Source organism: Bidens hawaiensis, unplaced genomic scaffold (genome assembly GCF_021521415.1).
Source record: "Bidens hawaiensis isolate Kalapana, Puna unplaced genomic scaffold, B.hawaiensis_p1.1 tig00027362_1, whole genome shotgun sequence".
Lineage (NCBI taxonomy): Eukaryota > Viridiplantae > Streptophyta > Magnoliopsida > Asterales > Asteraceae > Bidens > Bidens hawaiensis.
Window position 1 is genome coordinate 164,700 of NW_027494438.1, and position 72,089 is coordinate 236,788.

General features: G+C 35.3%; 1 protein-coding gene and 2 pseudogenes across 2 annotated transcripts; 2 read left to right on the forward strand and 1 right to left on the reverse strand.

Moving 5' to 3' along the window:
- Positions 1-19,983: 19,983 nt before the first annotated feature.
- LOC143575407 (uncharacterized) lies at positions 19,984-36,191 on the forward strand (annotated as a pseudogene).
- Positions 36,192-56,040: 19,849 nt separating this feature from the next.
- On the forward strand, positions 56,041-58,093 carry LOC143575408 (uncharacterized; annotated as a pseudogene). The gene is made up of 2 exons (XR_013142750.1): positions 56,041-56,546; positions 56,985-58,093. The product of XR_013142750.1 is annotated as an uncharacterized LOC143575408 (transcript).
- Positions 58,094-69,468: 11,375 nt separating this feature from the next.
- Positions 69,469-70,375, reverse strand: LOC143575409 (uncharacterized). The gene is made up of 2 exons (XM_077059802.1): positions 70,182-70,375; positions 69,469-70,105 (listed from the first exon to the last, which is right to left on the reverse strand). Exons 1-2 carry the CDS (start codon positions 70,369-70,371, stop codon positions 69,738-69,740), a joined length of 558 nt encoding a protein of 185 aa, XP_076915917.1. The 5' UTR covers positions 70,372-70,375; the 3' UTR covers positions 69,469-69,737.
- Between the last annotated feature and the right edge of the window lie 1,714 nt (positions 70,376-72,089).

Below are 72,089 nucleotides of genomic sequence, written 5' to 3' on the forward strand. Positions count from 1 at the left end.
GAGCCTCTGCATTTCAGGTAAAACTAATCCATTCTGCATGAGCTGAAAGCTTTCAAGCTTGCTAGGATATTAACTTACTACTTTATCATCAAGTCACGTACTAAAGTTAAGATTCAGATAGTAATCACAGTATGTAACTTTGCAATATTAATAATGATGTCATGATTTTATTATATTTGATGGCTAGATGTGTCGCTTTGATTCAACTATAGATATTGTATCTCATATATAAAATCAAGATTATATAATACTGTTTCAACTTTTATAACTTTTTTTTCATTTGATAAAAAAATTATATGACCAGTTTAACTAAAGATTAAGAAACGTACATTACAAATCATACGAATGATGCAACTAATAACTAAAAAGCGATTAAAAGTATTAAAAATAGTTAAATGAAATACACCACTTAATCCACATTCAGACTCCAAGAACACCATTCAAGTTGTGAGGCTTGAACTATTGTGGAAACAATTAATCACCCAACTAGGTGGCAAACCGCCACATTGTGACGGCGGAAACAAATTCGGTTGTTATTAGTTAGGTTCGTACCGGTACAGACATTAAACACACAACACAAATTAGTACATCCAAAATAGTAGTGACTCTTGGCATATAAAAAAACATATTTAAAACATCACTTATTCGATCAGTAAAACATGGTCGTTGCAGCGGCAAGTCTATGTGAATTTGATTAATATCGGATATATTTGTTATGGTTTGGAACTAAACCCAAAAAACAGGTCCGTCGTTATAACATATTTAAAACAAAATCCCGGGCGTTACGGCGGCTAGTCAACGCAAATTCCATTGGTATCTATTAGAATCATTACGGGTACGGGAATCAAACCTAAAAAATATTTTTGTTAGATTATATATATTTAAGCAAAAAAATAAAAAGAAATAAAACATGCATGAAAAAAAACTAATAATAAAACCTATTACAACACACATTAAGGGATAACAACCTTAGAGGCTTGAACTTGGGCAAACATGATCAAGAGAACTGAACTAGGAAAGTTAACCAAAGCTATTGAACCAAATAGATAATTTGAGTGATGTTAGAAAGTAATTATATAAAAGACCAAAATAATAGCGTTGAAAACCTTTTGTGGCACCAAGCTTTTCATTTTATCTATACTAGGTTATTAACCCGTGTACGATACGGGTGGAAATATTGATATTTTCGAACAAACACATGTCATTTGAAAGGACAACATAAGTTGTTATATTTTCGGGATGACAACATACTTGAAGTTGTAAATGATATTGGTACGAAACCAAATGATTGTGAAACACAAAGATAAACCCAAATAACATTCAAATTACAATCTTTAAAAACATAATCAAAGGTTAAAAATGTAAAATTTATAAGCTACAAAAAAGACTTCCTTATAAACCATATTTATTCTTTATTTGTAACTTTGTCTTCCTTGTTTAATATAAGAATTTTAACACCACTCTTCGCTCTTGATAAAGTTACATAAAGTTGTCTATGTGTAAACACCGAGTCTTTGAGATATATGTTAACTTTTACTAAAGATTGACCTTAACTTTTGTTAATATTCATTGCAAAACAGGCTACAACTGGAAAAAACTACCTTCTCTTCGATTTAAACGAAAGTTTCTTATATAAAGGTGTTAGACCACAACGACTTATGTAAGTGCGATAACCTGTATTAGTACCTGAAATAACTTTTACTTCAACAAAACGCCTACCCCAATTAATTACTCGCAATTTAGTTTCAATACACAAATCGTTATTCTGATCCATATTGCTTAGTAACATTATTGGCACACCGACTTTTAAAACCAATCTATGAGTCAAAATAATTTCGGTCTTTTTGATTTTATTTATCATAATGTGTTTATGAAAGTTTTAGTTCAAATTAAAATATAAAAAAATAATTTGTATGATCTTACTTAAAAACCAAAAAACTGTTTTTTTATATTGACCACAACTAAGTTTGTGGATTTTGTTGCTAAGTTTGGAAACAATATAAATTGAGTAAACCAAATATAAGTAAAAAAAGTAATGGAGAAATATATTTGCGCCTCTAATTAACATAAATTGATTCGTATACACATCTTAATTAAAACACATATTTTAATTGGTTTTTAAGAAAATAAAATAGTATAGGATAACTGAAAATTATGTTTCGTATCATTTCTAAAAAAGAAAATAGAAAAAAGAAATGTGTAAACATACATTCAATGTTATTAAAACTTTGTTTATCAAAAAGGTATAATGTAGTTAATAATAAATATATTAAAATCGTTTATAATTTTCTGTTATAAGTGCCTAAATTTTAGTTGATAACATATTAATTTTTATTTACTATATTTTAGTTAATAAAAAAATTATATTAATACAATATATTGTATTAACACATTTAAAATAAATTGTTACCGTTCAAAATGCTAATAAGTAGTTCTCTTAGCGTTGAAGCTGCACGTTTAAAAAAAGACATTTTTTAAAAAAAAATTAAAGGGTAACTAAAAAATTATTAAAATGACTAACCGTTTGAATAACTCCTCTTATTGGAAGACGTTGATTGACACCAAAAATTTTGTTTTCTTTAATTTTGAACAAATCTATAATATAATATAATATGGTTAGCATATGAAAACGATGTATAACATAAATATAAAAACAGAATTTTAAAAACAGAAATAAATAATTGTAAATATTATTATAAAAAAACGTTCCATTTTTTTGGAAGTTCAGTAACTAATTGTTAAAACTTTTATAAGATTCAAAAATTTTATCACAGAAAATAAAATGTTATTCATATAAAAATGAATTAATTTACATGAATTGTCTAAGCTACATAAAATAAAAAATGATAGAAAATTAACAACTAAAATACATTCGTAATGACCAAAACAAACATAATTAACCTAATCTCCATCAAATATTTTTTCCATGAAATTAGCCAACATACCAAGTTGGGCGGTCATAAATTGAATTACTAAAAATAAATTAATGTTAGATACATTGAACTATTAAAAAAATTAGTAAGAATTATCAATGGATGTAATCGGAATAATCATCATAATAATTTCTATAAGGAAATAAATCAACAATATTCGCATATCTCAAAACCTTCAACATGTCTATTGAATCTTGGAAGGAGCAGGTGGAACTTTGGTGACCTAGTCCTACCATGGCTAGAGTTAGTCTCCAAATGGTCCTTAAACGTAAATATGAATAGAGAGAGCTCTCAACATATAAAAATAAAACTATAAATATGAATTTCAAGAAATCTTACGTCAACCAGAACACGCATTTGGTGACCAGGTCCTACCATGGCTCGAGCTAGTGTCCGAATGGTCCTCAAACTTCATGATCTGGCCTACCTAAGTAGCAGCAAGATGTGTGCAACATATAAGATGAACTGCAAATAATATCAACAATTCAAATAATTAAGTTTCATTCAAGGTACACCAAGAATAAGAACAAAAAAAATATATTTAAGTAGAACTGACAATAAAAAAATTTTAACATGAATCATTCACCTAACCAGTTTGCATACATCCAATTCTCAAGCTAACCTGCCTGCATAACAACCAAGACCAAATAAGGACAACATAATTAAATTAATATGTGAATTCCACTTACAAACAATAACAAACGATAGAAATTTGAATACAAAATCGTAGTTATAAGTTATAACAGCATCAGAAGAGTGAAAAGGATGATATAAACAAAAGAATATGGAATACCGAATTTATAAAAATGATTGTTGAAATGGTTTTTGAAGTATAAGATGAGGTAAAATAAGTTGTGGAAATTTGAAATTTTAAAAATTGGACATCTAATACTTGAGGGTTTGACAATAGTTATTACACGATTTTTATTTATAGATGATTTAGATTTAGAGTAAATACATTTAGTAAATATATGAATTAATTATGTTGTTAGTTTTGTTCTAAATTGAATATTAAAATTGAACATTCATTGTGTTAGTTTCTGTTTAAGTTTAAAATTTAAATTTGAATATTAAAATTATCGGTTTTAGCTAAAAGTTAGTTTATAGATAATTTAAATATCTTAGTATGTTAATTAATTGTGAGTTATTGATTAATTTAATTGATTTTTGAATTATTTTATTGTTAATAAAATTATAGAAGTGATTGTTATATATGGAAACAATAGAGTTTGTTTAATAAAACTCAATTGTTTTAATATACTAGTAGTTTACCCGCGCGATACTGCGGTGATGAAAATATATTTAAACAGATTTTTAATAGTTACAACTTTTTAAACATATGGCAAGATACGGTTTTTTCAAAAAATGAATGTTGCTTTTTGTACGTTACAATTACTATATGAATCATAAAAAACAAGTTTTATATGATCGAAACTCATTTTGCTGAGCATTTTTACCTGAACCAAATCTATTATGGTAGTCACGATTATTTGGGAAGTTTTTTGAAACTTTCATGCACAACCAAAGATTTAATGTTCACCCATAGGAAAAATTGATATTTCCTTTAAATGACACAAATTTGTTTTGCATATAATTATTACGACGCAAACCAAACCCTTTTTTTTAAAGATATATCAAACTCATTATGCGTATAACATGGTTTAACCAGAATCATAGTTGACAGTTTATTTTTAATGTCCCAAACTCATTTTTCTTATTATCCATCTTAATCTGAACAAAACTTTACTTTTTTTATAATGGCCTAAATTCATTTAGCTTACATCCCATTATAACTCGAACGCATTTTAACGTATTAAAGTCCTCGATCGTTAATCCGAAAAAATAAAATTATTAAAAAATGATGGAAACTCATTCTGCTAGGCATTTTGACCTGAACCAATTCTACTATGTTAGTCACGGTTATTAGGGAGTTTTTTGAAACCTTCATAAATGACCAATGATTTAATGTTTACCCAAAGCCGAAATTGATAATTTTTTTAAATGACTTGGATTCATTTTGCATATAATCGTTTTGACGCAAACCAAAACCATTTTTTAAGATGACTTGAACTCATTATGCTTATAACATTTTTTAAACATAACCAAAATTGATAACTTTTTTTTTCTTAAATGACTCAAACTCATTTTACTTATTGCCTGTTTTGGCCTAAGCAATATTTTAAACTTTTTTTATACCGACATAAACTCATTTGGCTTACATTCAGTTATAACTCGAAGGCGTTTCGACCTGTGAAAGTCATCAATCGTTGACCTGAAACAATAAAAGTATTTTAAAGAAAATGATCAAAACTCATTTTGATGTTATTTTGACTTGAACCAAAATTGATATATTTTTTTAATTGAAACAAAATCATTTTGGTATAAGTTTATAACATGCACACAATTATTCTTACATTGGAACACCGACAAAAATTAACACGTTGTGATTGCATGTTTGAAATTTATTAAAACGTATTATATTCAAATATATAAATGAAAAACAAAGAAAGAGAATATAGATTATTATATGGGTAAACTTAAGGGGGATGAAAGAGTAATTATTGATTAAATTTACAAAACTTGAGTTTAGTTGAATGGTGAAATTTGTAATTATATTTTAGGTTCATAATTGCATATTTGAGTTGTACTTTTATGCTTAATTGACTTGTACATTATAATCAACACCTCAAAATAAAACAAAATTTATATCGAAACGTCAACAAAAATAAGCGTATTGCAATGGTAAGTTCGTTTTTGTTTAAAACACAATATATTAAAACATATTGAAGAAATAAAAAATTTAAATGAATATGTCAATTAAATAGGTAAAGATAAAGGGTTTATGTGTAACTACTTTACAAATTAACAAAGTTGTATTGAACTTGAAGGGTCATTTTTGTAACTATTTTCTAAAGTAAATATTCTTAACCGTACATGATGTCAAAACTACTATACTGCCCTCAAAATTTTAAAATCTTATGCATTAGTGATTGTATATTATGCATTAGTGATTGTACCTCTTAAATTTAAGAGGTCCTTTACTATGCTTTATATATAGTATAGATATATAGATATAAACTAGGTTATTAACCCGTGTACAACACGGGTGGAAATATTGAAATTTTCAAACTAACACGTGTCATTTGAAAGAACAACATAAGTTGTTATATGTTATTCAGGACGACAACATACTTTAAGTTGTAAATAATATTTGTATGAAAACAAATGATTGTGAAATACAAAGATAAACCAAAATAACATTCAAATTGCAATGAAAATATAATCAAAAGTTAAAAATGTAAAATACATAAGCTATTAAAAAGACTTCCTATAAACAATATTGATTCTTTATTTGTAACTTTGTCTTCCTTTTTTAATATAAGAATTTTGACACCACTCTTCGCTCTTGATAAAGCTACATAGAGTTGTCAATGTGTAAACACAGGGTCTCTGAGATATATGTCAACTCTTGCTAGAGATTGACCTTGACTTTTATTAATGGTGTGTCATTTGAAAGGACAACATAAGTTGTTATATGTTATTCAGGACGACAACATACTTTAAGTTGTAAATAATATTTGTACGAAAACAAATGTCACACCCTCAAAATCCACTAACGGAGTTTTACCATCAGAGGGTGTAAACTAACAGGATCGGAATCATTAGTTATAATCAAACCATAAAAACGTTTAAATGAAAGTAAGTGCGGAAGGGTAAAAACCAAAAGAAAAAAGTCGTGTCACGCAGGACGACTTAAAACCCAAGTAATAATAGTTAAAAACATGTTTGCATATCAGAATGTTCAAAAACCATGCATAATCCTATACCGCGCGCCCGCCTCGGCTACCTGAGAATAACATACTAAAAGTGTCAACACGGGATTGGTGAGTTCACAAGTTTATATAAAATAAAGAGTTTAGCATTTGCGTTCAGCGTTTTGCGTTACCAGATAGTGGTATGTCAATTACATATCTATAGGTAGCTAGCCTATAAAACAAGTATTACTAAGTGTTCGACACCGAAGCTGACTGTTTATCATTTGCCTTGCCACCAGGTCTATCCCGACCATGGTATGTGTTTAGCCAAGATTACACCCACTCGACCTCCAGTCGAGTTTAGCGTTGGGTGGGGTTTGTCAAACCCAGTAGTACTACTCAACAATGACTCGCTATTATCCAATATTAAACGGTTCGATGTGAATGAAGGACTTTAGTTATTGCGTTTGCCACTTAGTCTTTACAAGTGATATATAATCTATATTAACAAAATCTTAAATGCGTTTTCGGAGTATGTTATCTCCCCCAAGTGAAAAGCGTTTGAAAACAGTTTAAAAAGGGGTAAGTGAACTCACTGTTTACGAAGAATTCCCAAAATAAATCACCAAAGGATGCGCGTCACAGATAAACTCTCTCTAGCGTTCTATAACAACAAAGAGATTTTTCTAAGTGTCGGAACTATTATCGAGTCTCTAGACTCGGCACATAATACCTATGCACACAATGTGTTTCGTGTTTCGTTTGTGAATCGTGTGTGACTTTAACAAGTACAGTCGTGATACATTACATGTGTGAGCAATTATTTACGTGTCATGTATTAATAATGTACATCACTAGCAATTACTCCCCGTAAGGGCAATTTGGTCACACATAACAATTAACTAGCAATTATTCCCCGCAAGGGCAATTTGGTCAAAACACGACAACTATTTAGCAAGTATTCCCCGCAGGGGCAATTTGGTCAAAACATAACAATTATATAGCAAGTATTCCCCACAGGGGAAATTTGGTCAAATCATAACAATTAACTAGCAATTATCATGTTTCATGCATTTTCACAAAATTCAGCAGTTAGTTTCACCGAGACAGAAATTCTACTTGAAAGATTGTACTATTCCACCGATCATAGCATCTCAATTAATTTACCAAAAATTATCACAAAAGCATGCATGTGTTAGGTTTCCAGAACATATTTTATTTTATTTTTATTCCACATAGATTTCTCATAATGATCAAAACATTACAGCAAGCTCATAACAGTCAAATTCATGCGCAACAGAATGTTATTTGAAATTCCTGTTAAATGAAAAATCCAAAAAATGCAAGACCAATTGGGTTTGGTTCTTAACTCAACAAGTTAACTTCCAGAAGTGGAACCAACCCATTTGGCCTTGTAGTTCATGAGATATAATATTTACAAAACAACCTAACAGCAGGTCTAACAACTCAGCTTTGCACAACGTTTTTGTAAAATCATAAAAGTTAACTTTTACACGTTCAAAAATTGCAAATTTATATTATTTAGAAACTAGACTCAACCTAGTTTACTGTAGTATCAATAATCTCAACCAATTTTCACATTTACACCCCGTTACAGTCAATTGAACATCAACAACACAATCTGTCCAGAAACTGTTTGCAACAAAACTCAACATATTAACCATCTATAGACTATAATCCGTTCATATAACACTCTAGACTCCATAATCACTATCCATGCACATCAATTACACATTACATACATGATTAGGGTTTTTGCTTGAACTCAAATCAAAGACACAAACAATTAACATGTGATAACATAAATTCTAGTTATCAAATCACAATCAATACATCATCTAATCAAACAAATCATATGAGCACCATATATGAAAATTTTCGGAACCTAGGGTTCACAATTAACCCATTAAAAATCGAAATTAAGCAAGAAGAATGCATAGGATAGTTGTTTATACCTTCCTAGCACCTTAATCTTCGATCAAACTTGAAAGATCTTGTGTATATGTGTGTGTGTGAGGCTGCCGATCGCGAGAGAAGGGAGGGGGAGGGCTGCCGTCGGGTAGAGTGAAAGGGAGAAGAGAGAGTTAGGGTTTATTGTTATTAATAATAATAACATGTTACACTTTAGTCCCTCAACTTCCAAATGTTACTTTTCTAGCTTAATTAACTAGTTCTAGCACATTGAGTTAACGTTTATAACAATGTTATCACATAACACATAAGTCTAACACATAATTATCACATAATTATTGTTTTGACGTTTTTCGTTTATTCACCACTCGTTTGCGTCAACTCGTTTGCGTTTCGGTGCAATTCCCGAAAGACTACACATGTAGTAAGTGTTAAGCGTCATTTAAACCCTAGTTTAAATGTAATGAGGTGTACGTTATAGATTCAGTGATCTTTAAGTTTGAATTGACGGAGTTGAGTTATCGGAGTTAACCTGAAATTGACGATTGTCACAACAAATGATTGTCAAATACAAAGATAAACCAAAATAACATTCAAATTACAGTGAAAATATAATCAAAAGTTAAAAATGTAAAATACATAATCTATTAAAAAGACTTCCTTATAAACAATATTGATTCTTTATTTGTAACTTTGTCTTCCTTTTTTAATATTAGAATTTTGACACCACTCTTCGCTCTTGATAAAGCTACATAGAGTTGTCCATGTGTAAACACCGGGTCTCTGAGATATATGTCAACTCTTGCTAGAGATTGACCTTGACTTTTATTAATGGTCATTGCAAAACAGACTACAACTGGAAAAAGAACTGCATTCTCTTCAATTTAAACGAAAGTTTCTTATCTGAAGGTGTTACACCATAACGAATTATATAAGTGAGATAATCAACATTAGTACCTGAAATAACTTTTACTTCAACAAAACGCATACCCAAATTAACTACATGCAATCTAGTTCCATTACACAAACGTTCTTCTAATTCATATTCTTTAGTAACATTATTGGCACATCGATTTTAGAACCAATCTATGAGTCAAAATAATTTTGGTTTTTCTGAGTTATTTAGCATAATGTGTTTTTTAAAATTTTAGTTCAAATTAAAATATAAAAATATAATTAGTATGGTCTTAATTACAAACCAAAAAATTGATTTTTTTATATGGAGCACAACTAAATTTGTTAATTTTGTTGCTAAGTATGGAAACAATATAAATTGAGTAAACCAGATATAAGTAAAAAAATAATGGTGAAATATCTTTGCGCCTCTAATTAACATAAATTTATTCGTATACACATCTTAATTAAAACATATTATTTTAATTGGTTTTAAGAAAATAAAATAGTATGGATAACTGGAAATTATGTTCCTATCAATTCTAAAATAGAAAATAGAAAAAAGAAATATGTAAACATACATTAAATGTTTTTAAAATTCGTTTATTAAAAAGGTATAATGTAGTTAATAATAAAAATATCAAAAATCGTTTATAAATTTCTGTTACAAGTGCCAAATTTTTAGGTAATAACATATTAATTTTTATTTACTATATTTTATTTAAATGTATCAAGTTAAATCGAAGTAAAAAGATTTATTATACTAATTTCACTAATTAAGTCTAACTAAACTAATATAGAGATAATTAAAATTAAACCGGTTAATTTTAATTTTATTACTTAGAAAGTCATTTCCTAATTCAAGTTTTATTAAAGTGACTGCAATCTAAAGTAAATTATGTTTCAAACTCTTTAACATCATTACATTATTTAAAATCAATTTCATTATATAACTATTCTTTCAATTGTATACATTAATCTGGAAATTTATGCGTAATTAAAAATTGTTCAAATATAAAAAATGAAAACTTTGTTGAGATTGGAGACTATTAAAAAGTACAAAAGAGTTGTTAAATTCGGTTATTAAAAACATAAATAAATAAATGTGTAAATGATTAGAATGTATCATTAAAATTAAAGATGATGATTATTTAGCATTAATAAGCAATTATAGTGAATATATAAGATTTTTAAAAATAAATTTGAAATAAGTAATTAACAACATATTAAATTGGTCAAATAGATTAATGGGTATTTAATACAAAACATATTAACTTTTTAGTATAATCAAAGGTAAATTATTTAAATTTTCAGTATATATTAAATTTGTCACTTATGCTAATTAAAATTTGGTCAAATATAAAAGATGGAAAGTTTTAATACATTAAATTTGTCATTTAATACAAAACATATGACATTGAATACTATTAAAAACTAAAAAAGATTATTGCAAAAGTCGTCAATTTCGGTTTTGTAAAAACATAAATAAATAAATGTGAATATTAGTGAATATTATTATAAAAAAATTTCCATTTTTCTTGGAAACTCAGTAACTAAACAATATACTGTTAATTTTTTTAATTTTCACAAAATTATTGTCAACACTTTAGCATCATTACCTTATTTAACAATAAATTTCATTAGATAATTCTTTTTTTCAATTTTTTACATTAATCTTGACATTTATGCCTAATTAATTGGTCAACTATAAAAGATGGAAAGTTTTATTTTCTGTTTACTTTATTAGTTTATTTTTTAATTTAGCCTGAATAAATTAGACAAATTGGTAATTCTTGACATTTATGCCTAATTAAAAATTGTTTATATATAAAATATGGAAAGTTTATTAAGATTGGAGACTAATAAAAACTACAAAAGAATATTCAAAATTCGGTTCTTAAAAACATAAATAAATATATGAATAAATGATCGGAATGTATCATTAAAATTAAAGATGATGAATATTTATCATAAATAAGCAATCATAGTGAATATCTAAGATTTTTTAAATATAAATTTGAAATAAGTAATAAACAGCATATTATATTTGTCAAATAAATTAATGTATATTTAATATAAAACTTATTAACTTTCGAGTATATTCAAAAGTAAAGTATTTAAATTTTTAATATACATTAAATTTGCAATTTATACTAATAAAAAATTTGGTCAAATATAAAAGATGGCAAGTTTGTTGACATTGAAAACTATTAAAAATTTCCATTTTTCTTGGAAACTCAGTAACTAAACAATATACTGTTAATTTTTTTAATTTTCACGAAATTATTGTCAAGACTTTAGCATCATTAACTTATTTAACAGTAAATTCATTAGATAATTCTTTTTTCAATTTTATACATTAATCTTGACATTTATGCCTGATGAAAAATTGGTCAAATATAAAATATGAAAAGTTTTTATTTTCTATTTAGTTTATTAATTTATTTTTTAAATTGAACGGAATAATTTAGACGAATCGGTAATTCTTGGCATTTATGCCTAATCAAAAATTGGTCAAATATAAAAGATTTAAAGTTTATTAAGATTGGAGAATATTAAAACTAAAAAAGAGTGGTCAAATTCGGTTCTTAAAAATATTAATAAATAAATGTATAAATGATTAGAATGTATCATAAAAATTAAAGATGATGAATATTTTAAAATAAATAAGCCATTATAGTGAATATGTAAGATTTTTTGAATATAAATTTGAAATAAGTAATACGCCATATATTAAATTGGTCAAATAAATTAATGCGTTTTTAATACAAAACTTATTAACTTTCAAGTATACTCAAAAGTAAATTATTTAAAATTTCTCATATATATTAAATATGTCATTTATGCTAATTAAAATTTGGTAAAATATAAAAGATGAAAAGTTTGTTGAGATTGAATACTACTAAAAACTAAAAAAGATTGTTGTGATTATGGTCAATTTTGAATTTTAAAACAGAAATAAATAATTGTAAATATTATTATAAAAAGGTTTATTGGATTATAATAATCCCAACTTTCACATATTGGCCGGCGATGAGCCCAACTTCAAATGTTATTTCTAACAATCCCAACTTTTAATATATTTTCCTACAACAATCCCTAGTTAAAAAAACTTTAACACCGTTAGGTTTTACTGAGCTGGACGGATGACGTGTCAAACACAATTGCAGTTTGCTGATGTGAAACATTATTGAAAGAATATCCTGATTGCAATAGACATTTCCGGTCAAACTCGTTCTTGAAGGATCATGTTCCGCCCGTAAACCGAAAAAGAATCGATTAGTTACCAATTTCTTTTCTGTAAAATTTTAACCACACTATGCAAAAAAAGATTAAAATCAACCAATACATTTCAATTTCGTTTTTGGGGGTATAAAAAAATTCGAATTACAAACCTTATCTTTTGAAGTCAAGCGTTTCTTTATGTTTCTTTTTCTTCTTCGATTCAAAGGAAGCAAAGTCAAATCTTGTTGGCTCTACCTTTTGAGTTTTGCGTTTGCCCTAAAACTACACCAGATCCAACCACCAATAACTCAAATTCTACTTGCAAACTGATAAAATATGAGAATAGATAGTACCGATATTGCAACTGAAGGTATTAACGGAGCAGGAGGCGAGGTTTAAGACATTAAAAGCTGAGCCACAGTCACAACGGTTACTGGTGATTTGGAGGTTTTCCGGTCATAATTGATTTGAAGATAAGGAATTTGTTCATTGTTGAACGGAGCTGAAGCCATCGCTCAACGGAGATTGTACAAGCGTTAGGTGAAGAACACCAACACACAGATTGTTCACTGTTTATAAAAGTTACAAAAATATAATGTATTTGACACGTCAACCATCCAGCTAGCAAAATTAACGGTGTTAAGGTTTTTTTAACTATGGATTGTTGTAGGAAAATATATTGAAAGTTAGGATTGTCAGAAATTACATTTGAAGTTGGGCTTACCGCCGGTCAATATGGGAAAGTTGGGATTATTATAATCCAATAAACCTTATAAAAAAGCATTCCATTTTTGAATGTTCAATAAATAATTGTTAAAACTTTCAATATAAGATTCAAAAATTTAAACACAGAAAAAATAAAGATTGTTATTCATATAAAAATGAATTAATTTATATGAATTATCTAAGCTACATAAAATAAAAAATGATAGAAAATTAATAACTAAAATACATTGATAATGACGAAAACAAACACAGCCAACTTACTCTACATCAAATACTTTTTCCATGCAATTAGCCAATCTACCAATTTGAGCTGTCATAAACTAAAATTTTTAAAAATAAAGTAATGTTAAAATATACTGAACTATTAAAAAGCAAATGAGTAAGAATTATCAATGAATGTAATCGGAATAATTAGCATGATAATTTCGATAAGGAAATAAATCAACAATATTTTCGTATATCTCAAAACCTTCAACATGTCTATTGAATCTTGGAAGGAGTAGGTGGAACTTTGGTGACCCAGTCCTACCATGGCTAGAACTAGTCTTCATATCGTCCTTAAACTGTAAATATGAATAGAGGGAGCTCTAAAGATATAAAAATAAAACTGTAAATATGAATTTCAAGAAATCTTACATCAGTAAGAACACGCATTTGGTGATCAGGTCCTACCGTGGCTCGAGCTATACTCTGAATGGTCCTCATACTTCATGTTACTTGCCGTATATCTCATAAAATTTTAGATCTAATAAAAAAGACGGTCATAAAATATTAACATTTTAAATCAATTGATGGTTTATAAAAAAATTATTACCGTTGGATATGATACGCAATGGTTGTCTAGACGATGACACTGCACGTTTTAAAAAAAAATTATTATTATTATAACATAGTATTTAGTAACCTTAAATTATTAAACTCACTAACCATTTGTAATATTCCTCTTATTGGAAGATGATGATTGAGAATTAGTGCGTCTTTTGGAACTTGAAGACATCTAAAATATAAAATAAAAAAAATACGATTAACATGTGAAAAATTTATAAATCTTATATCATGCAGAGAACAATAAGTTACATAGACTGATGTATAGTTATATCGATTATACAAAGTAGCGTATTTTGTAAACAAATCGTACATACCTTCAAACTTATAATATCATTCAACTTAAAATGTTATCAACACTTCCAAATTATTGAATCTCCGAGTTAATAACCCAGCAAGTATTAGGAGTGACAATTTAAGAGTGACATATTTTGTAAGCTAAAGTATTCAATATATAGACTTGAAGTTTAGGTGTGAAAGTTTATGGTAAAAGTATTTTAAGGGAAGACCAAGTTTCTATGGTTAGCATAAATTATGTTCTTTCATATAAATAATAATTCCATAAGTTATGAAAAGTTTGTTTGGATTTTATTTTGCATAAATTAAGTTTCCTCTTTTGAAAGAATCATTATGATTGTTTAATTTGTTTGACCAAATCAATATATTGTAGTATATAGTGTATTTATATAATATTGAGTAGGTTGAAAAATTAATTTTCAACTATATTTATTACGAATTAAAAAGAATGACCGAGATTTTTGTTAATAATGACATATGTAAAACAAAATTATTGTTCATAATAAATAAATAAAATCTAATTACCATAAACTTTGATGATAATTTGAACGAAAAACTTAAATGAAATTATATTTATTGATGAATTTGGTCCAATTTTAACTAATTAGATGTGAACATTAAAAAAAAAAAAGATAACAATCTTCATTTATTGATGAATTTGTTCCTATTTTAAGTGATTGTTAATTGCAAATTATATGTAACTCTCAAAATAAAAAAGTAGATTAAAATCTAAAATTAGAAACCGGTATATTGACTTAAATGAATACATTAAGTATTTTAATTATTAGGAATAGAATTTATTTTTGATTTATTTAATTGGTAAGAAAAATAGAGAAGTGAAAGATAATTTTGGAAGGAAAGACAATCGTCCAATAAGCAAGGGGCATGTGACACCAAACTAATTTGTTTTAATAGTATAGTAGGATTATCCAATGAAAAAACTAACCAAAAGAAATATTCATTCATAAACTCTTGTCATTTCTTCGTTCCTGCATAGTACATATAGATAAAATGAAAAGAAACAACCCATGTGGCTAACATTATGAGAAGTGGGAAAATGGGTTTGTGTGTGCATGCAATCGTTAATTTGTATGGGATCCGTTTCCACCACCAACATGGGCTCCCGATCTAAACCCGTCCACTGAGCCAACCATATGAATCTCTCTGGCCCAATTGTACCAACGGCTAGCAATTTTAAATCGTGCCATTCTACTGGGGTGCCACCTCTATTATCATCAAGTCCAATTATTTTATTCGTAACCCGAAAAACTGTAAACTGAACCCCGAAAGTATTCATATCCATGGATCCTGAACCCGAATTCACCAAATCTAGACTCGAACCATCCTAATTTGATTCGGCTACTTGTTACTCGTTTGGGGTTTTCAGGTATACCCTAAAAGACTGTTCTTTGAATTATTCCCTAACACTATTAGTGTGTGATAGGTTCAATCGTTTAGTATTCATCGCAAACTCTTCGATTGACATTCCATCTATTTCCAGTTTTATGGAAATTCTACTTTTAATTATATACGCTTATTTATTATACTTATTATACAAAATGATTTCAAGTTCGTTGTATTCTACAAGTGTTCTTCAATTTATTCTACAAGTGAAAATAAAGATGATTTAATTATACGGATTGTGTTTATGGATTATTTTGGTTTATTATATGCTTATTTACGTTACCAATGAAGATGATTATAATGTCACTTTAAATTTACAATTATGTATTTATTTATTTAGTTTTCTAGGTAAAATACTCAAAACTGGAATACTAACCCAATTTTATAAACCCAGAACCCAAATAACTCGAGAGAGATTGGGGTCAGGTTTTGGTTCTAGATTTAAATTTATCAAACCAAAGAAACACGATCCACAGAACCTGAAACTACAACCCGAGAAAATTTTATATTTAATTTGTTTTGCATTTATTGTGAATACACTTTAGTTAAGGGTATAATTTTTTATTTCTTGTTTTACCATGTATACACAACTCCCTAATCATGAATAACAAATCAGCCAATTCATTTTGATACTTTCATAAAATCAGAGCTAGGCCTGTAGTATTAATAACTCATCATCAAGAAGTAAAAGGGTCGTAGTGTAATTAGTTGAAAGTATGTTAAGTAATACTTAAACAAGTCTGTAAAGTCTAGGGGTTAGAGTGTCCATGTGTAAAGTTTGTAACTTGCAAAACACGTGTTTATTGTTTTATGGTTCTTGAAATGTAAGGCCCCGTTACCGGTGCCCTACATTGGACGTCGGATTTACTCATAAACACAGTTCTATTACCAGAGTTAATTAAAACTTTCGTGGAATATTAAATCTTCAACATAATATATTACATAACTTTCAAATATTGTCTTAGCAAACGTTCATAGTCGTTTAAACATAAAACATAGTCTCAAAATATCATAACATTTCCTTGAGATGCCAGTATCTTCAATTCCATGTCATGCGTCTTCATCAAGCGAACTGCCGCAATCTACTCAACTGCGTGCATACTAAAAGTCAGCTACGCTGAGTGAGTTCTAGTTAATCACATAACTTGCTTTACATACACATATGTATGCCCGAAGTTACGCATTACATACATAACCTGTGTATCATTCTTTCGTATATATTCATAACTAACCTTACATTATAAAGAGCATTTCGCCCTACATGCCTCGGATATTATTAGGGTCCGGTACCCTCCATCCTCGGATATTATTAGGGTCCGGTCTCCCTTCTTCCTCGGATAATATTAGGGTCTGGTACCTTCCATCCTCGGATATTATAAGGGTTCGGTACCCTCCATCCTCGGATATTATTAGGGTCCGGTCTCCCTATCTTTCCTACTATCATGCCATACCATTCTATATATGTAATTGTAAGTCTCATTCGTACATACATCATTCATTCATCATATACAACAATCATATAATCAAACCATTACCCGGCAGTGCATGCAATATCCGAAGATCGTTCACGCACCGACAAGCTTTCATTCACATTTAAGATATACATAAATAACATACAAATCATACATGGCATACACTTAACATTTAAGGTAAGTATATTAACTATCACATCGAGTATGCACAAAGCCCCGAAAACATAACAAGGACTGGGACTAGAAACTCACCTGAACGCGGTTATGTTCACCGTTTATGGTTATTCTATTCTTTAGTTGTGCGCGACTAACTGTATAACAATTACACATATCAATTATCTATCGCTACCCATAACGTGTTTCTAGTTTAATTATAACCCTCAACGAACGGGGGTCCGGGGGCAGCGCCCCTGGCAGCGAGGTTCTAGAGGCGCAGCCCCTAGCAGGGTCCAAGGGGCAGAGCCCCTGGATGGGGTTGAGTTGCCAGGTCAGCATGGAAAAATTTTATTTTCATTAACTGTCTTAACACATTTACTATTAGGATTTTAAGTTATTATTTAATTTGCTAACATAAAAAGTTCGATAACTTCTTTGTAATTAAATCATTCTTTTCTAAGTCCAGAGACCATTCTGTAATTCTTTCAAACTTCCAATTCATCCCAGTCCCTTAACGATTGGGGTTCATAACGAATGAATCCATTCGTTACTTCATAAAGAACTTACTATTATAACGAACTGGACCTTATAACGAACTGGTCATCATCATAACGAACTGGACCTTAACGAACTGGTCATCATCATAACGAATTGGACTTAAAGAACTGGGGCTAGTTCGTCATTCTTTCATTAATGAATCAATTCACGAATTAAGGCTAGTTCGTTAAACTTCCGTTAACAAATTAGGGTTAGGTCAGAGAATGTCAGAAACATTCTCTGACATTTCGTTAACCTCGTACCCGCCGCCTTTTTGGCGCCGTCACCACCGGAAAACCGGGCAGTGGCAGGAAAAGCGTATTTTTTGCACCGTTTTTCATCCCGTTCGATCCAGATCTGAGCTACGGTGACCCCTAGGCTCACCTTTTGATCTGCTTATACCCGATTCCGCCCGGATCTCGTAACTTTAACGGTTTAAAGGTGTCGGATCGTCGTTTCGTGACTAAATCTAACAGATTTGATTTCATACAATATCATACTATCATTACCTTGGATTGGTGCTCGGTTTACCCTTGGGTTCGGCTAGAGAGAAAAAGAGAAACTAGAGAGAGAGAGAGCGCTTAAGTGTGTGTTTTGGGTGGTGTATGAAATATGTGAAATGAATGAATTAATGAGTTTATGGTTTATATATTATGGATCATGGGCTTAAGCCGATGGTCTTTTCTTATTTATTTTTTTTAACCCAAGTCCATAACTCATATCATTTAACCCAACACAAGCCCGACTCATAGTAACTCACAACTTATTTTATTAACTGAAACAAGAAAATATGATGTTACATAAAATGTTGCAACCCTAATCATCATGTCTTTTGGTGATCTATAAATAGGGGCAACATCAGAACGTTTAGATCATTCAATCTAAGTTCAAGTTATCAATGAAGATTGTTATTCATAACATATTGTTCATCTTATTTCTTTATCAGTTCAATATGAAATATCAAGTTTGGGCCTACATTGGCATCAGAGCGTCATGTTCTCACAGAATTTATTAACAGATTAAATAATTGGAGATCAACGGTGGTTAAATCCGTGATTAGAAAATATTTATGGTCAAAAAATATTGACACGCAGGTTTCTGGCAAGATCGTTTTCCCGTAGATCTTTTTGGGAAAAAAATTGAACAACATGGGTTATCATCGGTGGTTTTCGATAATATTTGGATGTTTTGGAAAAGGAAAAAACGGCAACAACAAATTTCCGACGAATTTCGTTTTTCTTGCGAATTTTAAAGAACTGAGCTTGCCAGTGCACTTCTTCGGAAATAGATTGAAGGTTTGTGGTGTAATATCGGTTTCAAAGTCCAACAAATCAAGTTTTGATTTGTGGTGGTGATCGGCGTTAATTTAGGTACGAACCAGAAAGAAGGCAACGCGATGGTGGTGTTTCCTACGACGTGGAGACCGGCAAAATCAAGGAAAACAATGGTTCAGGGATTTGGTCAGGGGATTAAGATTAACGTAAAAGGGAAATTTAAACATTAGCAGAAGGCGGGATTGGTTATCAACGCGGCGGGATTGATCAGGATCAAATCAGGGAAGTAGGTTTGATTGTCAACGCAAGGAAGCAGGATTGATTGTCAACACAGAAGGCGGGATTGACTATCATTAACTAGGTAGGTTTGACTTTCAACGCGATGCAGGTTTGATCAGAACTAGTGGACCAAAGAACCATGCTTGTTTTCAGAAAGATTGTACAAGTATAATCAGTGGGGTCAGTTTTACTTTTGGGTTAAATAAAAGTTGATTAGATTAGTACTCGAGGAAAGAAAAAGTTTTCCAGAATAAGGAAAAAGAAGACACGGAAGATGGTTCAGTCAAAAGACAAGGAAGTTGCAATAACAAAGGATAGAGGTACATCAATGACTTTCCAATGCCCGATCCTTAACGAGAAAAATCATACCATTTGAGCGATAAAAATTAAAGTTCTTTAATGTCCATGGTATATATGAAGCGGTTGAACCAAATGCAGAGACTGAAGTCGATGAGATAAAGAATAAAAAGACAATTTCTTTACTATACCAAGCAATTCCTGTAAATATGGTATAGCAAATTGCTAATCTTACCTCATCGGAAGAAATTTGGGAAACATTAAAGGTTCGACATGTTGGAGTTGATAGGGTTAAGGAGGCGCGTATTAAGACCCTCGAGTCAAAGTTTGAATCTCTGAAAATGAATGTTGGTGAATCACTCGATGTCTATGCATGAAAGATCAGTTAAGACGCAACACAAGCAAGCAGTCTTGGGCATGCAATGAATGAGAAAATATTGGTTCGAAAACTTTTGGGAATCATACTAGAAAAGTGTTTTCAAATTTTTTTGTCAATTGAATAGTGTCTTGATCTTAACACAATGCCATTTCAAGAGACGGTTAGGAGATTAAAGGCTTTCGAGTAACGCACGAAGAAGAAAATTGGGGATGAAGATGTGTCTGGGAAGTTACTATTCAGCGAAGAAAACGGAAAATGGAAGAATAAACACTAGATATGTGAGCATTGAAGTTGTGGAAACTCAAATCGGGAGGACTATGGACATGGACGAGGGAAAGGTCGGATGTCAGCGAAAGGCTAAGGTGATGATGGAGTGCAATGGGATATGACCCACGTAAGGTGTTACAAATGCAATAAGCTTGGGCATTATAGGAGTGAATGTCCAAATTGGGAAAAGGTAGATGAGGCAAACTTGGTCCGGGATGGAGACAAGGAACCAACATTGTCATACGCAGATCTTGAAGAAGATGATCATGATTAAGGGGGTGAATGTAGTATTAATCTCTCGTCATCTAGAAGTACAAGGGTCGTAGTGTAATTAGTTGAAATTGTTTTTAAGTAATACTTAAATAAGTCTGTAAACCGTCCACTCAAAATCATGACATTTATACGAGAGAAACTTCGAAAAATCATGGGAGAAAACCCAACGCGGCCGTGTTGAGCTAAACATGGGTCGTGGTCACCTTGCATCTGTCACAACTAATCATATATGCAATCGTACAATTTTCTGAAACTATCATTTATATCACTCAACTACTACGGTCGTGTTTATGTCACCATGGTTGTGTTTTCCCACTCATGTGTGCCTATAAATGGCTATCACTTACCATTCTTTTGGCATACCCCTTTTTCATATACTCTTTATGAAGAACTTGCCATGGAAAGGAGAGAATGGAGGCCAAGGAAGACAAGGAGATGCGTCAATAGATGTAGTTTGGGAAATCATATGCTTACGCGAGAGAATTGGCGAGCTAGTTAGTGTTAACATGGCAGCGAAACAGCGGAACCGAGAGCTGCATGACAAGGTCAAAACGTTACGTTTGGAACATTATCATGTAGATCGAAGGATGGAAATTGTAGAAAATAGCCTCGAGCAACTCATGGCCGAACTATCACATCCTAGGCAAACCCCACATCGGACGTGGAGAAGAGAGATCATTGGTTCATAAGTAAATGTTCTGCCTCTTAAATCACCAACGCGTTTTGGGCTTAACAGTAGTGGACGAGAGGAGAGCTCCACAGTTAAGTGTGCTCAGCTAGAAGTAGTAGCAGGATGGGTGACCTCCTGGGAAGTTTCCACCTAGGCGACCAAAAACAAATCCGTGAGCTCATCATGGGCAAAGCGAACAATATTGGGGGTGCGATGGGCCGATTGTTACAAGTGGTATCAGAGCCAGTGCCTAACCGGTGGTGCCAGGTCCCACGCGGATGCTTGACCCCTAAGGGGGTGGATTGTGACATCCCAAATCGGTTGGGAAGGATAACTAAGCCTTCTTATAAGGAGGTGGATACATTCCTCATCATAACGTGTTTTGGGCGCTTAATGATAGTGGGTGAGAGGAGAATTTCACAGTTAAGCGTGCTCAGGTGGGAGTAGTATGAGGACGGGTGACCACCTGGGCAACCAAAAGCAAATACGTGAGGCGATGGTGGTACGTCCCAGCCAGTGAGGACAATATTATGGTGCGGTGTTAACTGGGTTGTTGCAGATGGTACCCCTTGTAACATCTGGCCGCTCGCACCATCAATATTGTCCTCTTTACCCACGAATAGCTCATAGATTTGTTTTTGGTTTATCCATCCCCTCGCCCCACCAATATTATCCTTTTTGCCCACGAAGAGCTCACAGATTTGTTTTTTGTTGCCTAGGTGTAGAGTTCCCAGGAATTCACCCATCCTGCTACTACTTCCAGCTGAGCAAACTTAACTGTGGAGCTCTCCTCTCGAACACTACCATTTAGCCCAAAACGTGTTGGTGATTTAAGAGGCAGAACATTTACTTATGAACCAAGGATAACTCTTGTCCACGAAGAGCTAACGAATTTTGTTTTTGGTTGCCCAGGTGGAGACTTCCTAGGAGGTCACCCGTCCTGCTATTAATCCCACCTGGGCAACTAAAAACAAACCCGTTAGCTCTTCGTGGGCAAAGCGGACAATACTTGTGGTGCGAGGGGCCGGATGTTATGTCACACCCTCAAAATCCACTAACGGAGTTTTACCGTCAGAGGGTGTGAACTGGCAGGATCAGAATCATTAGTTATAATCAAACCAAAGAAAAACGTTTAAATGCAAAGAAATGCGGAAGCGTAAAACCTTAGTTTAAAAGTTGCGTCACGCAGGACGACTTAAAACCAAATATAACTGTTAAAAGCAAGTTTGCAGAACAAAAGTATTTTCGTTTAATGCATGCTCCTAAACCGCGCGCCCGCCTCGGCTACCTGAGAATAACATACTAAAAGTGTCAACACAAGGTTGGTGAGTTCACAAGTTATATAAGATAAATCGTTTAGCGTTTTGCGTAACCTCGTTACGACGTTTCAGTGTTGCGTAACCACGTTACGGCGTTTAAGTGTTGCGTAACCACGTTACGGCGTTTAAGTGTTGCGTAACCACGTTACGGCGTTTAAGTGTTGCGTAACCACGTTACGGCGTTTAAGTGTTGCGTAACCACGTTACGGCGTTTAAGTGTTTTGCATTACCAGATAGTGTTACGTCAAATTATATATCGATAGGTAGCTAATCTATACAACAAGTATCGCTAAGTGGTTCGAGACCGAAGCTGACTGTTTATCAAGTGCCCGTCACCAGGTCAACCCAGACCATGGTAAGTGTTAGCCAAAATTACACCCACTCAACCTCCAGTTGAGCTTAGCGTCGGGTGGGGTTTGTCAAACCCAGTAGTACTACTCAACAGTGACTCGCTATTCCAAATATTAACCGGTTCGATGTGTGGGACTTCAAATGTTACGTTTGCCGCTTAGCCTTTTCAAGTGATATATAATTTATAACAAAATCTTAAATATGCGTTTATCTCAGAAAATGCGTTTATCGTAGTATGTTATCTCCCTCAAGTGAAAAACGTTTGAAAACAGTTTAAGAGTGGGGTAAGTGAACTCACTGTTTGCGAAGAATATCCCGATTTAGATCACCAAGTGATGCGCGTCGTAGAAGCTCTCTAGCGTTCTAAATAACAAAGAGATTTTCTAAGTATCGGTATGTTTAACGAGTCTCTAGACTCGGCACATAATACCTATGCACGTAACATGTTTCGTGTTTCGTTTGTGAATCGTGTGTGACTTAAACAAGTACAATTGTGATACGATACGTGAGTGAACAATTACTTTTGTGTCATGTATTAATAACATACTTTACTAGCAATTATCCCCGTAAGGGCATTTTGGTCAACAAATAACAATTTACTAGCCATTATTCCCCATAAGGGCAATTTGGTCAAATCATGGCAATCAATTTGCAACTATTCCCCGCAAGGGTATTTTGGTCAAAACATAACAATTATATAAGAAATATCATATTTCATGCATTTATACACAACTCAGCAGCTAGTTTCACTGTGACAGAATTTCTACTTGAAAGATTGTACTATTTCACCGATCATATCATCTCAATTAATTCACCAAAAATCACCACTGAAACATACATGTCTTAGGTTTCCAGAACATATTTTATCTTATTTTTATTCCATATAGATTTCTCATAATGATCAAAACATTACAGCAAACTCATATCAGTCAGATTCATGCGCAACAAAATGTTATTTGCAATTCCCGTTAAACGAAAAATCCAATAAATGCAAGACCACTTGGGTTTGGTTCCTAACTCAATGAGTCAACTTCCAGAAGTGGAACCAACCCAATTGGTCTCGTAGTTCATGAGATATAACATTTACAACATAACCTAACAGCAGGTCTAGCAGCTCAGCTTTGCACCACGTTTTTGTAAAATCATAAAAGCACACTTATACTTGTCCAAAAATTACAAACTTATACTTCATGAAAACTAGACTCAACCTAGTTTACTGCAGTACCCACAATCTCAACCAATTTTCACGTTTACACTTCGTTACAGTCACTTGAACATCGTACATACATTCTGTCCAGATTCTGTTCACATCAAAACTTAACAATTTCACTAGCCATGGATCACAAATAAATCATATAACATGCTAGACACTAATACTACTATCCATGCAACTCAATTACACCATACATACAAGATTAGGGTTTGTGTTTTAACTCAAATCAAAGACAACAATGAATCATGCAACAACATCAATCTAGTTATCAATTCATTATCCAAATAACAACAATCATATTAACCATATGCATGAACCAAAATCGGCTGCCTAGGGTTTATACTTAACCCATTAAACATCAAAATTAAACAACAAGGAGGTAAGGGATGATCAAGTATACCTTCCTAGCACCTAGTTCTTGGATTAATCACTTGATTTGAGGGTTGTGTGAGGGTGTTTGTGGACGGCAGCCGTGAGGGAGCAAGGAGGGAGGCCGATCGGGTCTTGTAGGTTTAGAAAATAATAGGTTAGAGTTTAGTTAAGGATATATTTATAATGATACAAGTTACACTCTAGTCCCTCTACTTTCAAGTGTTACATCTCTAGCCTAACTAATTGGTTCTTGTTTCTTGTTTAACATTCCACATAACAAAATCAAGTAACACACATATATCTAACACATAATTATCACATAATTATTGTTTTGACGTTTTTCGTTTATTTATCAATCGTTTGCGTCAACTCGTTTGCGTTTCGGTGCAAATCCTGAAAGACTACACATGTAGTAAGTGTTAAGCGTCATTTAAACCCTAGTTTAAATGTAATGAAGTGTGCGTTATAGATTTAACGATCTTAAAGTTTGAATTGACGGAGTTGAGTTAACGGGGTTAACCTGAAATTGACGATTGTCACATCATTCCCATGTTAAAGAATTTTCGTCCCTAAAATTTGAGTCAAGTCGTGATGAGTGTCTGAAAAAAAGTAAGAAAAATTTTCAGTTTGTCATATCATCCCCTAGTAGGAAGAAATTTCGTCCCGAAATTTAGTTCATACCTCCGGTGATGTTTGACGGTTTGCCGGGTTTCGCGGTTTTCGGTGTTTGGTTAGCCCTTCAAAAAGGTGAGGATACTTTTTCATCATGTGATCCTCGCGTTCCCACGTGAACTCCGGTCCACGTCTCGAGTTCCAACGAACCTTAACGATTGGAATTTTGCTGTGTTTGAGCGTTTTGGTTTCCCAATCCAAAACTTCGACTGGTTCCTCGATGAAACGTAACTGTTCATCAACTTGTAGTTCCTCCAAAGGGACTACTTGATTTTCATCAGATAGGCATTTCTTCAAATTTGATACGTGGAATACATCGTGTACGCCACTGAGTTCTGTTGGTAGGTCCAGTCGGTACGCCACCGGACCAATGCGCTCAGTTATCCGGTACGGACCAACATATCGTGGGTTGAGTTTGTTTCGCTTCCCAAAGCGAACCACACCTTTCCAAGGTGAGACTTTGAGTAACACCCGATCGTTCACTTGAAATTCGAGAGGTTTTCGGCGCTTGTCGGCGTAACTCTTTTGGCGATCTCGTGCTGCTGCCATGCGATTTCGGATTTGAACAATCTTTTCCGAGGTTTCGAGTACCAGTTCCGGACCAGTGATTTGGCTGTCACCCACCTCTGCCCAGCAGAGTGGTGATCGACACTTCCGTCCGTACAGCGCTTCAAACGGCGCTGCCTTAATACTTGCGTGGTAGCTGTTATTATACGAAAACTCTACCAAGGGTAAGTGGGGTTCCCAACTTTTTTCCGAAATCTAAAACGCATGCACGCAACATATCCTCCAGGGTCTGAATAGTCCGTTCACTTTGCCCATCCGTCTGAGGATGGTATGCTGTACTCATATCGAGACGGGTGCCCAGTGCGCTTTGCAGCGACTTCCAAAAGTGCGAGGTGAAACGAGAATCTCGATCGGAAATGATCGAGACAGGCACTCCGTGTCTAGACACCACTTCTTTCATGTATACGCGAGTCAGTCTTTCCATTTTGTCCGTTTCCTTAATTGCTAGGAAGTGTGCCGATTTAGTCAACCGGTCAACGATCACCCAGATGGTATCGCATCCCGTCGGTGTCTTAGGCAAACCCGTAATAAGGTCCATTGAGATGTGCTCCCATTTCCACATTGGGAGTTCCGGTTGTTGCAGTAGACCAGATGGTTTCTGGTATTCTATCTTGACTCTGGCACAAGTCAAACATTTGCTCACGTAGGTGGCAATGTCGGCTTTCATGTTCGGCCACCAGTAAAGTGCCTTTAAATCATGATACATTTTATCTGAGCCAGGGTGGATAGAATATCGGGACTTATGAGCTTCGTCTATCACTAGAGTTCTCAACTCTCCGTATCATGGAACCCAAATCCGGTTCTCAAAATATCGGACCCCGTCCGATCTGGTTTCAAGTTGCTTGTTCATGCCCCGCATGAGTTCCGACGGAAGATTATCATCTTTCAAAGCTTCCAGTTGCGCATCGCGAATCTGATCGGGTAAGCTGGCATGAATCGTGAGTTGCAATGCTCTCACCCGTCTGGGTTTATCTGTTTCTTTTCTGCTGAGGGCGTCGGCCACCACATTGGCCTTGCCAGGGTGGTACTTGATGGCACAATCGTAATCTTTAAGCAGCTCGACCCAACGACGCTGTCGCATGTTCAGCTCCTTCTGATCGTAGATATGTTGGAGACTCTTGTGGTCGGTGTAAATGGTAAACTTGGTACCGTACAAGTAATGCCTCCATATCTTAAGAGCAAACACCACAGCTCCGAGTTTCAAATCATGGGTCGTGTAGTTCTTCTAGTGAACCCGTAGTTGTCGAGAGGCGTAGGCTATAACTTTCTCGAGTTGCATCAGCACACAACCGAGACCTTGTATAGATGCGTCACAGTGTACCTCAAAATTTTCCGTTCCCTCGGGGAGGGCTAAAATAGGGGCGCTACAAAGCTTGGTTTTCAACAGTTGAAAAGCGGATTCTTGCGCGTCACCCCAGTTGTACTTAGTGCCCTTGTGGGTCAAAGCGGTGAGGGGTTGAGCAATTTTTGAAAATCCCTCGATGAAACGCCGGTAGTAGCCAGCCAGTCCTAGGAATTGTCGCACCTCAGTCGGAGTCTTAGGTGCTTCCCAGTTTTTGATGGCCTCTACCTTACCGGGATCGACATGTATACCATTCTCGTTGATCACAAGTCCTAAAAAGTGAACCTCGCGAAGCCAAAATTCACATTTCGAGAGTTTAGCATACAGTTGTTCCTTCTTCAATAGTTCCAGAATTACCCTTAGGTGCTCTTCGTGGTCAGTCTCGTTCTTGGAGTAGACGAGAATATCATCGATGAAAACAATCACGAACTTGTCGAGGTACGCCTTGCATACTCGATTCATGAGATCCATAAATACGGCTGGCGCGTTGGTTAGGCCAAAAGGCATAACCGAAAACTCGTAGTGACCATACCGTGTTCTGAAAGTCGTCTTTGAGATATCTTCTTCGCGCACTCTCAGCTGGTGGTAACCGGATCGTAGATCAATCTTCGAGTAGTAACTCGATCCTTGAAGCTGGTCAAACAAATCATCAATTCGGGGTAAAGGATAACGGTTCTTGACCGTCACCTTGTTCAACTCCCGGTATTCGATTCACATTCGGAAAGTCCCGTCTTTCTTTCGGACAAACAAGACAGGGGCTCCCCATGGCGATGAGCTAGGTCGGATAAAACCCTTATCCAACAAATCTTGCAACTGAGTGGACAACTCCTGAAGTTCCGCCGGTGCGAGCCGATACGGGGCTCGTGCTATGGGTGCTGCACCGGGTGTCAACTCGATTTGGAATTCGACTTGACGAATAGGAGGGAGTCCGGGCAAATCCTCTGGGAAAACTTCCGGGAAGTCTCGCACAACAGGTATATCTTCAATTCGTTTCTCCTCCGCGGGTTTCTCAACAATCTGCGCCAAAATTGCCGGATGACCCTTTCGTAGATACTTCAGTGCCTTCATAAGGGTAATGACGCTGGTGGTCATGCCGCTTCTCTCGCCTCGGACCGAAATGATCTCGCCGGAAGGGGTGGTAATATGGACTATCTTATCATGGCATATAATCTCCGCTCGGTTCTCGGATAACCAATCCATGCCGACAACGACATCGAAACTACTAAGCGTAAAAGGAATAAGGTCGATGTCAAAGACATGACCTGACAGTTTCAACTTACATCCCGCAAGTATATGAGTTGTTACTACAGTTTTACCGTTAGCTAATTCAACAGGAAACTTAGCGTCTAACGGGGTTGGAGTAAGGTCTAAAAGTTGGCTAAAAGCTTTCGACACAAAACTCCTATCAGCTCCAGTGTCAAACAAAACAGAAGCAAAACAATCGTTTACAGGGAACTTACCAGACACCACATGCGGATCATTGCGGGCTTGACCCGATCCAATCACAAACGCTCTTCCTTTGCCATTTCCTCCACCATTACTGCCACTTCCATTACCCCCATTGTTGTCATTCTGTTTCAGCATGGGGCAATCCTTCCGGAAATGACCTTCCTGCCCACATTCAAAACATCCCTTAGTTGTCATCGGTGGCTTAGGAGCACCCTTTGCCGCAAGGTCTCCTCTACACTCTTTCGCTGGGTGACCTATCTTTCCGCATCTTTGACACTTGACACGGTCACACTGGCCAACATGATGATAGTTGCACCTGTTGCACTTTGGATATTTCCCAGCATATCCGCTTGAAACCTGCCCACTAGCCATTATTCCCCATAAGGGCAATTTGGTCAAATCATGGCAATCAATTTGCAACTATTCCCCGCAAGGGTATTTTGGTCAAAACATAACAATTATATAAGAAATATCATATTTCATGCATTTATACACAACTCAGCAGCTAGTTTCACTGTGACAGAATTTCTACTTGAAAGATTGTACTATTTCACCGATCATATCATCTCAATTAATTCACCAAAAATCACCACTGAAACATACATGTCTTAGGTTTCCAGAACATATTTTATCTTATTTTTATTCCATATAGATTTCTCATAATGATCAAAACATTACAGCAAACTCATATCAGTCAGATTCATGCGCAACAAAATTTTATTTGCAATTCCCGTTAAACGAAAAATCCAATAAATGCAAGACCACTTGGGTTTGGTTCCTAACTCAATGAGTCAACTTCCAGAAGTGGAACCAACCCAATTGGTCTCGTAGTTCATGAGATATAACATTTACAACATAACCTAACAGCAGGTCTAGCAGCTCAGCTTTGCACCACGTTTTTGTAAAATCATAAAAGCACACTTATACTTGTCCAAAAATTACAAACTTATACTTCATGAAAACTAGACTCAACCTAGTTTACTGCAGTACCCACAATCTCAACCAATATTCACGTTTACACTTCGTTACAGTCACTTGAACATCGTACATACATTCTGTCCAGATTCTGTTCACATCAAAACTTAACAATTTCACTAGCCATGGATCACAAATAAATCATATAACATGCTAGACACTAATACTACTATCCATGCAACTCAATTACACCATACATACAAGATTAGGGTTTGTGTTTTAACTCAAATCAAAGACAACAATGAATCATGCAACAACATCAATCTAGTTATCAATTCATTATCCAAATAACAACAATCATATTAACCATATGCATGAACCAAAATCGGCTGCCTAGGGTTTATACTTAACCCATTAAACATCAAAATTAAACAACAAGGAGGTAAGGGATGATCAAGTATACCTTCCTAGCACCTAGTTCTTGGATTAATCACTTGATTTGAGGGTTGTGTGAGGGTGTTTGTGGACGGCAGCTGTGAGGGAGCAAGGAGGGAGGCCGATCGGGTCTTGTAGGTTTAGAAAATAATAGGTTAGAGTTTAGTTAAGGATATATTTATAATGATACAAGTTACACTCTAGTCCCTCTACTTTCAAGTGTTACATCTCTAGCCTAACTAATTGGTTCTTGTTTCTTGTTTAACATTCCACATAACAAAATCAAGTAACACACATATATCTAACACATAATTATCACATAATTATTGTTTTGACGTTTTTCGTTTATTTATCAATCGTTTGCGTCAACTCGTTTGCGTTTCGGTGCAAATCCCGAAAGACTACACATGTAGTAAGTGTTAAGCGTCATTTAAACCCTAGTTTAAATGTAATGAAGTGTGCGTTATAGATTTAACGATCTTAAAGTTTGAATTGACGGAGTTGAGTTAACGGGGTTAACCTGAAATTGACGATTGTCACATGTTACAAGTGGTATCAGAGCCACTCTTGAGCTGTTCGGGATGGTGGGGCAAACCTCATCGGAGAAAGTGAGCCCCCGAGGGTGTCGTGAGGTACACCTTAGGCAAATCCTACATCTAGGATTGGATGGTGGGGAAAACCTCATCGATGACGACGAGTCCAAATGGGGGGGTGTTTGTAATATCCTAGGGAAATCTCACATCGGCCGTGGACAAGAGAGATCTTCGGTTCATAAGTAAATGTTCTGCCTCTTAAATCACCAACACGTTTTGTGCCTAATGGTAGTGGAAGAGAGGAGAGCTCCACGGTTAAGCGAGCTCAGCTGGAAGCAGTTGCAGGATGGGTGACCTCCTGGGAAGTCTCCACCTGGGCAACCGAAAACAAATCTGTGAGCCCTTCGTGGGCAAAGTGGACATGCTCACTTTAACCAGAACCATGTCATTTCCGTGTATCATTGTGTACTCGTTTACCCTTATCATCAAGGAAATTTCATGTTCTTGTGTTTTAAATTAACATACCTAATTTTTTCAGCCAAATACGACCATGAAGCAAGTCCATGGTTCGAAACACGATTAAAAAACGAAAAAAATGGACCAAACCTGGTCAGCACGGGCCGTGCCCAGCTGAACACGGTCGTGGTGAGTACACCTAACGGGTTTTAATCCCTAAAACCATCCATTTTTCACATTTTAACTCACCTCCCGATCCCTAGGGGCGATTTCACAACCCATTCGTTCGATCAATCATCAAGGTATGCCAAGTTACTTGTTCCAGTCTCATTCTAGGGCTCGGCTCAACCCACTTCTTGTCAAATTCGAGTATAATCCGAACCCTAGATCCAAGTTCCTACAATACTCGTGGTAGATTAGGACAAATTGATATGATTAAACTTGTTTGTATTATTTATACAAGGTTTTGGTTTGAAAATGTTAGTATAAACGAGTTTAAACACGATTTTTGGCCCATTTCGGTTGATTTTCGGTTCGGGTCGAGTTTCACCCAAGTAATCAGCCCAAATCCGAACCCATTGATATAAGTTTTGAAACTGGGTTGATACGAACATTCTAGTCTTCAAAACACTGAATTCGTGCAACACACGAGCCATATCAATTATGTGATGATATTCGTCAACTTCCTCTATGGGTGTTCAAGAACACTTGAGGAAGTTGACAAATATAATCGCATGATTAATATGATCACAGGCCCGTGGATGAGATTGATCTCAAATCCGGATCGATTAGTAACAGAATTAACCATTGAACTTTTAGCTTCATTCCAGCTAAAAATAAATCAAACTCCGAATGGCCTTTGGGAATGAAACACGCAAAGAGTAAGATTGGGAGGAGTGTTGCATGACTCTGACCTCACCAATTTCGGGATTAACATCGGTCTTTACACTGAGGAAGAAACCACAACTAATATGTGGTACAGATCAACCCACACGTTCCAATATGAGATTGGAAGACCACACACTTTTGTAGGACAAATGAGAAAAGACGCTTGGGAAATGTTATCACCACACAGTGGGGATAATTATAACCCAAGAGTCTCCAAAAGCATTGACCTCAAATATCCTTTAATCAGCTACATTCACCTCCTCCTAAGTAACACATTTACCAAACCTAGTACTAATGGAGCACTTTTAAATCTCCATGATCTTTGGGCGCTTCAATGCATAAAGACGGGAAGACATTGTAACATTGTCTACATTCTATGTTCTTTACTTTTTTAAAAATGCCCAAGACCCACCAAATACTTAAGGGTCTTACATGTGTCCTCATGACATAGGATAATGATATACAAGGTGTTGAAAGATGATACTTTATTTATTTATTCATTCCATAATATTATATACATATATATATATATATATATATATATATATATATATATATATATAAAATTACAAAACATCGACTTCTTATTTACATCAATTTATTTTGTTGGCTATTTACACTTTGGCCCTCTAACTTTTAAAAACGGACATTCCGACACGAAATTTTGACGCGTGTTACAGTAGACACAAAAGGTTAATATGAAGCAAAGAATGAATATATATATATATATATATATATATATATATATATATATAATTACATAACATCGACTTTTTATTTACATCAATTTCTTGTGTTGGGTATTTACACTTTGGCCCTTTACTTTTAAAAGCAGACATCCTAACACGAAATTTTGACGGGTATTACAGTAGACAAAAAAATTAATATGAAACGAAGAAGGAATGTGTAAAAGTGAAGTATGAGAAAAGGAAGACAGGTCAGTCACAAAAAGGAAGAACAAATAGAGAAAGATAATAAAAGGTGTTGATCATGAGGAAATAAAAAATAAACAAGAGAGAGAGAGAGAGAGAGAGAGAGAGAGAGAGATTGGAAGGGTGTACCTAGTTGGATAGAAAGATCGAATAAAGAAATCACATAATCAAAATCAATCCTCTGAAAAGGAAGTTGTTTATTATAAGTTGAAAAAATCAAACTTTGTTGATTTTAGAATCGATTAACGATTGTTCAAATGATAATGACAATAAATTAAATTAGTCTATTCATTAATTCGATACCGATGACGCTAACCTTGCTTCAATCTTCATCAAATAGTATCCAGAAAGTTTAAAGTCGAATTTCAAAAAAAAAATGAACTCGCAAAAGTTTTAAAGCAAGTTAAAGTCCTAAGTCCATCATGAAAATGGCATATTACACAAATGCTCCTCACCTAGGTTTCGGTTAAGGATGCATTGGGTGCATCGTTGCACCCGAAACTGAGTGTGTCTTGATATACAAGTAGGTATAGATTGTTTTAAAAGCTCCCGCTTATAAACCCACTCAAGATCTATCTTTTCACAAACGTGGGACAAGCTCCATCTTTACAATTTTTCATGTTTCAACCACACAACTTAAAGCGTTGATATCTCGTTCATCTTACCCCTATCTTGGACATGGTTTTTTGTTGAGATCTTCACATATAAAAATACATGAACGTGCTAAATTATAATTATAATAGGTCTACTCTCTGGCCAGCAAACATTTTGTGTTTGGATGGGTAGGCGGAAGAATGCGTGTGAACCTTACTGGAGTGTCCCGCTTGTCGGACTTAGGAAACAGGGTTTGTTGTTAGGCATGCCGCATTAAAGGCATATTCCGGAAAATAATGCTAAGCACGAGAACGCTTGTGCCGAGAATCAACATACATTCATTCATTTTGCTTTTGATACATTTGGGTCCAATCCCCAGATGTTGTTACGTTTTTTAAAAGAATATTAAGGGTTGTGGACAATAACATATTGACTCCTAAGAACTGTAATTTTGTTTTCAGTAAGATCAGATTTGCCATCTATAAGGGGATTGTGGCGAAGCTTGTTGTCTTCTTACCTACGTCTCATTTGTAATTGGATCCTTTTGAAGTTAATGGGTAAAAATTTTATAATGTTTAAAGATACAAATAACTATTTGTGTTCAAATTAAGTGAAAAAACACATTTTCACTAAATTTCTAACACGTTATCCCACATTTTTATTATTTTAATAAGTTCAAATATGGAGAGCTACAAATCCAGAACCACGTTTGAGTGATGGCTAACTTTACAACCATCAACAACCAATTAAATCTGAGATATGATTTATTTATATGATTTTGTAGGAAAGAAAGAATGGAATTTCATGGAACAACTACGAGAAGACAGGAAAGAAAAAACCTGTCGATGATAGTGTGGTTATTACAGATGCTCAAGATATAGAAAACCTACCATTAGTTAGTATACTAAAGGCTGTAGCTGAGAAAAACGTTACATATTTTCAGTTTCCTGGTCATAACAGAGGTAGAGCAGCTCCATCTTCGTTGTCTGATGTCATTGGAGTACAACCTTTTCTTCACGACTTTACAACTTTCCCAGCCGTCGACAATCTATTTGAACCCAAGGGTCCCATTCTGGATGCACAAAAGCTAGCAGCTAAATTGTTTGGAGCTGAAGAGACATGGTTTCTAGTTGGAGGTACAACGTGTGGGATTCAAGCATCTATATTGGCTACTTGTTCACCAGGCAATACACTAATAATACAACGAAACGCCCATAAATTTGCATTTTTTGGTATGGTGTTATCTGGTGCAATACCAAAGTACGTCAACCCGGAATATGATTTTTTGAGTGGGACTTTGCCGGTGGTGTAACTACTGTAGAGGTAAGTGAGAATAAAACCAAAAAAAACATAAAAAATAAAAAGATAGTTGGTTAAACTTCTTGTTATTCAAAATCATATAATTATTATGATCAAAATATTCATTATTGTTTAACTAGTGTAGCGTTTTCATACGCGACAGGTGGAGAAGGCAATGAAAGAGTTGGATGCTGAAGGTCGGAAAGCATCGGTCGTTTTCATCACTTCTCCTACATATAATGGCATTTGTAGCAATCTAGAAGAGATTTCCGTCTTGTGTCATTCTCGCAACATTCCACTCATTGTAGATGAGGCTCACGGGGCCCACTTACGCTTTCACGAAAGCTTGCTACCTCTTTCGGCTCTTCATCAAGGGGCTGATATTTCCATACAGTCAACCCACAAAGTTTTAGGCTCGCTCACACAATCTTCAATGTTACATTTGAGTGGAAAGATTGTAGATAGAGAAAGAATATGTAAGTGCCTTCAAACCCTTCAAAGCACAAGTCCCAGCTATCTCCTTTTAGCTTCCTTAGACGCTGCAAGGGCTCAAATTAGCGAATACCCACAAACCATTTTTGACAAACCGGTTGAATTAGCGATGGAAGCAAAATATATTGTTGAAAGGATACCTGGAATTACTGTCTTTAATTCTTCTACTTTTGGGACCGACCCTTTAAGACTTTCAGTTGGGGTGTGGAAGCTTGGTATATCTGGTTTTGAAGCTAGCAATATATTAGAAAAAGATTGTGGTGTGATTTCAGAACTTGGTGGGACACGTTCTAGTTTGTTTGTAGTAAATCTAGGAACCAATAAAGGTGATACTGCGAGACTTGTTTCAGGGTTAAAGCATCTATCCAAAACAAACAACTCAATTCAAGAAAACAACATACAACCTCTTACCAAAACGAATACTTACATGCGACTGAGCCCCCGAGACGCCTTTTTTGCACGTAAAGCAAAAGTGAGGTTTGAAGAAAGTATTGGGAAAGTTTGTGGGGAGTTGGTATGCCCTTTCCCACCAGGAGTTCCACTACTTGTACCGGGGGAAGTCATCACAAAAGAAGCACTAAGTTATCTGAATGAGCTGAAAAAGAAGGGTGGTTTGGTTATTGGAGTTGCTGATTCCACTCTATCCTCCATGGTTATATGCAGTTAATCCTATCATGTATTATGTTGTGAAATTAAAATTTTCTAATCTTTATATACTCATAAATGGGAATGTTTCTGACCAAGTATTCTTCTACTTTTATTGTTATAAAAAACATCTTTTGGAAATGTGTTCATGATTATGTAGTAGAAAAATGTCATAAATCTTATGACAATTGTGATGTAACCCACTTTTTTAAACCCATTTGAAACTTGAAAGCACTCAACTTCTGACTAATTATTTACCCTTAGCTGTTAATAATTTGGTCAAGTCTGAACAATTGTATTGATTTGAATTTATTTGATCAATTTCGAACTGAACATATATGTTCTTCTGAAAATATGTTTGGGATTGAGTTTGAAAAATGCTTATTGACTTATTGGTGTTTTCAAAAAGCCAGTAAGTTAAAATATGTTTGGCAATCACAAAAATCTTTTTCATTTTAGCTTTTTGAGAGGGTTAATAAACAGTTTTCCAAAAGCCCCAAACCTGGCTTTTTAAAATGGCTTTTTGAAAAATCCAATAAGATAATAAGCATTTTTCAAACTCAATCCTAAACATGCCCTAAAAAAAGGTTGTCGCCTTCCATATATTGTTTTTTGTAAGTTCTAAAAGGGTTATGAAAATGGATGTCTATTCGGAGTCATTTTGGTACTAGTGTGGAGAACAAATCTAACTACTATATAAAACAATAAATGTTTCTATGTGACCTTTAACTATGTCATTTATATGAGATCCCCACCTAATTAATTTTTATTTATACATATTCCACCTAATTAACTAATTTCTTTATTACCATTCCTTCAATTTAATAATTTTTATGTTAAATGATATAACAACGAATGCATTTATTACTATTTAAAATTAATACCTTAATAAAGTATTTATAACTTTCTTAAATTCTATTTATCTATACAATTAAAACAAAATTATACACATGTCATTTTTCTAGAACATCAACCTATGCTGCCACCTAATACAATTTTCATTTATATAATTGTCAATTAATTCATTAATTAATGTATTTCTAGAGTCATAATCACCGCAACTAACTTGAATTAATTAATGTTTTTCTAGAATCATAATCATTGACCACAACTAACTGTTTCATTAATTAATGTTTTTCTAGAGTCACAATCATTTTATCACAATAAATTATTTATAAATGATTTTAGTATGACCATTATTTTAGCAATTTAATGATTTGTATATTATACAGTTCTACATTCACACCATTTACACATATTTTTACAACATCTTCTGGTTTTGCAGAGAACCAGGTAAATAATTCTTATATGTTATATGTCATGTTAAATGGTTTATGTATCGTTTAACGATTTTGTTAATTGATGAGTGACTAAACATAATGTTTTATAAATACTTTGTATATAACACATTTTATTTTCAAATCGTATTCTATAATGAAGATAAAGTAAATGTATTTAAAAATAACAAAGATCAAAACTTGATGTTACCATGTTCATTGATTGTAACATTAATGTTTTTTCGTTCATTGTATTTATATTTTAACCATGTTAGGTTATTTAAAAGTCAATATGACTGATTTTACACTGATTGATACTATATCAAATAGCATACTGTGGTGCCTATATTTATTTTAAATTTCTTTGTATTCCTAATATTAGTATAATATTAGACATTTGCATTTCAATAATCCTATGATATCTACGTATATATGATTGACATATTTTCACCCTTGTGTAACACGTGTCACTATCCTAGTTTATCAATATGATGGTCATAGAAAAATATTTAGTAAGAGAGTCGTTTTTTTTTTAAAAAAAATAGATGTTTGTTTCTCACTCTTAATATCATTTAATTAAAGAAAGTTTCGATTAATTATAAGCTTTTAAAATATGTAAAAGAAATAGTTTTGAAAATAATAAAAAAATATAGTGTTAGATCCTACGTGATATCATATAAAAGGGTTAGCTTTAGAATCCATATATTATACCGATGGAAAAAATCAAAAAGTATTATGAATAATTATTATAGTGATTATCAATACCTAATACAGATTAGGCTTTTTCTCCTGGTTGTCTTTTCCTATATATACATCTCGTTGTACTTCATTATATTATAAACCTGATATCTCCATCTTTATCCATACATGTCAATCTCTTATTGATTAACTACTAGGCTAGTTTTACAACACGTTATCAACACGAAGTGATTTTAGAGTTGGATTGCATTATCATAAGGTAAATTAACTTTTCATATACTTTATTGTCTCGAACATGATTCGTATCATAAGTCATATAATTTTGGGCTATGTTAGATTTTTTTTAATTCTTCTCTTATAATATCTCTCAAAGCTAACATAGTGTAATCGACACAATATTGGTTGCGACATAGACTTGTTTTGTAATACAACTAAATCTTCAAAACGTAGTCACTATTATGATTCATATAGTGTTGTATAGAGGTAGGGTAGTGAAAAGATCCAAATACCTTTAAAGGATCATCCGCTGGTTATTCAGGACTTCCTCAAGAGTCACCCGCAGAACATCGCCATCACTCGCATAACTCTAGTCATAGAAAGAATGATGTAAAGCTCCAAACACTATCCGCGAGCTACTTAAGACTCCCTTAGAAGTCATCCGCAAGACATTACCATCATACGCGAGATGACAAAAGAGCGACATCCACAAATCTGTTGTAATCAACTTCCTTCGAGAAGATTTACGTGAAGATCCTTTCTTGGAAGGCACGTGATGTAATAACCAATTAAAGGAGGACAACTGGCAAGGTTGTTATAACCATGCACATGGCCAGTTGTCCCTTCCTATCATGGAGCGGACACGTGTCCAATTTGTTACAAAGAGCATCTTATAGAAGGGAACAGTTGTACTAATAATATTCCCCTACCCATCGGCTATAAATACCCATTTAATCATCATGAGGTATTCATTCACACTTCACATATTACATCAATTACTTTAAGTACTTTCTCTCTTTAAGAACAATACTTATTCTCACACCGTAGAGTGGTTACGGGAAAACCCCCACTCATGTCCTTCCCATAAGAGCTCATGGTGTTCTTTTTGCAGGTTTCCGTCACCGGGCTTTTTGAGCTTTTACTTGTATCAACATGTTATTTGTTACTTGAGCTGTATCTTTTGGAACAATCGGTCTAACCTATTTGGGTTTACTTCCGTGTTTCTTCATTGGCTCCATCTGTGTTTTGCTAGACCTTTAAGCTTTGATCGTTTGGTTGACATGAGTCACTCTCAACAGTTTCATATGGAAACTCAGGTGGTAACTAGACGTTCTGATGGACCGAATGCAATGGCTGGACCTACTCCTTGTGATTTGGGACGTGTAACGACTGAAGTTCGCTGGACTCGTCAGAATCCAGATCTGGATGACAGATATGGAAATCCTCCTGCAAGATCTCTTCGTTAAAACCTCAGATCTAAAAAGGTACTGTCTATTGAAGAATGGTTGAAGTTCCAACAGAAGAAGATTGCAGCTGAATATGAGTGAATCGTGCAAGGACTCTAACTTATGATGATGTTCTGTCAAGGTCTCCATCTCCTCCGTCAATAGTTCTTCGTAGCCAGATCCGGAAGAGTATCAGAATGGAGGTATATTCTGATGAGGAAGTAGAAGTTAGGCGTCGAGACAGAGGTCGTCCAGTTATGTGGGAGGTATCCCGCAGAACTAAGTATGATCAGAGTCATGAGTCTTGAAGTCAAAGGTATCCCACATACCGTCGTGGTGAAGCAATTTACTTTAGTGAGGATAGCCAAGCTTATGATCGGGAAGAGACTAGTCGCCCGCCGGCAATGATCAAACATACGAGTACTGCAGTGATGCGGAAGTGGACTTTACAAAGCCTTATCGACCCGCAGCGTTTGCGAAGAAGTCCAATTTTATCCCGCGGATTGCTACTGCACCATTCCCTGTGAACGTGAAAATTCCTACCAACTTGGGAAAGTATAATGGTATGACAGATCCGAGTGATCATTTGCTTAATTTCACTGCGGTAGGTGGGGTCAGTGGTGGACACTACCTTATTGGTGTCACATGTTTGCTCTTACATTGATTGGTGCCGCCCGTTAGTGGTTCGAGAAGTACCTGATGGCCAAATCCAGAATTGGAATAATTTGGTGGCCAAGCTCTCACAACATTTCAGTCAGCAAAAGAAACACACGCGGGACCCAGCTGAAATTTTAGATGTGATTAGGCGGGATAATGAGTCTGTTGAAGATTTTATTACTCGCTTCAACGAGGAAAGTTTAAACATTGGTGGAATTAGTGAGGATATGCTGCGGGGTGCCTTCCGCAAGAATGTTCGTAGTAATGGCTTGATCCGATGTTTGACGGGACGAGATGGATACCCAAAACTTCGGACAAGATCATGACAACTGCAAAGGTTTTTGCGGCAACGTAACGTGTGTTAGGGTGAGATAGTCCCAAACAGTTAACAAAGGTAGAATTCAAGAATACACGGTTGACTAGACCAGCATGGGAGTCTATGTGGTCTCGAATAAATCCTCCCGCGGAAAATCCAAAACAATTGGATGCAAGGTCGTTGATTGGAAAAAAAACAAGGATCGCAACCGCGGGCAAGACGGTAATAAGTGGACTCCATTTACAAAAACCCCTTCAGAAATTTTGACTACAGAAAATGTGGATTTCAAGAAGCCGCAACCACTATTGCGGAGGGCGCATTTGAATCCTAATAAGCAGTGTATGTTCCACAATGACATAGGTCATTATACCGATGACTGTGTCAGTTTAAGAAATGAGATTGAACAATCAATTAAGTCAGGAAATCTGGAACATTTGCTAAATAATGTTAGGCAGGGAGCCCACAAGCCACCGCAAATATTAACTCTGGTCCGTCAAAAAAGCAGGTTAAAGATCTAAATGTTCACATGATTCAAGGAGGAAGACTCCACGGACATAAAAGATAGGCAACTAATTAGGATGAATGGAAGAGTGAACCAATAGTTTTCCCACGAGTAAAGGGTGGTCCATGCATGAAAACCTCTTGATCATCACTACATTAATTGGACATTATAGGTTCTGTTATGTTTCCTTTGACTCGAGAAGTACATCATACATCATGTATGAGCAGTGTTTTGAGCAATTGGATGAAGAGGATAGGCGAGGTTGAAACCTATTCATGCACCAGTATCAGGTTTTGGTTATGAGGTTATGCATCCGCGTGGGTCATTTCTTTCCCGGTTACTCTTAGTGATGAAATTCACTCACGGACGGAGGACGTGGAATTTTTGGTATTTCCAGCTTGATCGAAACATGACAAATTTTTGGGTCGAGAGGCAATTGGTGACTTCAATGCTAATCCATCCACTACACATGGTGCGGTAGGAGTTCTAACCCGCACAGGCATAGCAATCATTCACGTTAATAAACACTGTTTACCACTGAAAGTTCGGAGCCAAGTAAGATTCCTAAAATGGTGGAAAGAGCTGAACCTGAGAAATGGGCGATGAATCTGAAGTTTCCAGAGCAAACAGTAACGATTGGCCCTACTATTTCTGAAATTGTGAGGACATTTTTAAAGCAATTTCTCGTGAAGAACTTAGACGTTTTTTTCCTGGCAACTCGCAGACATGACTAGTGTTCCAAGAGAAATTGCGGAACATAAATTGCTGGTTAATCCAGCGTTCACTCGGATTGTCCAAAAGAAGCAGAATATGAGCCCTGATCAGAAAAAGGCAATGAATGAGCATGTCCAAGACTTGCTAAACGTTGGAATAATTAGGGAGATTCGATATCAAACATGGGTGGCTAATACAGCTATTGTTCCCAAGAGTAATGGAACATGACGGACGTATATTGATTTTAAAGACTTAAACAAAGTATGCCGAAATGATTGTTATCCTTTACCTGAAATTGATTTGAAAGTTGATGCAGTTGCACCGTTTAGATTCAAGTGTTTCCTTGATGCATACAAGAGATATCATCAGATCCGCATAGCGGCTGCAGATGAAGACAAAACTGCATTCCGAACTGATCAAGGCATATTTTGTTATAAAATGATGCCCTTTGGATTGAAAAATGCGGGTGCAACATATCAGCGGCTGATGGATGAAGCCTTTAAAAGTCAAATTGGGCATAATTTAGAAGTTTACATGGATGATTTAGTGATTAAGAATGTTAAAGAAGACCAAATTTTGAGAGATATTGAAGCAACATTTAGTACTTTGAAAAGGATTAATATAAAACTCAATCCCAACAAGTGTTCTTTTATTATGGAGGAAGGCAAGTTCCTAGGCGTAATAGTCAATAACGCGGGCTTCAAGGCTAACCCAGACAAAGTCCAAGCAATTGCTCGCATGCCTTCACCGTTTTCCCTCAAAGAAGTGCAAACTTTGAACGGAAGATTAGTAGCTTTGAACAAGTTTTTATCAAATCATGCGGTAAGTCTTTTCCCTTCGTGTTAACGTTATGTATTGTTTGAAAAAAACAAATTATAAATGGACTACGGAAGCCGAGCAAGCATTTATGCAGGTTAAGAAATGTTTAATGGAGTTACCTACATTGTCCGCACCTCAAGCGGGATAATCGTTAACCTTGTACCTTTCAGCATCAGATATAGCCATTGGAGAAGTGTTGTTAACAGACAGGAAAACTGTCCAAACGCCGATTTATTATATTAGCAGAACATTTACAGATGTTGAAACAAGGTATTCTATGCTTGAAAAACTGGTTTTGGCTTTAGTATACGCGGCTAGACGCCTCCGCAAATACTCTCAAGGTCACCCGATCAATGTGTTAATGGGATATAATTTTAAAAGTGTTTTGAGTAAACCTGAGTTATCTGGAAGGTTGGCAAAATGGGCCATCGAATTGGGTGAGCATACAAATGATTATAGGCCAAGACCCGCAATCAAAGGACAGATATTAACATATTTTATCACAGAGGTCCCGCAGAACAAAGAAACAGAACGTTTGAATGAACAACAACCTACTACAACGCCGGAATGAGATCAAGTGTGGTCACTTTTCACAGATGGTGCCTCATGTGGCGAAGGTTTTGGTGCGGGTTTAAGGTTGGTTAATCCAGAAGGCCATGAGTTCACTTATGTCATCAAGTTGGACTTCAAAAGTACTAATAACAAAGCAGATTATGAAGCATTTTCGGCAGGATTGGGAATTGCTAAGAAACCTGGAGTCTAACATCTGGAAGCACGCGTGGATTCATAGTTAATTACAGGACAAACAAATGGATCATATGAAGCCAAGAATGAAGTAATGGCCTCATACTTTTCTCAAACAAAGGAACTTATACTTCAGTTCATATCTTGCAAAAGTCATTCATATTAAAAGAAGTGAAAACAAATTTGCTGATGCCTAAAGCAAGTTGGCTTCAACGAACTTTGAAAATTTTGCTAAACACATCCGCATTGAAGTTCTAGACCGACCATCAGTCCCGCAACACCAAGTGTTAGTCATACACACAAGAGTTAAGTCATGGATGACTCCAATCATTGCATATTTGTCAGCAAGAACACTTCCAGAGGGCAAGTCAGCAGCCCAAAAGATTTGACACAAGGCATTAAATTATCAACTGCAAAACAGGATACTTTACCACCAATCATTCTTGAGCCCACTCCTTAGATGTGTTGATGTGAAAGATGCCAACTATCTGATAAGAGAAATTCATGAAGGAATATGCGGCTTGAACGCGGGTCCTATAATGGTAGTGGCCAAGTTAATGAATGCGGTGTATTATTGGTCAGGGATGCATGTTGATGTGGTTAATGAAATTAGAAAATGTATTTCATGCCAGCAACACAAGCCAAAAACATTGAGGCCAAAGAATGAGTTGGTGCCAGTATCATACGCATGACCATTCCAGAAATGGGCAGTTTATATCAAGGGGCCATTCCCAGAAGCTCCGGGAGGCGTTAAATTTTTGATAGTGGAATTTGATTACTTTACCAAATGGGTTGAAGCCAAGCCAGTTGCCTCTAACAGTGCTTCGAGTGTGAAAAACATTATGCGAGTTTATTATATGCCACTTTGGCCTTCTGCGAGCATTACTCAGTGACAATGGGACTCAATTTGCGGATGGCGGATTACAAGCATGGTTGAAGGAACTTCAAATAAATCAAATGTTTACATATGTGGCTCCCCCGCAAACCAACGGCCAAGTTGAAAGAGCATATAGAAGCATCAAAGATGGGATTAAGTCAAGACTTGGAACTAAATGTACTGGGTGGGTTGATAAATGCCACATGTATTATGGACTTTCAGAACCCAAAAGAAAGCAAGCAATTCGGAAACACTTTACATCTTGACATATGGCACGGAGGCCATGATCCCCGCGGAGATCGGAGTTCCATCTGCAAGAACGTTGTCTATCGTCGACAATGAGGAAGAATTGTGTCTGAACCTTCATATCCTTGAAGAACGAGGTGAATTATCACTCATTCGAGAAAGCAATTACAAACGTTAACTTCAAAAGTATTATGATTCTAATGTCAAAATTTGCAAATTCCATGCGGGATATTTTGTTTTCCACAACAATGAAGCCTCGGGACAAGAGCCCTCAAGCAAACTAGCCCCAACTTGGGAAGGACCGTATCGAGTTAAAGAAGTTTTAACTAAGGGTGCTTATAAATTGAGAAAAGTTGGATGGAACTGAGATTCCACGAACATGGAACATAGCATAGTTGAAAAAATGTTTCATATGACAGCATGTGTGCCTATTTTGATTAGCGGCTTGTGTGCCACTATTAGATAGAAGTAATCTGAGTGTTACTTAAGTTCTAAAATAAAATTGTAAACAGGCTTGCGTGCCACTTTCTATAAGAAATTGTTTACTCGTTTTGTAATTTGAATATTACAAAAATTATAGCTGGTGTGCATGCCAGAAGTGGCCTGCGTGTCACAAAAATTAAACATGGTGTGCGTGCTAGAAGTGACCCGTGTGTCATAAATATTATATCTGGTGTGCGTGCCAGAAGTAACTCGCGTGTCATAAAAAGTATACCTGGTGCGCGTGCCAGAAACGACCCGCGTGTCATAAAATTTTTTTAATTTGGTATACATATCATCTAGAGAAAGTAATCCTTTAATTGACATATCTAAAAGTTCCTAAACAACACTTATATTATTTACAACAATAAAACAAAGTGTAAGGAAAATACTTTAGATATAGCCAAAAGAGGATTACAAAATACTTGGTAGGATAAGGGTTGTTCAGTACATAAGTCGATTCAAAAGTTGGCATACACATATATTTAAACAAAACTAATCATGCGGAAGGATGATCTTGATCATCGTCATCAGTGCCAAGATTAACCAGGTCTTCGTTTCATTTGCATGGTCAATATTGAAGTACGCTCTAAGTTTATCTACTCCATCGTCTTGAGTAGCGTTCTTCAATAGCATCTTGGATTAAAAAGGATAAATCATCTAAAGCTTTGAGTTTAGTGGCATAAGTTCCATCGGTGTCTTGCCCGTGCAATTCAAACTCTTTATGACACCCTGAATTTTCACATTAACTTCATTAACCCAAACTTCGTTGTCATAAAGGTCATGCATAACATTAACACGAGTCAATATCGAGTCACACACATGAGTCCATCAGTACACGTTGGTGATCAACGTCGAATCTGATATGTTAAAATAATTCGGATATAAATGTTAAATGCTAGATGATTTATGTGTTACACCGTTTAGTACATTATATTCTCTTAACATGATATTAGTTGTTATATGATAATAATATCTCGAGCATATATTTATATTATTATATGTGTGAAATTACATGCAAAATGATTATATTTAGTTCACAGCTTGTTTCAAAGATTGCGCGTAACTTATACGATTTTAGCTTTTACAAGAAAACTGTTTTACGAGATAACGAGGCTTGGTTTTATAGACTTTGGTTGTTTATAACGATTCATTATAACCCGGTCTGTTGTTAAAAAGTTCGTTTAAAGCCAAACTCATTTTACAAGGGGCCATTCTTGTAAATGTGTTTAAATATAATATTGATAAAATAATCAAACCCTATTACCACCCCTAAAACCATCGACATCTACTCTCCTTCTCTCATGTTTCAAATCCCCAACCAAACCCTAATTCATCTTCAGTGGAATCTTGATTCTTGCAATTAGTGGTGTGTTTGATTGTTTCTCATCATTCCTAATGCTAGTTGGTAAGTTTTAAGCATTGACTTCATGTTTTTTATGAGTTATTGTAAAACCCTAGATTTTCAATCTCTGTAATATTGATGATTATGATGGTAATTTATGAATTAAAACCTAGGGATGACATAAACATGTTAGGGTTTGAGTTTAGATGACAACAGTTTGCTGACAGATTCGTTCACGTTTATTTATTGGTTTGTAACTTGATGTTAAACGATGATTATTAATCGATTCTTGATTCTAGGATATATTATTCTGAGTCTAGTTTCCAGAAAAGTACATTTTGTAATTTTTAGACAAGTTTTGAATAGTTTTTATGATTTTACAAAAATATATGTCAAAGCTGATTCGGGGATTCAAATTCTTGTCTGTCTTCCCGAAATCATTACTTGAGATTAACAAATCCAAATGAGTTGGTTCCACTTCTGGAAATTCGAATTTTGAGTCCAAAAGACAACCCAATTGGCCTTGCACAATTTGGATTAATGAGTTGAGAGAACCATGAAACAAATTTTTGTTGCGCAATCTGCTGAACTGTTTGTACCTATCTGCAATGATTGAATTATTGTGAGTTTTTAATGCATGAGAAAATATAATAATTTTTTTTTTTGAGAAACCTAATTCTTATATGCTACTGTGGTAAATGTTTTATAATTTATCCTTAAGATTTACTTAGTGAATTAAATCTGTTTGTACATATCATAATCTGTCTCGTGAACTGAATGATCATAAGTTGAGTTGTATGATGAATATTTGGTTTATTTGCCATGATATGATGTGTGGATACATGTTAAGACTTTTTGGTACAGTTGACATTACTTATTATCACCAAAGAGTCATCGTGTTAATTTTGTGTTTGTGTGTGAGCCTATACTTGGGTTTTAGAGTTATGTGTTGTTGAACACATTCTCATAACTTAAACACTTGTACTGGTAACGTTAGCAAGTCAAGTGCATCCTTTTGGTTTTGAGAAAAGTCTATTACACGCGACACCAGGTGAGTTCATGCATTTTTCTTGTGTTCTAGATTGAAAAAACAAAAATATTTTCGTATACTTGTTTTAGGGATTGAAAACACAAAACACTTCTCATTGTTTTCTGGATTGAAAACACAAGTATTTTCGTATACTTGTTTTCTGGATTGAAAACACAAAACATTTTCCTTACTTGTTTTCTGGATTGAAAACACAACCTTTTCCTATACTTGTTTCAGGGATAAAACATGGATATACTTACATACTGGTTTTCTGGAGGAAAACGCAGCGACTTGTTTTGGATTTATGTAGTTTCTTATATATCACAAGTTTATACTAGATGCCCTTATATCACTTAAAGTCCTTACATTACCTTGAACCGATATGATGGGATCGTGGGGTTATTTGGAGTAGTACTACTGGGTTTGACAAACCCCACCCGGGCTAGTCGCGCTAGCACGGATGTGATGTCGTAAAACGGGTGTTATATTTATCTAACTTTTATACGCCAGTGTTGGTGATAGACCTGGTAAGAAGGCATACATACAGTCAGCTTTGGTTCAAACGTCTAGTAGCTTGTAAATGGGTTAGCTACCCTGGTATATTTGAAAAATGCTAAATCTACTTACACATATACTACTTATGCTACGTATACTACATATACTATGTATACTACTTTTTACTACAACTTATGAACTCACCACCTCGTGTTGACCCTTGAGTTTTTATACTTGCCCAGGTTGCTAGATATGCTAAGGAGCGGGTAGCATTGCATATGTCAGGAGTCACAGTTGTCGTATGAACTTTTATTTCACATTGTTTACATTTGATGGGTTGTGCATGTTTGAGCACGTGGTTTATTATTTTAAACCATTTACTTTACGCTTCCGCAAAACTTTAAATTGTATGGTTTGTTTTTGTTTTCTCATGTTAGAATGAGACCTAAATAATATTTTAAATATTTGAATTGGATGTTTGGTATAACAAATGAGCTAGATCCTGGTATGTCGCACGTCTCACGGTTAAACTCTGTTAGTCGAAATTTGAGGGTGTGACACTATTCAACCGGGCGATTTTCTTCAACGAATTTCAATCCTTCTTCAAACCCGGTTTGACGACCAGCTTGAGAAGAAGCGACAAGCAACTCAGCAGCGCAGTCTCCAAGTTCAGCCCCATCTCGAATGTGCTCAATAACCTATAAGACGAAGAAATAAGAAATAGTTCAAAAAATTATTTGGTAAAGCAAGCCCAAAAAAAAAATATACCAAGGGCAATCCTTCATACATCAACCATTTTTTGTCCGTTAGAGCTTGATCAGTAGGCGACTTTTGTTCCGCATATGCTTCAGCATGACGTTTATTCTCCTCAATAAGCTCGGCAATGTGTTAGTCCATTTAGGCGGCCTCAGCTTTCAGGAATTTGATTTCTTCCTCATATGATGAGAGGAGTTCACTTTGAGTGTTCACTTGTTTTTCTAAAACAATATTGGCTTCCTCAGCTTAAGCTAATTCATTTTCCTTGGTACGGGCTTGTTCTCGGAAAGCTTCTAAAACTCCTAACTTAACATATAGCCTAGTCTATAACGAATGGACCCATTCGCTATATAATCCATAGCGAATGGCCATATTACAATAAGTAAACAAAGACTAAACTACCCCTAGCCTCTTGGATCAGCTATGAGCAACAAATCATGCACTAATAATTGTATGCTTAACTAAGTTGAATAAATTTTTGTTGGTTCGGTCATTTAAATTATCAAAGTGATTTTATTTAAGATAATAATAATAATAATAATAATAATAATAATAATAATAATAATAATTTTCATGCTTTAGCCATACATACTGCATTGTGAGCAAAGTAATATGATTCAATTTTACATAATAATCATGCAGTAGCTCTATGTCAAATTGTTTTAACTATTTAACAATAAAAAAAATACAACAGCCATAAGAATATTGAAAATAAAATCTGAAACAAAAAATGAAGTACATTTTAAGTCACATGAGATTAGTTATACCATCCAGATATGGACTTTTGAATTTGAATTTTAGGTCATATATAAATAAAAACCACATACTGATTGGACCATGCATCATTTAATAATGACTTGAAAAGTATTACCATTTACCAAGCTTGAACAACCATTCATAACCCAACAAAGTGACTTGTCATGAATCATGATAAATCATAACTGGCCATACGAGAGAGTTAAGTCACACAAAATATAAGGCATGCAAGTTAAATGAATATTTCGCATAAATATACCTAGAAATTATGCAAAATAATACATACAAAAAATATAATGGCCAATAATTAAAACAAGCATATGAAAACAGGTTATGCGATAATGCGAACATTAAGATAAGATCATACGTAGCTAGGTCACAGATGTAGTTAAATAAATAAAAGAAAACAAATCAACTAATATATATGTGTGAATATTAAAATCAGGATTGAGTTTACACTTTTGTAAACTCAGGAGTCCTATCCACATTATTCTTGAATTTGTTATATAAAATCATTGTTATCCTTGTCTGATTGTTATATAAAATCATTGTTAAATCATCATTAATTTTAAAATATTTAATTGGTTCACACACTATCAATATGAAATTGTGAAATCAAGTCAAATGGATGTCAAAATTAATATTCATGTTCGTGATTGAATAATATAAATAACATACGCTCTGATACCATATATCGATTATGTCATAAAAGCATGGACTGAACTGATAATTACAAAAGTGTAAACTCAATCATAAACAAAATATAAGTACGTAATTAACCGCACTTGCAAGGATGATTATCTTTGATGAGAATGAAGCTATGATCCTAATTTTCTTTCTTACTTCCCTTAGGATGCTTTAAATTGATAGAGATCAAGTGTATGAGATACTTGAAACTGGTGTTTTATTGCATTTTTTTCATACACATATAAAAGACATCAAAGATAAGAGTGTCTGAGTCTTTTCATATTATGCAATTATATCTATCACATAATTACTAAGTTAATTAGGGACTATTTATGTCTTTAATTAGGTTAAATGTTGAAATGATCTAGAAGGTCAGATGAATTGTGAGATATATTCAAATAGTTTTATGATCATGACATGATTTCATTAAAATTTTAAATCATTTTTGTTTGTATTCGTCATTTTTATTTTGATGAGATGTTAAGATGGCTTGAATGATAGAGGTCAACGATTCAATTTCCATAATGCACAATATTTTGCAGTTTGAGAAAAAAATGTTTGTATTCATTGATATGATTGAATACTTTAATAGTAATACATTCTAAAAAGTCTTGATTCCAATGCGTTGGTGAAATCAATTTATGATCCGTTAGTAATGCAAAGAAACAAAATTCAATGAAATAATGTGAATGGGATGGGACCCAAGCATTATAGTAATTTAGAGGTGGAATAAGTTGCAGCCTTGCAGGTGCATGTTGAGAATTCAGAATGAAACTTGTTTGTTTTACACACGTGACCCTCTACCAAATCTCGGTAGATATATTAGTTTTTAACTTTTATTTTTTTAACTGTCAATTCGGATAACTGGCGGACCACTAATCCACTCAATCATCTCTATTTCATTCTTAGGAGGAAACCCATCACTATAGGTGAGAAAACCCTTAGACCCAACTTAAGCCCTCTATTTTTGATATTTTTTTGGGGAAAATTCCCAAAATGACCCAAAAGTTGAGAGAGAAAAAAAAAAGATCCTATTTAAGTCAAGATTCCCAAAACAACCCAACAAATATGTACTGAGGCGACGAGTTGGGAAAATAAACGACGAAATTTTTTAACCAATAAAAAGTTGACAAGTGTAAAGGTTCTGACACACCATACGAGATTTTTAATAATCTCGTCTGTTTCGTCCCTATTTTTAACTAAATTAACTTTTTAAAAAACCGTCTCTCCAGACGGTTTTTTTATGTTTCTCGTCTAGTCTGTTCATATTATTATTATTCCCAACTTCATCTTCTTCATTTCATCTATATCTTCTTCTTCATCCATAAAAATTAACCCTTCATAAAAAGTAACGCTGCATTTACTTAGGGGCACAAGGTATTTTGTTTTCTAACATATTTGGTCAAATGCTGCAAGTTTTCATACAGAACACACATTTTTTTTATATTCATTTACCTTTTGATTTGTGGTAGAAAGCGAAGGAAGAGATGCGGTTGAGGAAGATGCAGTGTGATGAACATGATGGCAAATCAAGGTTCACAAAGCCGAGTGGTCATGACCAGTTTGTTGCGTCACTAGGTGCTGCTAGATTACTAACACGTACGGGTTCTACAAGTGTAGGAGATGAAGTTGTTGATACTATATGAAGGGTTAATTTTTATGGATGAAGATGAAGATATAGATGAAGATATGGATGAAGATGAAGAAGATGAAGTTGGGAATAATAATAATATGAACAGACCAGACGAGAAACATAAAAAAACCGTATGGAGAGACGGTTTTTTAAAAAGTTAATTAAGTTAAAAATAGGGACGGAAAAATCTCGTCTGGTGTGTCAGAACTTTTACACTTGTCAACTTTTGATTGGTTAAAAAATTTCGTCGTTTATTTTCCCAACCCGTCGCCTCTATACATATTTGTTGGGTTATTTTAGGAATCTTGACTTAAATAGGATCTTTTTTTTTTCTCTCTCTACTTTTGAATCATTTTGGGAATTTTCCCATTTTTTTTGTTTTAAGTAAGACTTTTCTTTTTAGATTGAAGTATTCTGACGCCTCAATATTGATTTTTGTTAATATTTATTGACTAAGGGGTGTGGGGGCTTTAGTGGGGCTCCAGCAGAGCCAAGAACCAATAATATTATGACGTGTGACAGAGAGAGAAACTGAATAAGGGGGGTGTTGGAGCCCCTGGTGGAGCCCTTGGCCCCTGGTGTGGAGGGGCTCCAGCAGGGGCTCCAGCGAAATTTTTTTTTTTTTATAAATATATTCAAACAACGTATTATTAAAAAAACACATAAATTATTAAAAAAAACACACATTAATAAAAAAACACATTAATATCTAAAAATAAAATAAAAATTAAAGTACTAAAAAGAAACATTCTTCTTATTCTTCTGCTTGGTCTTCTTCGATCAACCTCTTTCGGATACGTTCATTTTGCTTTTCCATAAGCATTTGATCGACCGGATTTAGGTTACTGAAGTCTCTAGTAAGAAAGTGCAAATCTCTCATTCGAGTTTTTTTCTTTTGTCATAAGAGACCACCTCCATGGTTTTGTTGAATTTATTGAGGGATTCAACAAGATTGGCGATGTTTACGGCTTCCCCCTCAGCCGGTTTTTTCCCCTTGGCGTCCCTTCCCAATGGTCGCCTCCTCGGTGGTGAAGACGTTTCCTCCTCCGCAATGTTTAGGTCGAATCTAACGCTGCAATCCGACCCGGTTGAAGTGCTATATGCTCCAGACGAACTAATTTTAATCCGTTTCGGCCCTACTTCCGCATCAAAGTCCGGCGCCACCAGCTCAACCCACTTGGAACCCTTTTTCAACCTGTCCCACAACTTTAAATCGTCCCACGTCTTCACCATCCTATACCTCCGCAAACACTCCTGCTTCCACTCTTCGACTGTGAAATTGTAAACCGCCAAATCATCACTGCCACTTGGTCTCATACGACCGTTGTTCCTGTTGAAAAGATTAGTAAACAAGCCGATAAATTTTCTGATTTCGGACCACCGACCCGAAATCATATCGGCGTTCCGCTCTGTACTCCCAATGAGCATGTGGAACGTCTCCTTAACATTTGTCCAAAAAATCTTTCTCTATTGGTAGTCGCCTGCAAAATGAATAAATAAATTAGATTTCCATTTAACTTTTTTATTAAAAATCTTTTTTAAAAACGTTAAAACAATTACCGCAACGCCGATCCTCAGAAATGACTATCCAAGCCCGACACAAGGCTTCCTTCTCATCCGATGACCACGGAGTGGTTTTCCATTTCGTCCTCGGAGTCGAAGCCGATTCCGACCCGTCCGTTGCAACTGGTTTTTTTCCGGTGGACGCGTCTTTTTGGTCCCGTAGCTTCACCTTGTGATTCTTGTGTCTTCGGAACAACAAAGTTAGGAGACGGTTGTGTGTTGGATGGTTGAAAGCCGGATGATTCTTGCGGCTCCGAATAAAACATCGGTTGGTGCGGTGAGAAAACCATAAACGTGTTCAATGAATCGTCGTCAATATAATCTGAATCAAGGTTTGGGAACCAATTTCCAGCCATTTTTTTTAAAAAAAGTTGAGAAGATGAATTAATTTTGGGTGAAGGTTTGAAGTTTTGGTATAAAAATGGGTGAAATGAAGTATATTTTATAAAGAAAATAATTTTTTTTTTAATTTAATATGAGCCCAATGGCTCTTTTTGCTAAAATCTAGGATCCTTCCTCTCTCTCTTCTCCCGCTACCAAGCTCACGCCTGCCTCTATCCTCCCTCTAGCGCCCCGCTAGCGCCCCTGGTGGTGTGGTATTAGCGCCTGGGGGCGCGAGCGGAGGGGCTCTAGCGCCCCCGTTGAAGCCCCCACACCCCTCAGTCTTATTAGCATGGCTTTTCAAATTTGCAAATTACCAATGCGTCAGTTGAAGAAAACCTTGCTCATGTGCGTTGATATGAAGTATCGTTGTTTTCTGTATGACTAGGAATATTCAAGATGTACATAAGCATTTAATATGCTAACCAAATGGCATTTGGTCAATGACATATTAGTGTGTTAATTATAAGGTACTCTCTCTTAAAGGTCGAAGGTTCGAGTGATTTTTTTTTTTTAACTATTAACAAAAATAATTTTTATTAGACTAGCAAGGAGCTAGAACACTTACACCGCCAAAGCACTCCACCCTCAACCTAATCAATATCCCATACATCAAACTAACATACAAAATTACATCCCTAAACTAAACATTATAACGAGACCAATTCTCCCATGTGAGATCCCTCATTTTTCTCCTATTCTTTACCCATAGGAAACTCATAACTTTTATTTCCTCGACAATCCCGGCTAGTCGGATTGGCACACCTTCATGCACAAGAGCGTTTCTTTTCTTCCACAAAACCCACGTAACAACAAAACAAATCGCTTGAAAACATTTAGTTTTGTCTTTTTGCAATGGTACAACTTATGCAACTCCAATACATCGTTAAACAAAACATAAACGGAGTAGGTACCTTACACCACTGGGAAACAATACACCACACGGTTTGAGCAAGACCACACGAGACAAATATATGTTCCACATATTCATCGACTTCACCGCAGATCGGACACAGCTTCGAAATGATCAGAATACCCCTTTTTCCAGCATCAAAAGTTGGAAGTCGACCCAAAACTGCCCGCCAGGCAACGAATGCAACTTTTTTTGGAACCAACGTGCTCCAATTTAAATCATTTACCTGACCATTGAATGTTTTTTCATAAATTAATTTCATTACTGTTCAAACCGTGATAGATATTAGCAAGAGTATTATAAGTAGATAAAATTACCATTAAGAAAAATATATATATATATATATATATATATATATATATATATATATATATATATATTTAAGGTTTCTCATGTGTTTCTTTTTATTTTTCCGAAATGATCATTTGTTTTGCCACCACTTCAGATGTCTTTGGTTAGTTAGATTGTCTCTCATGTATTAAAAATAATTTTGAATATCTATTAAAAGTAGATGATGAATATTAATTCCATTAATCCCTTCAACCGCTCGCTTTTATTATCAATTATTCAAATAAATAAGGTTGTATCTATTAACACGCCTCCCCTTTTATTTTGACATCAATATGCTTCATATTGCCGTCAATACGGAACATATTGGTCAATATCAAACAAACAAACTGATGGCTTATGCTATGATGCATATATTGGTCAATATCGAACATATTGTCATAATTTGGTAAAATTAAACTCCATATTAGAGTTTACAATATTGCGAGTTGTGCTATAAGGTTCATATTGGACATATGGAGCATATTGTCGTACACAGAGATAATGTGGCCAATATACATTCCGTATTAGAGTTTAAATTTTTTAAGTTATTTTATGCTAGAAAAATAGATTTTTTTGTGTTTATCTATAATTTATATGCTAGAAAAATAGAAATAATCGAAATTAATATATCGACGCATGTGTAAGCAACCAATATACGCTCCATATTTGACTTTACATAAAAGTGTGTGAATATCACCAGCCAGTAATAAATATTGCTTGGTGATTATACTTTTGAAAATAAGCATTTATTTTACGAGAAACCAAAGTAAAATGGACTGGTGTTGACAGCTCTGCCTATTTTAACCTATCCAAACGGTTTAAAAAGCGGACTGATCAAGACTACAAATGGCCAAGCAAAAAACATAAATATGTGGATATCTTGTCATCATTGAAACAGTGTTTAGAGCTCTGAAGATGTTCTGCTTATCAACAATGGCGTTTGCTTGTTCAAAATTGGTACCAAGCTCTTATAGTTTCTATATTATTAATACTAATGTCGTATTAATATTTACATGACACAAAACAATATTGTTTTATTTTTGTATTGTTTGTTATGCTTGAGGATTTCACAAAAACTATAATTCTGATTATTCACGTTGCAGAGCGTCAAGTGTAGTAGAACATCAAGAATATCTAGTTCTCAGGTAAAAATCCATCCATTTTATACTATGTAGTATACACATATACATATAATATAGTTCTCAGCATGAAATATCTTGTTTTTTATTTTCAGATGTTTAAATAATTTTTTTAGCACCGTCGAAAATATTTGTTAAGACTTAATTTGTAGGAAACAAGCAATGAACAAGATGGAACAAGGATGAAAAAAAACATGTAAATGATAATATGGTCATTTCTGGTTCACAAGATTCAGAAAACCCTCCATTGGTGAGTAGAATAAAGGCATTAGCTGCGCAAAATGTTGCATGTTTTCACTTTCCTGGTCATAACCGAGGTCGGGCAGCTCCATCTTCGTTATCTTCTATGATTGGAATAGAGCCCTTCATTCATGATATTCCTACCATACCACAGCTTGACAACCTTCATGCACCCGAGGGACCGATTTTGGAGGCACAAAAACAAGCAGCAAGGCTGTTTGGAGCTAAAGAGACATGGTTCTTAGTTGGAGGTACTACAAGTGGGATTCAAGCATCTATTATGGCTACTTGTTCACCAGGGGATACCCTAATTATTCAAAGAAACTCCCATAAATCAGCATTTTCTGGTATGGTGTTATCTGGTGCAATACCAAAGTATATCAACCCACAATATGATTTGGATTGGGACATTGCTTGGGGCATCACTCCATCTCAGGCAAGTTAGATAATTCGGCTTTATCCATCAAATGAACATAATGGCATTTGAACAAAAAATTCCAAAAAACTTTTAAATATATTACAAATTTCACGAAAGTTAGATCTTGCATCAAATCGGTACGGGATTATATGATTCTTGCGTTCAAAATTCGTACATATTAAAATGATTTATAAAAAGGGGGGCCACATGTCGACACCTAGTGATCAAGTTGATTTTGCGCAGAGTTTTTTTCCCCCTTTTTGTCACATCAACACAGGATAGGTACATTATGATGTGCGGTATTGGCATATATGACTATTTTAATAAAAATACAGTTAAAGGCTATTTTGTATAAAGTTGCTCAAAAAAGATTATTTATGTAATTTTCGGTTAAATAATCATTTTAGAATAAAAAACAAAATAATCGTTATTATATAACGCTTTTATACAAAGTAGGTTGAGAAGGCAATGAATGAGCTGGAGGCTGAAGGTCGAAAAGCATCTGCAGTTTTCATCACGTCTCCTACTTATCACGGCATTTGCAGCAATCTAGAACAAATTTCCATCTTGTGTCATTCTCGAAACATTCCACTTATTGTAGACGAGGCTCATGGGGCCCACTTACGCTTTCACGAAAGCTCACTACCACTTTCAGCACTTTATCAAGGGGTTGATATATCCATACAGTCAACCCACAAGGTGTTGGGATCTCTCACACAATCTTCAATGTTACATTTGTCCGGAAATATTGTCGATAGAGAAAGAATATGCAAGTGCCTTGAAACCCTTCAAAGCACAAGTCCCAGCTTTCTTCTCTTAGCTTCCTTAGATGCTGCAAGAGCTCAAATAAGTGAACAACCACAAACCATTTTTAACAAACCAATTGAACTAGCCATGGAAGCAAAAGCTCTTATTGAAGGGATTCCTGGAATTAATGTTCTTAATTCATCAACGTTTGAGACTGACCCTTTAAGAATTACTGTTGGGGTGTGGAATCTTGGTATATCTGGTTTTGAAGCTTATGATATCTTAGATAAAGATTATGGAGTGATTTCAGAACTTGCGGGGACACGTTATGTTATATTTCCAGTAAATCTTGGAACCCGTAAAGATGATATTCTAAGACTTGTGGCCGGGTTAAAGCATATATCTCAAACGTGTAACTCAATTCGTGTAAACGATTTACAACCTCTTATTGAAACGAATACTAGCATGCGATTGAGCCCTCGAGACGCCTTCTTTGCAAATAAAAAGAAAGTGAGGTTTGAAGAAAGTGTTGGGAAAGTGTGTGGGGAGTTAGTATGTCCATACCCACCGGGAATACCGTACTTACGCCTGGGGAAGACATCACAGAAGAAGCATTAAGTTATCTGATAGAGGTGAAAAACAAGGGTGGCTTTATTCTAGGAGTTAGGGATTCCACTCTGTCCTCCATGGTTGTATGTAGTTAATCCATCATCTATTATGGATCTATTGTGGTGATATATGTGAAGTGAGTCAATAAGTCTTTAAGCGTTGTTAGCAAAGCCTTAATCAAATATAATTTTAAAACTACCTTTTTAAGGTTTTTCATACATGTATTAGGATAACCATATGGCATATATATGCCTAATCTATAAACTAACTAGCTACAACTAAAAGAGGTAATTATAACGATGACTGATTTCTATTCTAGTAAATTCTATCACTAACAACATATGAATTAAAAAAAACAGAAAAAGAAAAAGGAAAAAAAAAGAAAAAGAAATTCACGTATAGTGAACTCATACAAAGGTGTAGACTGGATAGTGAATATTATACATAAGATATGGACTGTCGTGTGTCACAGTCTTTTTCATTGAACTTTATCAAGACTTTAAATTTAACTAGTAAATGTTCCGCGCGTTGCAGCTGTTGGGTTTCAATGGTGATTCGGAACAAACGGTCAAACAATTTTAACTCGTTTTAAGTATTAGATCCGTTTAAATAAATATTAATCATATTAATATATAAGACGAACCAAAAACGCAGCGGAAAAATAAACGATTAAAGCGAACCGGAAACCCGAACTCGGATCCGGTTACAACATATACGAGCACGATAATTAATTAATTAACCATAGATCTAGTTTAGTGGTTTATACCTCGGTTATCGAAACCGGGTGAGACACCGAGATCTAACGAACCAAGCTAGAAGTTATACGAGACACGACACCAATTTCCGGCAGCCGGCAACATCAGGTGGGGGCGGCAGGCGGCGGTGTATGGTGAGCAGCAGCAGCAGCAGAACAACGAGACTAAACAGTGGCGGCTGCAGTGGTGTTCCGGCGACAACCTGGTTCCGGCGACGGCGCTATTCCGGCAGCACGGGGTGGCGGCTAGTGGTTGGAAGGGTGATTAGGGTTTTGTTATTTTCTTTGTTAAGTTTTTTTTAACAATAAGATGTTAATATATATATGTGGGTTAGGGTTTAACCCATAGTAAAACCAAATAGGCTTCAAGCCCAAATCACCAACCAAAGGCCCAGTTCAACCCTGTTAATAACTTTTTATTGTTCGTTAATCTCGGTGTAACTCTTACCGGGTCAGAATAGGGTCGGCCCGCGTTGACTTGACCCGAACCGACCATTTTTCCAACAGTCTCCCACTTGGACGGTTTTGGATCAAGTAGCACAACGCTGACAGCTAGAGGCGTTCTAGCTACACATAGCTTTCCCCAACTAATTGTGACATTTTAAATTCATAACCAAAATATCTTGGAATACCATATTGCAAGATAATGAACTTATAGTAATCGTTGTCATTTATCCTTTCTATATAAGACATCAAATAAACAATGAGACATGGATCAAATCAATCTCATATAGTGTTCAATTATTGTAGTTCTCGATATAGAGTCAAAGTGTTCCAATCAAACACACAGTAAGTTTGGGCGAGGCCTCACATTTTACCAGTTTGAATCAACGAGGGCGCCAAGATGTCTAACTGTTACATTTTAGTGTAAGAGTACAGAATCCCATCTTGACTACATACAACTCCCACTGAACTTCAGATATTCCCAATCAATGCCTTTATGGCTGGCAGTTACGCAACAGCGGTTAACATGATCAAAGAATAATCCTCGGTAAACGAAAGTTCTAATATGTATCTCAGGTCTAAGGATACTAAATGAGCATACTATTATCAAAACATCTTATGATCAAGATCCATGAAGTTGATTTGATGCGAGTTACATCCAACGTCATTCACAATGAGGTCTGTAAGTTTGGAAGTCAACTGCTTGAGTCCAAAGTCAGAATAGTCTTAATTCAGAGTCGTTCCCATGAGTCTGACCGACTACGGATAATTTAGAATACAATATTCATGGATTAAACGTATTAAAAAGAACACGGTTGTATTATTCAACGTTTGCATTTAACCATTAAATCAAAAGTGAACTGAAAAGTACAACCGTTTAAATGTTCATACATCCAAATACTAAATTAAAATAAATCACTAGCAAGTCTAAGCCCGATAGCATCTCTATGCTGATCATGCTTGTCCTGAGTCATCAGCTTAGTGAACGGGTCAGCTAGATTTTGATCTGTGTCAACTTTGCTTATCACAATGTCACCTCGTTCCAATATTTCCCGAATAAGATGGAACTTCCTCAGAATGTGCTTGGTTCTGTGATGAGACCTTGGCCTTTGGCTTAAGCAATAGCACCTGTGTTATCACATAACACCTCGATTGGTTTGCGAATACTCGGAACTACGTCGAGATCGGTGATGAACTTATTCATCCAAGCAGCCTCCTTAGCAGCATCTGATGCAGCTATATATTCGGATTCGGTGGTAGAATCCGCCACTACACTCTGCTTGGAGCTCTTCCAATAAATAGCTCATCCATTGAGAGTAAAAATGAAACCCGACTGTGAGCGAGAATCATCTCGGTCAGTCTGGAAGCTAGCATCAGTGTAACACCTTACTATGAGCTCCTCTTCCACTCCCCCAAACACCAAGAACATATCTTTAGTCCTATTCAAGTACCTTAGAATGTTTTTCACAACAGTCCAATAGGCAATGCCAGGACTCTGTTGTAAACGACTTGTCATGCTCAGGGCATACGAGACGTCAGGTCTAGTACATAACATAGCATACATGATAGAGCCAACCACAGAAGCATATGGAATTGCTTGCATACGCTTAGATTCAATGTCCGTTGCCGGAGATTGCGATTTGCTCAACTCGGTTCCTTTAGTCATTGGAACAACTCCTTTCTTGGAGTTTTCCATTGAGAAGCGTGACATTACTTTGTCTATGTAAGTACATTGACTTAGCCCTAGAATCCGCTTAGATCTATCTCTATAGATCTTTATTCCCAGAATATAAGCGGCTTCTCCAAGATCTTTCATTGCAAAACAAGATTCCAACCAGTTCTTAACTTCCTTAAGCATAAGAATGTTATTTCCAATTATCAGTATATCATCCACATACAAGATGAGGAATGATATAGTGCATAAATGGACTTATTCAATTTGCAAACCCTATTAGGATATTTTGGATCGACAAAACTTTCAGGCTGAACCATATGGACATCTTCAGAAAGATGTCCATTAAGGAAAACAATTTTGACATCCATTTGCTATATCTCATAGTCATAATATGCGGCTATTGTAATATCCTTATTGACTTAGTCATAGCAACGGGCGAGAAGGTTTCATCATAGTCAACACCTTGAGTTTGAGTAAAACCTTTCGCGGCTAGCCGTGCCTTATAGGTTTGCACATTTCCATGCATGTCGGTTTTTCTCTTGAAAATCCATTTGCTTCCTACTGCCCGACTATCGGGGGATAGCTCAACCAAGTTTCAAACTTGGTTATCCTGCATGGATTGCATCTCGGCATTCATGGCATCTTGCCATTTCTCGGATTTCGGATCCAAGATAGCAGATTTGTAGTTAGTAGGCTCGTCGCCGGACTCAGCTACTAATAAGACTTCGGGACCATCTAGATACCATAAGTATCTAGAATTTGGTACGGGAGTCCTACTACTTCTGCGAACGCTCGTGTTCATGTCTGATGTATCAGCAACAACAATTTGTTGATCAGACGCTCCAACTTCCTCAGTGGTTGTTTGTGGTTTGAATTTCTTCAAGATCGACAATGTTATCTCCAGTTCCTTGATTGAGAAATTTCTTCTCAAGGAAGTGGCCTTTCCTCTTGATAGAAATCGTATTTGTATCAGGATGAAAGAAGTAATAACCGCTTTGGTTATAGTATCCGACGAAAACAACTTTTACACCGCGGGGATCAAGTTTGTCATCAGACTCACTTGAGATGTAAGCATCACATCCCCATACTCTAAGGTAAGACAATTTGGGCTTCTTTCCCTTGTGCCATATCTCATATGGGGTTTTTTCTATCTTCTTAGTTGGAGCTAGATTGATAATGCGGGCGGCGGTCATAAGGGCGTAACCCCAAAAGGAGTGAGGCAAGTTAGTTATACACATCATCGATCGAACCATGTTTAGCAAAGTTTGATTTCTCCTCTCGCTCACGCCATTATGTTAGGGTGTGCCAAGTGGAGTGAGCTGTGAAACAATTCCATGCTCTTTTAGATGAGTGATGAACTCAGAGCTGAGATACTCTCCACCTCGATCTGATTGAAGCATTTTAATGGTTTTACCAAGTTGTTTTTCCACTTCGTTTTGAAACTCTTTGAACCTTTCAAAAGTTCCGTGTTTGTGTTTCATGAGATACACATAAGCGTATCGACTATAATCATCGATAAAAGAAACGAAGTATCTTTCATGGTTTCTAGTCATGGTTCTGAAAGGTCCACATACATCAGTATGTATGAGTCCCAACAGATCACTTGCTCGTTCACTTTTATGAGTGAAGGAGTCTTTGGCGAGTTTGCCAGCTATGCAAGATTCGTAATCATCAAATGAGTCCGGTCCTGTGGATTCAATAATCCCTTCGGATTGGAGTCTTTTAACTCTTGCCTTGCTTATGTGGCCAAGTCGGCAATGCCATAGATAGGTATCATTGATGCTAGTCTTGATACGTTTTGAAAGATGATATACGTTATTGTCTGGTTGAACATCAATCTCATAAATACCATTTCGAGGTTTAGCCTCAAAATAAAAGATATCATTTAAGTAAGCAGAAATAGCCATGCCATTAAAAATATACTTAAAACCTTGTTCAAGCAACAATGAAAATGAAATGATGTTTCTGGTTAAACCAAGAGCATACAAACAATTATTCAAAGGAAAAACTAGGCCAGATGGACAAGTAAAATGAAAAACTCCAGTTGCCAGAGTTGGTACTCTCTTCCCATCTCCAACGATGAGTTCCATGCTACCTTTATTCAGTTTCTTCCACTTCTCAGGCTCCTGCAAGACATTAACAATATGGAAACCACATCCGGTATTAAATACCCATGTGTTGCTAGAGACAGTGAAAAGTTCAATAACGTATATGGAAATACCTCGAGAAGTGCCTTCACCATTGGCCTTATTCTTTGCTATCTCAGCTAGATGCTCGGGGCAGTTACGCATCCAGTGCCCCATCTTGTTGAACTTGTAGCACTGGCGCTCCTCAGGAGGCGGCGGTGGTGCCTTTGCAACTTTCTTGTTAGTGTTGGTGGCAGATTTGGCAGCAACAGTAACTTTCTTCTTGCATTTTCCCTTATAACCCTGATTCTTAGGTTTAGGCTTCTTTACACCAGCATATCTGATCATCAGAACTTGATTGGTCCTAAAAGGAATATTCATCTCAGCCGTTTTGAGCATGTTGTGCAGCTCCGACACTGTCTTTACCCAGTCGTTCATGTTGAAATTCATTACGAATTGGTCGTAAGAGCTGGGGAGAGAGTTGAGTATGAAATCCGCTGCCATCTCATTGGGCAGGGAATAATCAAGTTTCTAAAGCTTATCGATGTGCCCCTTCATCTTAAGAACATGCGCACTGACGGGAGACCCTTCTGCCATCTTGCAACTAATGAGCTGTTTCATGGTATCGAACCGTTCCTGACGGACTTGTTTCTGGAACATGCCCTTGAGTTGTTCCAGCATCTAATAGGCACCAAAGTCTTCTAAGCCCTTAGCGAGCTTAGAAGTCATGGTGGCGAGCATAATACAGGAGACATCAGTCAAGAGCTTTTCGAGCAGCAGTTGTGTTGTTTTTAGGCTCGGCTGGAACAGGTCCATCGAGAATATACAGGCGCTTTGCCATGGTGAGAACAAGTCTCAAGTTGCGGTGCCATTCGATGAAGTTGGTACCGTTCAGTTTATCCTTCTCAAGGATAGACTTAAGGGCGTAGGGTGAGTTTTCGTTTGATGACATCTGATTAAAAAGAAAAAGTAAATTTAATTAGTATTTTCGATGTAGTAGTCCTATTATTAATGACCCAATAACATTAATGAAATAGGAGCATGAGAATCTGGCTTCCAGTTATTAAAGGCAGCTGTAGCACACAACATTAATAAGTGGTTAGGCAGACTGACAGCGATTGCCAATTGTGAATAGAGCACAACTCTCGGTTATGAGGCCTATTGAGACAACGATTGTCTAAATAGATACGTTTAGCCTCATCTTTGTCCACTTTAAGTCTCCAGGCAGCTGTTGCACGTAACAGGAGAGTAACGTAATAGTTGTCCTAATACAGTGACGTGTGAAAGGGCCGGATGTGTCAACGAAACGCTTTCACCTTGATGGGATAGGCTAGAAAACAAGTGCGGTGCTGTAGCTCCAAACACTTGAAATTTCGCAGTATGCCTCAAGTGTGACTTGTAGTAGGATTAGCATAAACTATTGGTTTTAAATTGGGATTAATTTTATAATTACCAAATAGAGTAAAAGTCAAATTTTACTGTATTTATTATCGGGACAGAAATTGATAAACCTTTTATCTCTCAGGGCACTTAGTTTTAAATAACCTATTAAAACTAAGTTTTTCGCGATACGGCTAACCAATTTGAAATTAATAGAAAACTATTAAGTTATTAGTTTTTTTGAAATCAAAACGCTTTTAATTTGCAAAACATAATTGGTTAACAAAAAATGTTTATTTTTCCAAATTTATTTGGTATTAAGTTGGTGATATTATAATCCTATTATAAATAATCCAAGCAACCAAAATAGCAAATAATAATATGTAAATCCTTCTGGCCAAAAGGTGATCGGTCTCGCTAGAGCCAATTAGGGTGACCGATCGGGTCAAGGGGTTCACAACACAAAACAACCACAAGGATGGACTTCAAGGTGCATCCCGTCATCTTGTCCGAACTCCCACTAACTCCAAGAAACCCTTGAGCTCGTCCTCGGTTATCATCGCGTCTTCTTTATTACAAATTTATAAACTAACAACAATTTGCCCTATTACAAATTTGAACCATCCAATATGGCCAAAAGAAAACCGAAAAAATAAAATAACAACCGATTACAATTTTGAACCATCTATATGGCCAAAAACAAACTCAACAATCAAACACAACCAAACAAACATAGGTCGGGGCTGGATTTACATATTCAAAATAAATAAATTTCGGGTCGTTTTGACTTGGTCAAATAAAATAAACAAAAAAATTGACCAAATCTAAAATTACCCGAAAACTAATCTAGATCTACAAACTTTAAACGATTTAAATTTTGAGATGTAGATCCGGTTTAAATGAACCGGGATCGACTCGACGTTGTAACCACGGCTCTGATACCATTGTTGAGTTTCAACGGTGGTTCGAAACAAACGGTCAAACAATTTTAACCCGTTTTAAGTATTAGATCCGTTTAAATATATATTAATCATATTAATATATAAGACGAACCAAAAACGCAGCGGAAAAATAAATGATTAAAGCGAACCGGAAACCTGAACTAGGATCCGGTTACAACATATACGAGCACGATAATTAATTAATTAACCATGGATCTAGTTTAGTGGTTTATACCTCGGTTATCGAAACCGGGTGAGACACCGAGATCTAACGAACCAAGCTAGAAGTTATACGAGACACGACACCAATTTCCGGCAGCCGGCAACAGTAGGTGGCGGCGGCAGGCGGCGGTGTATGATGAACAGCAGCAGAACAACGAGACATTACCGTGGCGGCTGCAGTGGTGTTCCGGCGACAACCTGGTTCCGGCGGCGGCGCTATTCCGACAGCAGGGGGTGGCGGGTGGTGGTTGGAAGGGTAATTAGGGTTTTGTTATTTTCTTTGTTAAGTTTTTATTAACAATAAGATGTTAATATATATATATGGGTTAGGGTTTAACCCATAGCAAAACCCAATAGGCTTCAAGCCCAAATCACCAACCAAAGGCCCAGTTCAAACGTGTCCAGCCCGGTTAATAACTTAAGCGGGTTTATTGTTCGTTAATCTCGGTGTAACTCTTACCGGGTTAGAATAGGGTCGGCCCGCGTTGACTTGACCCGAACCGACCATTTTTCCAACGGCAGCTGCAGCGGGAACGTTGATATATGTTGATTTATGCATCGCAATGGAACGTTGATAAAACATAAAGTTGCTAAAGTGTGTCCGCACGTTACAACATAGATTGAAATAAGGATGTATTTATGCAAAGTTAAGTTGTCGTGAAGAAAACATAAAAAAAATATATTATATTTAACCATTTGTTTTGGTCGCGCATTGCATGAGGTCGGTGTGTATTAAAATTTGCATTGATGTTTGTATTCAAAATTTAGAGTAACATTACAACATGAAAAAAGAAAGTTGAAAATATATTATATTTAACTTGGGTCAGTTTTGAACGAAGCTTATACTGGAACGTAAATATAAATAGACACGTTGCAATGCTTTCATAACTTAAAATGTGTCAAATATTAATTATAGAATATGTCAAAATATTGAATTAATCTTGCAAAGAAATTGAATATGGCTAACATAAAATATTGAGTTAAATTGCAACTTCAAAATGAATTAATTTATAACTACCTTAAAAAGTTTTGTACACACGTAAAAATGTGGTTGGTTTATTTCATGAATAGTAAAGTTTGTGAGACAACTAACACATGATTTTTAATATATATATAATTATTGCCAACTATCAAATAATTTTAAACCTTGCTAATAATTTTAAACCTTGCTCTGATGGCCAGTATTGTATATGTGTTATCTTAGTCATGTCTTTGATTTTTTCTCGCAGTTTCGACTCCTTCATACTGGTTGCGTTAGTTTTTTTTTTTTACATTGATGGACCCATCAAGACCAGATTGATATCTTATATGTTATTTTTTCATAGCTTACTAATTTATTTATGATTATGCTTCATTATTATAACACGACACCGACCAAATTCACAATGATTTATCGTTGTAAAGGCGCACGGCGCATGTTTTTTTTATTTGTTTTAAATATGTTAATTTGTTGTGTTGACAAATTTATTTTCTTATTTAGCTCCAATGTCGTAACTAGATGCCGGTCGAATTCGCGTCGGTTTGTTGTCGCAACACGCAAGTTTTGTTTTCTTTTTTTGTTTTAATTATGTTAATTTATTGTGTTTGTATGTTAACGAAATTATTTTTTCTGGTTTAGTTCTAATGCGTTAACCCAATACCGATCGAATTCATGTCGACTCGCAGTCGCACCGCACACGGTTTTACGGACTAACTACGAGTTGTCATATAATGTTCTTTTAATCATAAGTTATACGAGTACCGCCAATACTATTATGTGTATTTACTGTTTCTGGGTTTATGATCGTTATCGTTACAAACCTAACCGATATCAATCGAATTTAGCGTCGATGTGCTGACGTAACGCCCAGGGTGTTATCTAGTTATCTATATAGATAAATTTTGGATTTCGGTGTCTTAAAGTACCTAATTGGTCCACTAAACGACACCTAATTAGCCATATAGTTAATAATTTTTCTTTTGTTTATTTTTCTAAGAAAATCTTACCTTGTTCTTGAGTTTTTTAACCAAGGAAAGAAAAGGAAAGGAGAATGAAGGATAAGAAAGGGAAGGGAAGGGAAGAATTTTTTTTTAATTAGGTGTGTTTTTGAGTTGGAAGGAAGTTAGAGGAAAGGAAAGGATAACTATGTTAAAAAATAGTTATCCTTAGTAATCATCTCATTTTTTGGAAGATAACTTATTGAGAAAATACATTAATTTAATCCATTCTAACTCCTCCTACTCCTTTCCTTTCCATCCTAAAAAATATTCAAGAACACCCATTTTTTAACTATCCTTAGTTTTCCTTTCCTTTCCATCCTTTAAAAAAACTCAAGAACAGGGCGACTTGGAAAACCCAACCCGACCCGACCCGATACCCGAATTATCATAAATTAAAAGACCGACTACTTGACCGATGTAGAACATCAGGTATCGGTCTTGAATCTGGTCGGGTATCGGTTGTTTTCAAAAATGACCAAGACCAATGATTTCAGTTCAATTCAGTGATCTAACTCTTTCAATCTATGGTATTTCAATTCAGTCACAGACATCACCACACAGGCAATGATCTTTGGCTGCAATTCAATTGCAAAGACTCTTCAAGCAATCACAAACAACTATTCAACAGGTAAAATTTCTTAAGCCTATGTTGAATTTGATCTATGATTATTCTTTTTTACTTGATTACACATTGTGATTTCTCAATTTTGGACAAAACATGATCAATATAGGTTTAACTAATTGTTTGATTTAGCATGCACTCCAAATGTTCGATGAAATGTCTTAATGAAAACGTGTTTGATAATTGTTGTTTCCTGAATATTTGATTAACAATAATTATGGGTTTTTTTTAATAAAAACGGTCCTCGGGTTTTTTTAGGTCTTCATGGGTAAAGGACGTAACCCGACCCGATACCCGATTTGAGGCTATTTCTAAGACCGATTTTGGGAGTCTTTAATTAGGGTCGGGTCGGGATCATGTTATTTAGGGCCGGTTCTTCGGGTTTTTTCGGGTCGGACCTAGTTATGCACACCCCTAGTTCAAACCATTTGTTGTTGCGTTAGTGACATCATCCATAATGGCCCGTTATCGGCCAGAGCACGCATTTCTTTTTTTTTTGTTGTGTTTGGTTTTGTTTTTTCCTTCTTTTTCTCGCAATTTTTTTGTTCGTTTTAAATATGTTAATGTGTTGTTCTTTGGCTTGAATTCACGCCAGTTCACAATCGCAACGCGTGTGTTTTGTTTTTTTTTAATAGAGGCATTTACATATATCTTATTCATAAGTTCTCTTATTACATATTTACTCATCTTTTTAAAATTCAATTACATATTTTTCCTCTCTAAACCACATAAATTACATATCTCCCAATTTGATTAAAGTTAATTAACTAATGACTGTTTTACCCTTAATGAATTAATTAAACTATTTACATATATCCCTTCTTAAAAGCAACAATTACATATATTCCTAATTTATATCCAAATCGAGTCGGTGTTAAACACAAACATATCAAAACTGGTAAATTCAAATGGAGTCGATTTTTTTAATCATTATCAAATTAAAATGTATTCTTTATAGAATTTATAGGTTGAATATTTCCGACATTGGTTGCAAATGAACATATTTTATCACATCACATTTTATAAAACAAATACTATTTTAACAAAATATCAATATATACTAAACAAGTCCCAGATTTAGCTCATTATGGTACCATAAAATCATGCCAAAAAGCAATCTCCAACAATATACGTAATAAAGAAAAAGAATTGTTCTCGTTTGAATTAAGGTATTGTAAATTGAAAGGGAAATTGGATATCAAAAATGGAAATAATATGTAATTAAGAGGCTTAACAGGAGAATATATGTAAAAATCCCTTTTTCTGACGAAGTTATTTTTTGCTTACTAAACTATCAGCCCAGCGCTTTATTCTCAACACAAAACACATGTTTTTTTTACTTCCAAAAATGTTTCTTTCCTATATAAAGCAGAGTAGAATATTTATAATAATAAAAAAAAAAACAGCATCATAACTATTACTTTCATAAAGCATATCCAAACACCCCGTGTATTATATAACCAAATCCATTAGGGATACTGTTTTGTCTACATTTTGGCCATGCCAAAATATCACTTCCTAACAATTTCTTACCACTTCTAACCAAAATGCTTGCACAATCAAAGACTTTTTCCTTTCTTAACAAATACACCACCCGATCCGAATCAAGCAATCAACGAAGTGATTTTGTTTCTTGAAACCAATAAACTTCAAGATTTCTTCATAATATATACAATCTACACTCTTAACCATCCATAAACCAAACCGATCTAAACACCATTACCTGACCAACCAACTGGTGCAGACAAACTATGTGCAGCCTGCGGAACCATGCAATGCTGTTGCCACTGGTTCACACCTTCACAACCGCTCGCTGAACCAAACCCGTTATTGTGAACCTGTTGCGGGTTATCATCACCTTCAACATCCATGTCATCAGCATCCATCATCTCAGATACTTCGTGTGCAATATTTTCCACTTCCGCCATTAATTGGTGGTTTGAATGCATTGGTACCCATGGCACAACCGCCAAACTTCCATTGTTATGATCATCATTATCATTATTGTTCTCCTGCTTTTCATTTATTCCGTTTAAAGATTCAAGGGCTTGTGATCGATTCGACCAGAACATTCGATCTGCACACAAGATAAGAAGATTAATCATCACTCGAATGCAAGATGTTGGTTTTAAGATATGGAGTTACAAACTTACTTTTGAACCCTGAAAGGAAGTCTGAATTAACAGTGAATGAGAACGGGGATCGCGATCGCAATAAAGGGACGTTGTTAACGGGATCATATAGAACAATTGCCCTCTCTTCATTCACAGGGAGAATATGACTCAAATCATCAACAATTGTTTGTGAGGGTTCCGGTTGTGCAAATGTCACTGGATTCACCATCTCTTCTTCCTTGATAATTGGAGGTAACTCGGCATCCTAACAATAAGTTTAAATTCTGTTGTCAGTTACAAGTTAGAACCCTAAAATCCACTATCTGTTTGATGCATCAATCAAAGATAAAATATTCAAACAATTTCACGAAGGAATGATTGGCCATAATGATTCAGAATTCACTACAAAAGCTCATATAAACCTCCAATCGAAAATTTCGGTTAGACAATCGAATCTCAATACGAACTAATTTAACGAATTATTGAACAAAACGACTAAAAAATCACCACTAAAACCCGTACATAACTCTAATTATGCACAAATTCAACAAAATTCTGAAGATCTATCAATCGAGCGGTAGATTATCCAAATTGTGCAAAATAATGCCGATCAAAGTTAGACATCTTTAGCATTTTACAGCAGACGGGGATCAAAATCACAATTACACACGCAGACGTTTACATGTTGCGTATGTTAGTAAAAACCCTAAAATCACCATCTGTTTGATTCAAATTAATTTCAGTTAATTTCTAGATTAAAGTCCTGCTACATAACTAATTTTACGAATTGTTAAAACATATTAAGAAATCACTGCAGAGGTTCATACAAACATACAATCGATAACTCTAGGCTTTGGTTACACAATTCAACCTCCATACGAACTGAATTGGAATTATTGAATAAAACAACTGCAAAATCACTATATACAAACTTCCAATCGAAAATTCTAATGTTCAATTATCAAAATCCAATTTCTAACCTAAATTCAACAAGTACCTAAGAATCCACCATTCAAGGTTTATATTATCAAATTCGTTCAATAATTCTATTAATTAAACAACGATCACAATTACACACGCAGACACATATATTATTATTATTATTACGTACCAGACGGCGCATTTTAGTGGCTGGAGAAGCAAGCGAGAAGTCATCGTTGGCTTGTTCCAGATTCTTCCTCTTCAAATTAGCCGGATAATAGTAACATTCTTCTTCCATTATTATTGGATGAAAAATGAAGATCTGATACGAAGAGAGAGGAGAGGGGGTGTTACCAGAATAATGTTTGTTTGGTATTAATTGGTGGAAGGAAGTGTGTAGGGTTTTGTGATTGTGCTCGGGATGACTCTAGATGTCTCCGGAACCTGACTCTAGATGACTCTCGACACATTGCTATGCACAACCTGTTAGACCCTGGTTAGGAAACGGATGGCTTCCGGTGCCAATGAGCCAAATGTATCAAAAGCCAGAGGGACAAAGACATGTTGGTTCTCTTCGCAGGCTTTAGCATGTTTCTCCACCTTCTTCGTTTCAGCCCTTTTCATTGCTTGCCCAGCTACAAACCCATTATCCCTCAAACCAGCTAAGGGAGATACCCCTGTGAGGTCAACACAAGCGTGTTTTCCCCGGCCCAACCAAAGACGAGCAAATCTGCCGGTCGTAGAGTGGATCTCCCTTCCGAGGGGTCTGTAAGGAAGTTTACGGGGGCTTCCTTTTTAGCTGATATCCCAGCTCGCCTTAAGATGTCCCAAAGAACGTCCCGCACCCAATCATGTCGGTATTTGAACCCAGGCATCTCCTTGCAATGAACCGCATGCTCTCCGAATTTATCCAGGCAAGCCTTACGGCAGATCGGACATGTTTCTTCTTCTGGGTACATTGGGACTAACAAACGGTACTTAAGAATGGCCCTATACTCGACCGCAGACATGCTTTGGCCCAAGCCA

What these genes read in the sequence shown, in the direction of transcription:
- LOC143575409 (XM_077059802.1), bottom strand. Translation starts at nt 70,371, where the DNA reads ATGGTGAATCCAGTGACATTTGCACAACCGGAACCCTCACAAACAATT. An exon ending in CTTCCTTTCAGGGTTCAAAA is followed by an intron (nt 70,106 to 70,181) that starts GTAAGTTTGTAA and finishes TCTTGTGTGCAG; the next exon opens with ATCGAATGTTCTGGTCGAAT.